The sequence below is a fragment of the Archocentrus centrarchus genome, chromosome 7 (assembly GCF_007364275.1).
Source record: "Archocentrus centrarchus isolate MPI-CPG fArcCen1 chromosome 7, fArcCen1, whole genome shotgun sequence".
NCBI classification, from domain to species: Eukaryota; Metazoa; Chordata; class Actinopteri; order Cichliformes; family Cichlidae; genus Archocentrus; species Archocentrus centrarchus.
Genome location: NC_044352.1, coordinates 18,515,432 through 18,583,064, shown reverse-complemented (window position 1 = coordinate 18,583,064; position 67,633 = coordinate 18,515,432). Strand labels below are relative to the sequence as shown.

Genomic DNA, 67,633 nt, shown 5'->3' with positions numbered 1-67,633 from the left:
ACAGTCACACACACAAACACACACACGCCTACAAACTCACTCAAAAACACATGGGGCTGATTGCAGCGCCAGTGGCATTGCTCAGAATAGCATCAAACAGAGTAAGGCGTCCTGCATGTGTAGACCTGTCTGCTTTAGTCAGCCTATTTCACCATATTAACCCTCGTATATCACACTGTCACTGGAGAGAAAATAAGCAAAGCGGAGATCAAAACACATGAAAAGCCGTGTCTTGGTACGATAATAAGTGCGCCATAACAGAGACATAAAAAGGTGTCCTTTAAAGAAAAGGAGCATTTAAAAATAATTTTATTTGGCAAACAAGGTGATGTTTAAATACAAACAATACTGTACAAAAGTCTTAAACCACCCCTCATTTCTTTACACATTGCTAGGAAAATGGGAAATGGGTGCAGCGATTTATTGAAATGTGCAAACATAAATTTTATGGGCTCTTGGAGGCCATTCAAAGCTCTTCTTTGGATGTTGGCTGCTTTTTGTTCTGGTCTCTGTCAAGATGATCCCACACTGCTTCAATAATGTTGAAGTCCAGGCTCTGGGGGAGTCCAGTCCATGACTGATTGTTGTTCCATTGTGTGTTTTTCTATCCAGGTATGCTTTTACTGCATTGGCAGTGTACTTGGGATCATTGTCATGCTGAAAACTCAAGCTACTGCCAATCAGATGCTTTCCAGATGGGACTGCACGGTGGATCAAAATGTGATGGTACTTTTCTGCAATAATTTTTTATCAGTTTTGACAAGATTGCCAACACCACTGGCTGAAATTCAGCCCCAAACCATGACAGTACCTTTACTGTGTTTTATAGATGGCTGCAGAGACTCACTTGTACCTCTCTCCTGACCTCCTCATGTACATGAGGCTTTGCACCAAAAATTTCAGATTTGGTTTCATCACTCCATAAGACCTGTTGACACTGATTTTCAGTCCAGTTCTTGTGTAATTTGGCATCCCAAATAAGTTGTTGTGTATTTATTTTGTATTTTATTTTACCTAGTTATTTTATACTGTTTTATTATTTGATTCATGATAACTATGTATGTTATTGTTGCTTTTATCCTATGTTATTTTTATTTATTTATTTTTAACTGCACTTCCCTTGTGTACTGTTGTCTTGTTTTCCTTGTTCAGCACTTTGGTCAGTGCTTGCTGTTTTTAAAGTGCTTTATAAATAAAATTGGCCTGGCTTGGCTTGGCCCTCAGCCCTCTCTCCCTGTTTCTCCACTGAAAGCGTTTCTGACGAGGCTTCAGCAAACAGTAGATGGATCAGCTGAAGGGCCAGATGCCTCTCTCAGATCCTGTTTCTGGCCTTTGCTGGATTTCCTCCTACTTCTTAAGGACATGACTTTCAGATATTATTCATCTGCTGTAGGTCATTTTTTAGGCCTGGCATGTCTTCTTTGGTCCTCCACTTGTCCAGATTCCTCAATTCTTTTAAATATATGTCACGCAATATGTGACATATTGAAATATATCACGCTTTTGGATAATAGCTCTTTGTGATTCACCTTGTTGGTACACAAATATTATTTTGAGCCTGTCAAAGTTTGTTGTCTTTATCATTTTTTGTAGATTCAGCTAAAGAAATTGGAAGAAATTGTGTTTTTCTGACAGGCTGCTAGTAACAAAATGCATAAAGAGGCCTTTTAAAATTGGTTCTTTGCTAAGTTGTTATGTGATGACACAACACTGGTTCATATATCAAATTTCAATACAATATTTAATTTTTTGGCTAAAAAATTTTCCTTTTTTTGGTAAAGAGATTTTTCTCTCAGTATATTGGCAGGTGTTCCACAAATGCAGCTATTTTGCACAGTTTTAATACTGATGTAATGTGTGATGTATAAATACATGAAAAATATAAGAAAGTCATAGAAAGTATAACAGGTTGAAACTGAGAGAGCTGGATTATTATAGGGGCACAGTTTTGGTGGAAAGCACACAAAACCAGACGGTAACAGACAGTATCTAATGCACAAAGGTAGTTACTGACTTTTTGAGTCTTGAAAGTTGTTTTGAAAATTGTTACAGTAAAGACACTTAGCTCTGGCCCACCGCTCTCTGATAGAGCTTTGCTGAACTTGATGACTAAACATATCCTTAGAGGGTTATTATTGTCTCATACAAACACACATGTAAATAGATCCCTGTTTTGTCCACTCACCAGCAGCCCCTTTTCTCCAGCGTCTTGCCCCACCCATACACCCGTGACCCCTTACCTCATCGCCCTTCCTCTGCTGTTCTTTTTTCATTCATTCTTTCCTTTGTACTGTGAGATGGCGAGAGGAGGGGGGGGGGCATGAAGGGAAGGAGAGAGACCTTTGGTTGGCTTTCAGGTGGTTTCACATGAAAAGCCAGTACACACCTAGGTTGCCGCCACTGGTAACCCATGGCGTCTCACTTGCTTCCGCTGAGTATACCTGAGTTAGCCTTCAATTGCCTCTGAACAGCCCAGGCATGCACAATTGAGACAAAGGTGCTGTGAACACAAGCAATTTTTAAAATGCGCATACAAGAGCGAGCACATGCGCGCGCACACACACACACACACACACACTTCTATCAACTTTTGGTATGTGGCTTAGATTGGAGAGGCACTGGTAGGTGTTTGGTATGCAGGGGCATGGTGGGGAAGAGATCTTGTGAGAGAGCAAGGGATGTGGGTGAGGAGACATGCTGTTATGGAGTGTGTGTTTTGTGGAAGTCGAGGGGGGGTTGTTTGCATGGCTACTTTCTCTGATCTCCCCCCTGAATGGATTCTTCTTGCTGCAAGGCACTCAGGTCGCTTTGTCTCTTTCTCTCTCTGTGTGTGTGTGTGTGTGTGTGTGTTTTATTCCCAGGTAGACCACGGTGAGTGCTCTCAAGTTAGTGTCAGGTGTCAGGTAGTTACTTGTCTTCGTGTCTTCAAGGCTGCCGTTGCTTGGATAGTGTTTACAGCCCACAGAACGGGGGGGGGGGGGGGGGGGGGGGGGGGGGGGGCTGGCTTTGATGTGATGCAGACTGTTTGATAGCGTGTATAAGTGAGGGATTGAATGTGAGAAAGAAAGTGAGAGATATGGATGAAGAATATAAGTGCATGCATGCTTTTCCAGTGGCGAATATTTGCGAACACGCAGGCAGATGAGTGTATATTTTTGGGCCATTCATTGATTGCAGTGCCAGATCCAACTTTAATGTAGCCCTAAGCAGAATTTCATTTGACCCCCCCCCCATCGATAACATGTTAATTGCACATTAATAGCTCGCAGATCTCATTATTCCTTAAGTGCAACATGCACTGGGCACATAGCAGAGGCTTGGCTCATCGGATTAATTGCACACTGAATGTGTGATATTTGACAAATTAACTGAACACTTTGGCGTGCTTGGGTGAATGCTGGCAAATAGGACAATGATGTATTGTCACACACACACCATGGGTGTGTGTGGCCCTAATTTTGGTTGACCTTTTCTGTCTGCATTTCCTTTGAAGTCTAGCCATGTGGACAAGGTAAAGAAAAAACTTTGCCTTCGCTTCTGTTAGTAAATATTTAAGTTTTATTGATATGTCCTTTAAGAATCAGGTGTCTTTTATTTTACTCCTGAAAATCTCCACTCTTGCATTTTTTTCCTCAAACAACAGTAATTCTTATATTTTTACTCCTACTCCCTATAGGTAAAGCCTTTTGAAATGCAGACAAATTAGTCAGCTGATATTTGACAAAAAAAAAAAAAGATGTGCCTTCTGTCTTGTGTCAAAGTACAGTTAAGAAAAATAACCATGTGTGCGCTTGAAGGATTTCAACAGTGGTTGTTGCAAATTGCTGGAAAAGTGTAGCTGACCATCCAGCAATGTGAGACTTTTTGCTGGGTAAAATCGATTCACTGGCACTGTATTTACAACCTTGTTCCTCTGGTGGAAATGTGCTGACAGCTAACTTAGCCATATCACACTTTCCACCACACAAGCTATCAATTTGTTTCAGCACCTTGTGTATACTTTGATCTTAAGGAATAGCTGGACTTCTTTTAGTATCTGAAAACATGCTGGGCTAATGCAGCCAAATTAAATTTGGAGCTCTATCAGAAGCAAGATGACACATTGAGACTTTTGTTCACTGAAACAGCAACACATCAGCAATATGAAATTCCCATGTGGATGCACAGAAATACAACCAAGTAGCAAACATCTTGGTTCTCTCCATTGTTGCAGTTTTGGTGTTGCAGATCCATATTTAGTTACATTTACCTGCTGTAGAAATATTAATACATCACCACACTCAAATTTGAAACAGAAAGGCTGAGCGGGCATATTAGGGAGCCTTGAACTTGGAATGAGTTCCCGCAGTAGAAATGTTTTCAGATAGGAGACCACAGACCATATAACAATAAACCATAATACAACTGTGTATCAGCAGACAACACCATCAGCAGCAGCTTCACACCTGCAGTTTGTTACTTTGTTCGAATGCATTTGAACTGGCAGAGCAGGTGCAATTTTGTGTAGCACACCATGTATGATTTTCTGTTTGTGACTACGTATAAAAATGAGACGAAAGAGACTATTAAGAGAGAAAGGTACCGAGACAGGCAGGAGACCAGACATGCAGGTTTTTACACCATGTGTGTTTTAGGGCTCCCCTGAGGCCAGACAATTAAAGAGCATTTATAAAGATGACAGAGCTCAGCGTGCAAAAAATGGGAGAGGTGGAGAGCCCAGGGAGTGGAGAAGTTTGCAGGTGCATGAGGAACATGTGCATGTTTCTGTGCTGGTACATATGAGTGTGTCTGTGTGTGCGCGCGCACACGAGCTGCATGTGGGTGTACTGTATGATCACACAAGGTGTGCCTGTGAACAGTCTTTATACTGAAGAAAAAAAAAAAAGACTTCGTAGTAACTCACGCAACATTGTAAAACTGACAATAGACAGCAACAACCCACTTTCCACTACAAAGAAGAAGAAAAGAGAGAGAGAGAGTGAGAAGAGAGAGAGAGAGAGAGAGCGTGAGCAACACAGAGAGGGAGACATTGTGAAGAACAGCTCTGAAAGAGTTTTTGTGGGGCTATAACAAAGGCCCTCAGAAAACACAGTGGCATAGGAATGTTAATTAATTAATGAGAAACTATTCAGCCTACAGAGGATAGTGGAGAAAGAAAGACAGAAGGGAAAGATGGATAGACATACAGAGAGACAGACAGGCCGGAGGGGTAGAAAAGCTCTGTGTAGTTTTGTATTTGAAATAGCACGCTGTACATTGCGTCTATATCTGGTATCCATGAGTGGGTTTTCAAACCCTTTCAGGGATCGTGTTTGTCATAAATTTACATCCTTGTACTTGGCTTTGCATCTTTGCAGTTGTGTGCGTATAACGTACAGCATCTGTCAAATGAAAGCCTCAATTTCTGAAGCCCCAGTTTTCCGAGAACTGGGAAGCGGCCATGCTTTCCACATTGACTGCCTTTTTTGAGTTAATCCACAAGTTTTTATTGGAAATTTTATAAGCATGAGTGGTAATTTTATCAGCTTTGCGATCCCTCTAGTAAAACATTGAAAATAGCTAAAAGTAGAGCTATTATGAATAATCAGGACAGTGTTTTATTACACTATCTCACCTATTGGAATATTTATTACCATTCCCTACTTCAGTTTCTAATATTAGTACTAGATTAGTGCTGGGAGATAGGTCTGAAATTTAACAAAATGACAGAATAAAATCTGGGCTACTTTTTAAAAGCAAGTCAGTTTTTCTTTAGCTGTTGTAATTATAAATTGCGCCATTAGGCTCTTATGTAACATTCGGGTACTTACAGGCACAAAGTACGTAAAGCTTGGTTGTGTAACAGGAAGATTTATGTTATAATAAAACAAAGTGAGGTTGGATGAGCCTATTGTCAAGATTCTGTGGAAAAACCGGAGTGAACACAAATAGGCTGGCCGCTAACTCACACTTCTTCAGCAATTCCACACTCTTCTCTCGATAGACTGGAGTGTGGCGTACGTGAAACGGATATGTGAGGTCACTCAAGATCTGTAATTTATCTATGGGCATCCGTGTGCGTGTGTGCATGCTGGCATGCAAGCATTTTTGAGTGTGTGCGAACGCAACATTCCAGCAACAGAAATCTGAGAAGGTGTGACTTATGAGACACTGGATTCTGCTCTTTCTGGATACTGAGGGGTGCTGAAGTGTCAGAATTCCAATTACCTTCAATCGCTTCCAAGCCATTGGATGAAAAAAAAAAAAAAAAAAAAAAAGTATAGCAATTTCCCCTTTACTCCAAGAAAATGGTTGCCTTGTAAGACTTATGGGTCACAGTATGGTTTTCAAGTGCCCACTTTCACATGCAAAATATGCACAAGTATGAACTAATTAAAACATTTTTTAAGCTCACTTGATTTATACTGAAGTAGCACAGAAAAAAAATAATGATGGAACCATATTAGTAAACTATTTATAACACATGTAAGCTTTATGAAACATATTACATAAAACATATAAAACATAAACATTCACTTTAGTTTTTCTATGTCTATCCAGAATGGTGTGTCACAACACTTGGAGCCTTTGTATCTCTCTCATACATCCAAACACTCTCCGCCTTCTTCATTCTGCATCTCCAGAGATTGTCTTTCCCTTTATCTCTCTTTAATGTGAAAACACTACCTCATTTTCCCTAATTTTCCCTCACAAGGGCTCGTTATAAAGCCCTTGTGAGGGAATCTTGTCACACAGCACTGTACTGTATTGCAATTACCGTTTTGTTCCCTTTTTCCCTTCTTCAAACAGCACACTCACCCTTTCTCTTCAGACTTCTAGGCTAAGTAAAAAAAGGGGAAAGCAACGAGAGGGAGAACGAGAGGGAAGAGTTTGAGAATCGCGGGGGCCCTCCCACTTTCCGGAGATGCTCCAGCCCATCCCTAAATTATGGCCAATGAGCATAGCTCATTCACAACTCATGCGCTCCTTCTACAATAGGTAAGGAGAGAGAGACAGAGAGAGCAAGAGATATATACAAGGAGAGAAGAGAGAGGGAGAGGGGGGGAGAGAATAAGTGAATGTGTTTGGGTGAGAAAGACAGTAAAAAGGCAAGGCCAGAGTCAGAGGGAAGACAGACACGAGGGGAAAGAAGTTAGATCAAGTTGAGCCAAGTGGAATGAAGTAGTGACAGAGAGATGAATCAGTCAGTCCTGTGACAGGAGAGATTTACAGTGTGGACAGCCTGCAGTGAAGACAAGGGCATTAAGGGACATTTTAAGAGAGACACGTTTAAGAAGGGAGAAAAGTCCCTCATTTATCAACGCTGCATCTTAAGACATCACAGGAGGATAAAAGGAGTGTGACAAGACGGAAAACCCCACAGGTTGTAGATGCAGACAGGTGGTCAGTCAGGCATGCCTCTTGTGCTTCTGTTTCTCTGTGTGGCTGGAGGAGTCTGGGGGTCCACCCCTGGAGTGTGGGGGTATGAACGGATCCAGGACAGACAGGCTACGGCGGCAGCAATGTGCCCATCTCCATGCCACTGTGAGGAAGATGGGATCTTTATCATGGTTGACTGCTCAGAGATGGGACTATCATCTGTGCCAACCAACCTCAGCCCACTGACCACATACCTGTGAGTAACACATCACTGTTACAACAACAAAGGACTTTCTGGCTGTGTTATTATTAAACCCTTTAAGCTTTCCACTCAGGGACCTCTCGCTGTGTGTTTCCTTGACCCTAACAGTCATTTTCCCTGTGTTTCTTACTTTGTATCTCATTGAAAGTCTTAACCTTGATCTTCAAATCCTCCTTGATTCTCCTCTCACTCATCGTGGTCGGGTGCCCGTTTGTTTCAATGTTATTTGAAAAATGAATTAATGCTGCTGACATGTAGCTGGTACTTCATCATTTTGTAAAAATAGAACAGTGGGCAACAGTTGGTTGGATGTGAAGCACTGGCATAGCCCACATGTAGATAAAAATGGCCAGGGCCGGCGGGAACATGTGTAGGCAAGAGAGAGAGAGAGAGAGAGCGTGTGTGCTGGCCACTATGGCAAAATAACTGGACCACTTCAGTGTCAGGTTTCTGAGCTCCAACTGGAGAAATGCCATGAGCGTGTGTGTGGTGTGTGCACGCCTGCGTTTGTGTGTGTGTGTGTATGCACATGTGTATGCTGTGCCTTTGTGTTCTTGTGTGTGTGTGTGTGTGTGTGTATATGTGTACATATGCATGTGCGTGAGCTGCAAGCACTTGACGCAAACATGCTTTTGTGTTCATGAATCAAAAAGTGTTTTGAACACAGATGCCCGAAAGGTTTAGCAGTCAGTTTGTATCACAGTGCGCTACGATTAAAGCACGACGGCCAAGATGAAAAGATTTGAAATGTGTGCTGGAAAGAGGTAATGTAATTATGTTTTTTTTTTTTTAATAACTTGAAGAAATGACTCCTTTGTAAGACTTCATTCCAAAATACTGAAGAAAAGTATTATTTAAAAAATAATTTGTGTGTGTTGGCTAGAGCACACGGCAAGATGCTGTAAATACAATGAAAAACTTAACTGCCAGACACTTTAAGGGTAATAAGAAGCTCTAGACATAATATTATGTAAAAGATAGTTTCATACACCACCCTGTTGTGGCTTAAAGCCAGATCTTTCAAATTGCTTTACTGCGTAAGACCTCAGAGGACAGATTACAGACACTTTGTGATAACTGATACTAAAGTGATAGAAGTCAAATCCAGGAAACAGGGTGTGATAGAGCAGCTCTCACTAGGGGCTGTCAAAGTATTTCAAGAGTAGAAGAGCAGAATTTGGGAGGAGGGAAGAAAGATCAACAGTTTGTGTAGCAAATGACTTTAAAAGAGGTGCATAAAAGAACTCCAGTTGAATGATGCTCGACTCTTCTGCTGTCATGGGAGCCCGCGAGGGCCAAATCTCACTGTGTTCATTTGAAAGTTAAAACACATGTAGAGTTTATGGTGGTGAAATATGGTCTCTTGCTGCATCCAGGAATCACTCTACCTATGAGAACATCAGGCTTTTGGCCCAACAATGGTGCATGTCACACAGCTATGTCAGCACATGCACACACCCAAAGCAGGCTTGATCTTAAAGGGAGAGTGCTGAGCCTCTCAGTCCTCCTCTCAAGTAAAAACAATGATGACATGAGACTCCCTCGTAGAAATCTGCACTCATCTTAAGTGCTGCGCTAAAGCCACACACAAACATACAGATATACACACAAACACACATCATTCCCTACAAACACAAGCTTAATTGTTCATTTCCCCCTCGTTACCTAACGGTGGAACTGCCACCAATTAGTGAGTTTGAGGGCTGATTTACAATAAGATAAATAACTCAGCGACCAACCGCACACGCCCACACACGGTCACACACATTACTTGTAGAGGAAAGAAGAAGGGAATGTAGGACAGCGGGAGAAATGCCACAACGAATTATGATAATGCACACAAAAATGTTTCGTCTTCAAACACAAACAGAACAACAGCTTCTCCAAAACTCGTACGTATTTAACCAAGAAAACAACTGCAGCCAGTACAGCAGGCTGGAGTTTTTTCATTTTCATCCTTGAGTATAAAAGGTTACAACAGCGGCGAGCTGGTCCAATCCCCATCAGGATCTGTAGAACTGTCCAGCACACCCCGCTGTGCTGTGTACCCTGGATTAGCCTCCAAGCACATACTGTAGGCTGCCGAGGTCACAGGGATTTGCTTGGGAACAGTCCACATTATAAACCACATCCACACAACTCTGTGAAAGTACATGACATCATTCAGCCATGTCATCGGAGAGCTCTTCAAAGTGTGCGAAATGTACAAGCTATAGCGACTGAGAGGGCAAACCAGGCAATACATGATTCACTTGATTCTCAAGGGTTTATTTGCACACTTGGATGACCCCACTACATATAGGCATAAACATAATTAAATCGTAATCAGGAATTTTCTTTTTTTTAAAATTTTTTTTATCATAACATTGAGGCGACTACAGGTTGGCTCTGCAGAATGAATTTAACCACTGGGAGGCAAAGGTGCTCCGAGCTGCTCGTAGCAGAGTGGGTAGAGATTTATGACAATAATCGTTTCCGTGGGCAATGCTTGAAATGAGCTGTCATGTGAGATGCTTTGAAAGACCTTCTCTTTGATATCAGATTAGGAAGGAAAGACAGTGCCCCAGGGTGTGTGTCTGTGTGAGTGTGCATGGATGTGTGTTGAGTGTGAGAACACTGTGTACAGTAGTGAGGAGACCTGTGCCGTTTTATTCATAGCAGCAAAAAAGTCAACTGGTCATAAAAGATGGCTTCAGTGTGACACAGCGAGGGGCTCGTCTATCACAAATCTTAGCTGGGAGCGCCTGAATTAGTCAGCTGTCCTTCGATGGACTTATGCACACTTAAAGCACAGATTTTATCATGCTGAAAATAATTAATGTGATATCCTCTAACAGACTGTCAGTTTCTAAGGTTGTCAGGTGGCGCATGTTTACACATCTCACACTTACTTGAACAGTGTGAGTTGTAAGTGAAAAGAGTGTATTTGGGTCCAGGTGTGGACCAGAGTTGAGAAAGCATTTAGGTGATGCCTAGTGGTAGCGGTGAGTGCGGTGAACTTCTAACAGTGTTTTGGCTGGGGCCAGGAACCACAGCTAGCGCATTACCAGACAGAGGAAAACCAAGGAGTGTGTGAGCGCGCTTGTGTGTGCACGTGTGTGGTGTGTGTGTGTGGTGTGTGCATAAAGAACCACCCAGACTGCAAAGGGGATTTTTTTCTAGCCAGTGGAGGTGAAGCAAGAATGTAAGAATAATGGAGAGATAAAAATATGATTAAAGGGTAAGAAATTGGTGCCACAGAAATTAAATGTTCATTGGAAGGTTTTTAAGACTCTGCATAAAGCAGGGGCAAAAAAAAAAAAAAAAAAAAAAAAAGGAATAAACACCACACACACAACACAAACACACACACACACACACACACACACACACACACACACCACACACACACACACACACACACACACACACACACACACCACACATACAGGGGACAACATCCTGCCTCTGTGTGGTGGCCATGACATTAACAGTCGTGTGCGTGTCATTTAGCCATTATGTTGATGGAATGATTCCTATCATGAGTGACCGGGGCTCACACTGTAAACATCATGTCTGCAAGAAAAAGAGAGAAAACAGAAAATGTATTTGATAGAGCAAAAGAAGCATTTGAAAAAAAAAAAAGAACAAAAATAAGAGAACGATGCGTGTGCGTGTGCCCGAGTGTGTGTACACAGACAGTGGAGGGTCCTCATAGAGAAGATATCAGCTCCAGCATCAGTGTCCTGGCTCCAGACATCTATGGTAGCTCCCCGCCTCAAGTACACTCCCCTCCCTACCTCATTCTGCCCCTTCCCCCTTTACCTATTCACCTTTCCTCACCTGTTTCTTCTGACATCCATCACACTGAACAAGAAGCTATGCATTAAGTGCTTGAGTGTGCGCGGCTTCAGAACAGGTGATGGTCTGCTCATGCAGTGCAAATGTACGATCACTGATGCGCAGTGATTCATAGAAAATGAATGAAAATGAATGCATACACCTTAGGGCAGTGGAATAAGAAAAGCAAAAGGTGTGTACTCAGATGGTGTCATTTTTTTTTCAAGGTGTTTGTGTGCATGTCAGCTGGGGGAGGAGTTGCTTAGACTACAAGCCAAACAGCTGTCAGTGGTGATCAGAAAGTTCTACAGAAGAAGAAATCAGCGGCATCATAGTTTCCTTCTTTTCATGCTCTTCATCCTTCATTAACTCATTTGTTCTCTTCTTCCTTCACACAAACTTGAACCTTCTAAGTGTTCACTGCTGGTGTGTAGTGAACACCGGCTACCCCCCCCCCCCCCCCCCCCACCCCCCCCCCCCCCCCCCCCCTTTCCGATTGCTAAGTGATATTTATGCCAGAAGGGTGAAGGCACTGCACCGGTTGTGGTTTCCTGAGAGCAACCTGGGAGGCTTTTTAAACGTCGCTCAGGGACAGACGGCAGGTAGGCAGGTACAGGACACCAATGGAAACAATGACAATTCCCCCAGGAACAGCAAGCAAGAAGACACAGAGGCCATAGTGTGCTCTACCGCTCCATATCCTGTCCTTTAGAAAAAAGTAGAAAGCAATCACGACACAAGATCTTGAAGGGAACTCGGGTGGAGGAGGCAGAGACCAGAAAAGTAAGTGGAGGAGCTTTTTGGAGTGTATGTGCACATGAGCCTGTATATGATGGGGTTATGTGGCCTAAAACCATAACCCCATCATATTTGGTTCTTGCTGGTGTCCATTGACTGAATATGTAAATTGGTATTTTTCGTGTGATGGCAGCGTGACGCAAGTATGACACGGGGGGTTAGGAATGTACTCCCTGTGATGTGCGGTCTTGGGGTGAAGGGCTGCTTCTGACTGGCCCAGATTCCAATTCTTTTGAGCCTAGGGAATCCATGGGAATATTTGTTTGTGTGCATGTGTATGTGTGTGTCTGTGTGTGAACTGTATGTGCATGAAACTGTGCAAGGGCACTAGCCCTCTCTTTTCCACTACAGAGAAGGCATTGTCCTGTCCAGGGACAGGGCACAGCGAACGTCACCAACTGTCCAAGTGCATGTACATGCATATATGGATCTATGTGTCTGAATGTAGCCTATGTGAATTTGATTAGACTTTGTTAAGCAGCTTATTTTCTAAAAATACAAGAATTTAAACAGGATTTCATGCTTCGTTACACCCTTCCTTCTGCAAGAAGATGCAGTTACAACAGTTCACAGGAAATACTCCAATTTTAGATGAGCCAATCACAAACTACAAATGTAGTGGCTATTTTGAGAAGTGCATTTTGTGATTAAAATATCTCAGATAACCTGACCATGCACCACTGTTAAAAAAACAAAAAAGCTTTAATGCATTGTGCAGAAAGTTGCATTTTTTTTTACATTTTAAAACAATTTTTGTAACCCCCATAAAAAACTATTCCCTAATTTTGTTTATTTAATAGAAAACAAAACTAATAGCCCCTGTTGCGAGACAAAGGGGAGAATGTTTACGTGAGTGTTGACAGCAGAGTGTGTAAGTCTATAAGTTACCCTGATACCTCAACATCGGTCTGTCTCTGTCTGCCTATCTTTGTGATCGCTGGCCAGACCTGCAGAGCAAAGTGGCTCATGTGGGGCTGGCAGTGTGCAGGTGATGACTAGTAAGAGCTAATGATACTTAATGCCCTTTCAAATAACATACACACACACTTGCACGTACCCACAAGACCCTCCAGTGTACACTGCACATAAGGAAACACACAGGCATCAATACTTGCGTGCACGCGCATACTCACTTAATGATGGTTAATGCATCAAAGCATCTTGCAGAGCAGAGATGTCACTACAGTGCTGGCTGGGATAAGGCTGAATGGTAGACTGGAGCATTAGAGCGGGAGTTAGCTAAAGGGAACAAAGCAACAATCACAGACACACTTAAATGTGTGCGCACACAAATACAGTAGCATAGCCAAAGGAGGGATATTGCACAAGAATGTACAAGAAATTAAAGAAGGGATGTAGAAAGCAGAAGTTTGAGAGATTAATGACGCAGGGAGATAAAGAACAATAAAATCTTTTTCACGACGTCTAATATTTGAGGGTTAGTTTAACTGCTCTGAATGCAGAAACAGCAGTGAGCTCACTGGGATTGCATAATTATTGGTAAGACTACATCATTATTCTTTCTAAGCCTGGACTTCACAGGTGAATTTTCCATCTGCTGTCGGGGGGTGGGGGGGTTGATGGAGAGATTTCTGCCTCTGCAACTGCAGTCAGACTTACTCAAGTCTCGATTACATATCTGAGAAAGAGCAAAAGAGGAAATCTGGACTTTTTACATGAATGGCAAGAGGCCAAACTAAATCTCTTTAAACCAACAGCACCCACATGTTTTCACTGGTATGGGTTACAATTTCATCAAGTGCTGATCTGAGTTGAGTTTTAGATGTTATCCATGGGTAATTTTTAATATATGGAGCAGATGACCTGATCATGGATCCGTGAGTGCAACAGCAAAGGATGTTTGAGCCAGCAGTGGATTTGAGCAGCCTTCTAACTAGATCCAGTGTCCTCCTGTTTCTGCCATTCAACCAAATGAAGTCATAATAGAGCCTGACACTAATACTCATCGGGTTTCATTTACTGTTGTATCCACTGCTGCAAATCTGCCTTGAATCAGCATGCAGGGAAGAAAAAAAAACAAAAAAAAACACCTCTGTAAGCGATACCCTTTCAGGAAGTGATAAAATTTGTTACCCTTTTCCACACATCTTTACCATTTTTTTTAAAGATTTCATTGGCATGCTATTGTCTTTTCATGTCACAAAATGAATAGCTTTGAATTAAAAAGAAAGAAACAAAACTTTACATCAAACGTAATGTAGCAAACTTATGAAAACCAGACAAAATATACATGTCAAAACAACACATTAGTGGAGTATGGGCAGGGCTATGAATTCCTTTCTGCCTTCCAAAGCTATGGCCTACCCACAACAGCTGCCTGTCATTCCTGTCCACATGTTGGAGGCAGTTGTATGTTGTGTAGCGCCGACTGTTCCAACACTTCCTGTTCCATTACTGAAGTGCTTGACCTTTCACCCCCCTCCCCTCTGTCTCATGACAGGGTGTGTTTGTGGGAGGACAAGTAGCGGACATGAAGTGTGTGCATGCACATGTTTATGTGCGTGTGCAGTATACCAGGGGTTGAATAAGTCCCAGAGGGCATGAGTATGTTTCCCATGACATGGCCTCAGACTAAACAGCTACTCTCTCCACCCAGACATCCGCCTGTCATTCTCCCCTTAACCGCAGCAAGCAGAAAAGAGCACAACACATAGAAGCATCTCTCTTTTCGGTCTCATTATCTCCTCTTTTCTGTTCATCCCTCCTTCTCTGTTTCTCTGCACTTTTGTCGCAGAGTCCTCCCCGTGGCCCTCCTTGTCCAGGTGAAAGACTTCTCCTCGCCCTCTCGCTCTTTGTGCCCCGTGAATGAGAGAATAAGAGAGGGAAAGATAAAAAGAGAGTGCCTTCGGACACAAAGGGCAGTGTACCCCTCCCAGGAAGTCTGGGAGAGAGGAAGAAAAAACACATCTTTAGAGAAAGGAGGAGGGGAGGACAGCATTGTACCCTCCTTCCTGACTCTTGTGTGTGTGTATGTGTGTGTGTGTGCGTGTGTGTGTGTGTGTGTGTGTGCAACCTCATGTGTGACCGGGAGAGAAACTGAATGCCAAAGCAGTCAGTCTATTCAGACAGAAAAAAAGCAAACACACTTAGACCTCACCCTTGCATACAATACACACATACACACACTAATGCACACAACCATTTAGACCCTCTTTAAGGCGGTGCCCAAGCGCTGACTACCAGTTGCATTGTGTGGAATAAAAGATCCTCTTTCATTATGCCTTAACTGTTTCAAAGAACTAAGCGGAGAGGATCAGACTGAATCTCACTGAAGACATTACTGTCCTAATCGCTGTAAAAGACAGCCAAGGTGTGGCTCGAGCACCCCTAATGCAGAACTCCTGCCCTCAGGGCAGAACTGTGGTTGTTGATTTCCACTAAGGTTCTGTTACTTTAATGTTTCTCGCAGATAAGTCCCCTTCAAAGGTGCGGTGCTTACTGCCATTACTGGCTGCTTGTTTGCTAAGAACTTCCACCTGAGCAAGGGAGATAGGGATTGGCAGGGAGGCAAGAAGAAAGACAGAGAAAGAAGAGAAGGAAGTGAGAAAGAAGCAAAGACCACAGGGTATGGCTCTTGTGAACTGATTTGTGGGAGAGGAAACATCCTTCTAAACTCTGTCTTCAATTCTAGGGTTTAGTAATAGTTCATACGAGTTTCCTTGTTTCTTGTGAAACATGTATCAAATCATATCTCCTCCCTGCTCACGCTCATCTTTCTGTGACTGACACGTTTTAGCAATGATGCCAAAAATAGGGACCTGAGTACTGATCATATCTGTCCTGGTCTAAGGGTACATTCACTCACCAGGGTGGTCCATCACCCACCTCGCAAAAACAACACCAAGATAAAACAAACAAACAAACAAAAAAAAACACCTGGAGTGTGTCTGAGTGCCTGTGGCTATAACGTGGGTGTCTACGTTCCTAAAAATAAACAACGACATCTTTCATATGATGTGGCCAGTTGTTTTGCTGCGCTAAATCACCAGCTTTTGTCAGAAATGCTTCCAGTTTGAAATTGGTTACAGTGGGGCTAGGGGCACATTCACACCCACACACACGCACACACACATGCACGCACACACACACACACACACACACACACACACACACACACACACACACCACCACCTTTGATCACAGAACCGATAACATACTTCAGTAGTTCTGTTGACGGCGAAGTGGAAATATGATAAATCACATTATTCTAGCTACAGGAGAGTGTAACCTCATGCTGCAGTTGAAATTTGAAACAGAGATGGGGAGAGAAAGCGTGAGTGTGAGCGATAGAGTGGGACTGAAAAGACTGAGGCTGATGAATGGAAATGTACCCCTGCTTCTTCATGCTTCCGTTCCTCCCTTAAGACATGCTACTTGCCATGGTTACTCTATCAATCACAGCATAAAGCAGTCAAATAGTGCTTTACCTTTTATTCTGATGCCATTCCCTCCTCCCTTGTACTCCCATTCACACAAGCTTACACGTACACATTTAGATGAGTCGAGACAATCATCAGTCTGAGAACGTTGTGTGTCTGCACATTGCGGAACGATAGAGCGAATGGAAAAGGAAAAAACTTTTCAATTTCACATGTTTCTGTACTTAAACACATACAGTCCCATCTGCGCACATGCAAATCCATGTCTGCTTTCCACTCCAGGGAAATAGAAAATCACAAAGAGCCTTGTCAGAGAAACGGGAGATAAAAGGAACTGTTAAAAAGCACATGCATGTGTTTACTGATGAGTGTGCGTCTCCATGTCTTCTTTCCTCCATCCCAATGCCGCTGAAGAGTCTTTAGTTCGTCATTCAGCAGCAGAAGGAGTTCTAAGGAAAGGCAATGGCCTGTGTGCCTCTGTCAGTTGAGAGATATGTTTTCCTGCGAGCAATATCAGGCTGGTTTTCTGACGCCGTGATGGCCAAGATAGGGCAGAACGGTTCCCTGCTGAATACTCACATGAAAAATAAAGAAAAGAAACCTCCATTCTGTCTCCCACACACACACACACACACACACACACACACACCCTCGCAGCAAACCCTTTCTAGGTCCCAGCAGTGTCCATGTATGATGTGGTGAAAGTGCAACCAGGGCCTGTACCCACCACATGTGCAGGCTCACTGGAAAACAATAGGGGTGAGAAAATGAGCGACAGACATCTTACCACACACACCGCAGCCACCTATAAATGGAAAAAAATATTGTCCTGCACACATAGACACAGATACTGATACACAGACTTCTCCCTCTCTTTCACACACACACACACACACTCACACTAGAGATGCCCATAAAATGGGGACAGTTCTAATTGTGAAACTCCCATATGCTGCGGAGCCCGCGAAATCTTTGAGCGCTGTCTTTCTCATTACTTTTGTGGTCGTTTACTTGCGCTGAAATATCTGCACGTCACAGCGCCAGCCGACACAATGCACATGTGGTAGTCATCAATCATAATTATCATGGTTTAAAAAAGCCACAGCTGTTATTTGATTTTAAAAACAAGCCATAGCGCAGTGCCTTCCAACGATACGTCAAGTTGTCAGCGGAGGCCTTGGCCTGCACTGCAGAAATGTCTCTCTCTCGCTCTTTCTCCGGCTTCCCAATGAGCTTGTTGGAGAGCACAGCCGAGCTGAGCTGCATTCAACCTTTCCCCATGACTCACCAGTGTGTGTCTTTATTTTTAAACATTTTCTCTCTCCATTGCTGTGTGTTTATTCTGTCTGAGCGAGGCCGCTGTTACGGACTTCACACAACGTTTGTTTATGGCTTCTTTAATCAGGACCAGATAACGGAGCATTGTCTCCATCTGTGGGCGCATCCCCAGAAGCTGGGTGTGTATGTCTGCGTGTCTGCATGTTGCTACGCTTTAATGATCCCTCCAGAATGTTCCAATAAATATTTCTCCTCGGCAGAATATTAACGCACGGACAATGAAGAGGATTAAAGTTTGTATGTGTATTGTTCACGTGGCCCCACGTGCTTCCTGTGTTGTACGTGATGTCACCCAGTCTTGATTACAGTTGCTGCTTGGTAGTTGTGTCATCTCCATGGTCATTTTGTTATCACTTATATTTACCTCAGACTCTAATCAAGCAGCAATGTGTTATAGTTTTATTTATTTCAAAATTACTGGCTGGAGTCTGAGCATATTCTGTGTCACAGACAAATGGGACAAACATGAAGTGTACAGTCATACTCTATGGAAATTGTTAGCTTTTTAAAAATATTTGGACAAGCTGCCATGCTCTATAAAAAGTGATTACAGAAAAAGATGGGATATTTGGAGAACAGCACTGGGAAAATGAACTTTTTAAAATACTTTTTCTACAAAACTATCAATGGATATGATATACATCTGTGGAAACAGTAAGTAAACCCTTTTAAAGAACACCATTGTAATGATTTGCATCAGTACAGTAATGCATTCATTTAGATTTGTTCAGCTCATTTGCTTTCTGTTATAAAGAGTGTAAACAGCAAGCTAACATCACCAATATGTTCTGCCACTGAGATACGGATCTCTCATTTCTCCCTCACTTATCACTCACAGATTCTCACTCACTCTTTCGGCTGTGGTGTGTATCAACTCCGAGTCCTCTTCTTTGCTCAGCAATCGCACACGCAAACACAAGACTAACATGAAGAATATGTTCAGGGAGGGAAGTGATTGAATAGTTTGATTAAGGGAACCAAATGTTTGCAAATGTCTCAACACTTGCAGGAAAACAAAAGCATTGCGTGTCTTTTGCATAACAGTCAAGCAGTCCATGAAATCTCTGAATTTTTGATCAGTCTTTTATACAAAATTCTTTCACATTCAATATCTTTGAGTTTTTTTGTTTTGTTTTTTTGCATGCAGTGGACATTTAGACTCCCCCCTCTCCAAAAACAACATTTTGATGAGATTTAAACTTAAACTATGACTAGACCTGCCATTCATAAAGATCTATATGACAGATAACCTGCGCTATATTAAAAAACTTGACTGGCACTCACATGTTATATTTACTATATGCAGTAATTTGTTTGTTCATATGTTTAGTCATTTATTTGTTACTCTGAATTTTTAATTAAAAACTGAAGCTTGAATAAGTTATCCAATAAACATGAAATGGGACCATAATAACCCCCATCTCTCCCTCCCTGGGGGTTATGTGACTGGTTTAATTTGTCAGTTTGTTTATCAACAGGATTACTCAAAATGTTATGGACAGATTTGCATTTGGCTCAGAGTATAATGATTAACTGTTGGAGATGATCTAGAAGTCCAAATCTGGATCCAGGAAATTTTGGAAGGATCTCATACCACTGGAAGAATGCAATACATGTATCTTCACAAATACACATTAACCTGAAACTGAAAAAAAGCCTCAGTGCTAACACAGAGAGACAGACAACCCTTCACACTCACACTCACATTCACATATATATATATATATATATATATATATATATATATATATATATAGATATATATATATATATATATATATATATATAATATATATATATATATATATATATATATATATATATATATATATATATATATATATATATATAATATATATATATATATATATATATATATATATATATATCATTCTGTACTTCTGCATCCAGGGTGGGGGGATTCCTAGTCTCGATGGAGGTATGCAGCCTTGGACTGCTCTTGTATTTACAGGTGCCCAGTTTTCATTATAAGCAAACACAGTTTAGATTACACAAACATGAATAAATATCCTATTCCTCCGTAAACATTTGACAAACCATTATTGAATGTTTTCAATATTTACATTAGCTTGCAGCCTCCTTCTTATCCTCCTTTATAAGCCGAGTGCTACCTTAGGGCACATTACTTCGAGCTGTCAGTATGCATTACCACTCTGTACAGTATGAATGTATATAATGTCACTCTTGTGCTTGTGGGGTGCAAGCAGTAAAACATGAGATCCCAACAACACAAGACCTTGCTCATTAGTTTTAAGTATGAAGGACAAGTAAGTACCAAGATTAGGTCAGTAACGTTACTGCAACACTGGGGGGTCCTTGAGTAACACCTTGAACACCTCTCTCTGCAGTTAGACCCCCCAAGTGGGAAACTGCTAATGTTGCAAGCTAATCACTTGGTGAGAGCACATCTCCTCATTCCATGTGACAGTTAGAGTTCACCTCCCATTGCCTGATGTTATATGTTATCTGCGATGGTGCATCAAATTTTTGTTATACTGAATTTGACATGTCTGCTAATTATGACAAGCTACTCGAATACCCAAATTATTGAAACAGAGCATTGCCAACTACATCTTTTTCCATATCTCCCCGAAGTTGGAAAAAGATCACGCCTGAGGACAGATCCATCCAGCCCCCCTGTCAGCTTGGCTGACTTCACAAACAAACAGGCAGTGTGTCAAAACTCCCAACTGCAAAGGGCTTCTGAGAGCACAGTTTACACTTGCTAGCCTGGTGGTCTGGCTTTATGAGCAATGGTTAGTATCATACACACACACACACACACACACACACACACACACACACACACACACACACACACACACACACACACACACACACACACACACACACACACAGACACACGCAGATTTAAGCCTCATTCTTGAAGACTCTTGCAAGACCCCAAGGGCCATGAAAGCAAAGAAGAGGTGATGCAAAACCTTCTTGCTTCCACTGTGCTAATCAAAGGGATGACCTTACATGACCGGGGCCAGAAGGTTATATATGTTTTCTACCAGAGGCTGACACATAAGCTGTCTCTGATTGTTAAAAAAGATTTGTTTAACATGTAAATGTGTGTGTGTGTGCGTGCGCGCACGACTCTGAGCATCCTTCACCTCTCCCTCTTTCACCGCAACGCAGCTGCGTCAACACTCACCCCTCAACACACCCTCTCACGTCAGAGTGTGTGTCAGAGAATCAAAGAAATGGAGTGTGTCTATGTTAAAGCAATGAACAAAAGGGGAAGGAGATGGTCTCATGAGAAACCTGAGGAAGAAGAAAGAAGCCAAGAGACCGAGAAGGAGAACGAGATAGATATGAAGGGGGACTGAGGGGTCAGATCTGAGAGAAAGTAGAGTGAGACATCTGGAAAAGAGAAAGAGTCACTGGGACGAGGAGGAAATTACAGCTGCCCAACAATGATTCATTGGGGAAAATTCTCTTCTACATCTCCTTCTCCTCCCTTTAGTTCTCCAACCTCTCTACCTAACCCTGTAACCTCTCTCTGTGTGCTACTCCCTACTCTTGAAGATTGATTTCCATATGAAAAAGGCATTCTAAACATACATAATTTTACATGTCTGAGCATTTTCAAAGAACATTAAAAAAGGTACTCATTGACTGATACTTTGATTTTCCCCATTTCTTTCTTTAGGGACCTGAGCATGAACAACATCAGCAAGATCCAGCCCAGAGCCTTCCACCGACTGCACCTGTTATCAGAACTGTGAGTGCGCAATCATTCAACTCATGCTCAATTAATGAGCCTGCACAGTCACAACTCACACATGACAAGAACCAGTAATTCCTTGAACCACTGATATCCACAGACGCCAGCGATGGGGTTGATGATTCTGGCTTGCCTCTGATCTCCCCTATCAAGATAGTGCCTGAAGCAATATACTAGCAGAACCTGGGATCGCTGCACAAAAGGGAGAGCCGAGGGGAACCTGATATTCACTCAGAGATCGAATATATGGTCTTTAAAGTGCAGGTTCTGTGCTCAGCATCCAAGCCGCTGCTTTCTTGCCCTCTTTGACTTTGTTTCAGCTGGACAGATCAGCAGGAACAGTTTGCTCGCAGACACGTGTCCTTGCCAAAATAAACACACACTATGGGAGAACTTTAGGACAGCCCTGGGGCAACAAATAATGCACAAAGATTTCCAACTTTTCTTTTTGTCATAAAATTAAGTTAGAATTAGGTTCTGTTGGGTTTCATTAGAGTATCTTTAATATACTTCTCTTGGCTGGAAATAAATATAGCTTTACTTGATAAAATGAAACTAAATAAACAGTATGTTATACAATAAGAACTCTTAATTTTATTTTTTACTATCATAGTACGTGCTACAGATGCAATTTGGCCACCACCTCCAAGGTTAAAAAGTATTGGTTTCATTCTCACGGGGCTGTTAAAAGGATACAAGGCACAGCAAGTTTGCAAAACTTTTTGAACACATTCTCAGTCAACCTCGCCGATATTTGATCTGACCACTCGGACCACTCAGCAGAATTCAGCTGTGTCTCAGTTTGACAAAAGCTGCCTACAGACTTGCCCTCAGGGTGTGAATGTGTGTGCAAGAGTTTAGTGTGTTTCAGTTCGCGGGGGCTTATGTGTGTATGTCAGCCTTCACGTGATTATTTTACTTCTGAATCCTACAATGTGTGGGTCTGCATTGGGTGTTTGAACAGTCTGCTGTTTTCTTTGCTAATTCCTGCAGCTGCAGCCTGTGAGGCATGAGCTAGCAATGATGAAAGTAAAAGTTTAGTCGGGCGGCCGCTCTGTTCGCTTTGAGCCGCAGTCCAACTGTATCCGAACGCAGCAGAGCGGTGAAATTATGTGACACTTTAAAAGTCGGAACACTGAATTCATGACTTTGATTTATCGGAGCTTATTGAATTGCTGATCTGAACTTTTGCTGTTGTAAAAATGTTAACGGTCAGATATTGCTGTTGGCGTAATAATGAAAACCACGCAGTTCAGAGTGATGCTGAACATTGAGGCTGACATTTGCCTGCATCGGGGAAATGGGGGGCTGGGGGCCTTGGATGCAGCTCCATCTGTACTATTTGTCCAGAAACAACCCTCCCAGTGTTTTACAGGCCCGTTGATCTTGCTTCGTCTGCATAACTATCAAGTTCTGACAATTTATGGAGACATTTTGTTGCTTTGTAATTCTTCCAAGGAGGATGTTCCTGCCCTGAAGCCAATTTTTACAGCCTTTTGACCATTTCGGGAGATTTGCTGAGATGACATTCCAAGGGCAGGAAAAGCACATTTTTGACGTCCACCTCTGTCTGAAATGGTTTAAACAGACAAAGCATAGCAGGTTGTGGTACATAGATTACAATTACACCAACTTAAAGAGCTTAAAAACACAAATGACGGCTCCAAACACAAACACAATTGGCTTGCGAGAGACAGCTTTTGATGTGGGTCTAGAGAACTGTTTGGTAGCACAGGGAGAGGCAAGGGGCAGGCGTGTTGTGACTGGTAGAGTGATAAATTGTTTGATGTTGGGCTCTACCTCACTGACTGCCCTCCCTTACTCTGTCTCCCTCCCATTGAATTCATTTCCACAGTCCCACCATCTTCACTTCACTGCAGGCCACTGCAGGCTGTAGTCGCTGCCTTTGATAGTTTTTCGACTCTCTCACCACATTCTTACAAACTGAAACAAGTTTGCTTATGGCAAGAGCGACGACTTTCATGTTGTTCTGCAGTACAGGGACGAGAGGCTACAGAGTGTCTCTGAGAGGCATTTTAACATAAATTGTATCATCCCGCCTCTTATCTCTTTGCTCAGTTCTCACCTCTATAGCATCAAAGTGAAAACAGCTAATCCCTTTGAACCTAAAATGAGGTGATCAAATTAACTCACAAAGGTAGCTAATCTCACCAGGCTTAGCCTTCCTTTGATTCACTCTGGCATTAATATTGATAATAAGATGTAAGCGTAATCACCCCTCCCTCCAGCTCCCTCCACTCCTCCCTTCTCTACCTCTAACTCCTTATTTCTGAGTCTTATTCAATGATCTCAGATCCCTCTTATTAAGCCTTCATTCAGCACTTTGATCAGTGAATTCCCTCTTAATTTAAACTGAGAAACCTACACGCAACTGCCAGTCAGACAAAGCTTGAAGAGAGGCGACTGCATGTCTGTGGATTAATGAGAGGGCAGCAATGCCCACACTTGGATATAGACTCCAAACTGGTTTCTCTTCTACCTGACATGTCAAAGACATCCCCTCTTTTCAGACATTCTGCTCTAAAAATCACTATTTCTCATCAAACTGTGACTTGGAACTAGCTTGGGGTGAGACTGCCCCCCGAAGAAGTTTTTTTTCTGAAAGCCACATTTAGCAGGCGACAGTGATCCCAGCTTATCATCACTATCAAAGTCCATTCCTGTTTGTACCTCTTGATATCACATTTCACTCTTTTATTTGCCTGTGACTCCCTTCATAATCAGCCACTTGCGTCTCGTCTCCTACTCACCTTATTATTATCTGTTGCTAGCTATCACCTCGTAATTATAGAGGGAAACTGACACCATTTGAAGTTGCCTGGCAGGTGGAATAATGTGACTTCACGTCATTGCTGACTTTGCCTCTTTCGGCATACATCTTAACCTAATGTGCATGGACTATGGTGCTAGCATCTCTTATCATCTGACACTCTTAATTGGATCCAGTCGTATCACCATGCTGACTCCAACTATCACATATAAGATATGAAATCTGAATGTAAGAGGAGAGAGGTGGTGAGAGGAGGCCAGCGATGCCCTGCTCATCTTTTTCTTGGTGATAAGATTGTCTGCTGATAGGCCAGGAGTATGGTATGGGGGAAGGGTAAGAGGTTCAAAAAAATTGGCTGGCTTGATGTTCTAGGGGCCTCGCCCAGCTGAGACTATCTATTATAGGTCAATTCAGGCTTTTCCTTTTAGTGTTGCCAACACAGTTTCTTTCTTGCCCGCAAACACGCAGCCACACTCAAACACCGACGCTGCATGTGTCTACATTTTACTCCCCTAATTTCAGAGGTTAATGGCAGGTTAAGTGGTTGACCTCCAGGCCCAGTCAAAGGTCATCCACTCACATTTCTTTTGACCGGCCAAGGTCGTAAAATGTCATACATGCGTATAGTAAGCACTTACATAAAACACTCACGCACAATTCACCCTCTCACTGATAAGACCCGTTTATCTTCTCTGTTCTCCCCTTTCATCATCAACTCCTATCACCCACCCTGGTCCTGCTACCACTATAACTATCACTACCTGAGATAGTATGCCAAAATACGATGCTGTTTTTGTTCTCAAGGTCTTTAATCTGTCATTTTGTTTATTATTTTGAGGCAATAGAACAAGATGATACACAGAACAATCAGCAGTAGATATGCTTCAGTAAAACCCTCTCTGATCGGCACAGATACCAGGGTGGTCTCACCTCTGTTAAAAGCAACACCCTTCTCCACTATACTGGCTACACTGGCTTCTGTTATTTTACCTATGAATCATTTTATAGTTGAGGTGGAATTTTTATCTATGCAGTACAGAGGCCAAGAACAATTGCAACAATCCCCAAATCAAATTAAAAGAAAAAAAAAAAACTGTTGGAGCCATGGTTTGACAAGAGCAAGGCGCCTTTCATTAGAAAGAGATTGATGTGGAACGACTAGGAGGCAAAGTGTGGAACATTCACTCAAATGTACAATCATTTACACACACATAAATACACACTCTGATATAATGGAAACAGTTGGTCAGTGGCAACCGCCGATGTTCTGCTGATGTCTATCAGGAACGTCTGAGCATTTCTTTCCCTTTTCAATATCCATCCATGCTCTCGACATAATTATTCGTTTGATAAATGAAGTCGGCAACAAAAACACGATTCCACTTTTATTGCTGTGTTGGCTACAGTTGGGTGGCAAATAGAGAATGGCTGCACTGGCAGTAGGACATTCACATCAAACCGCTGCCTTAACTACAATGTTTGTTTTCTAAAAATTCCTAAAACTTACTGGCATCCCTCATCTTCCACATTGGAAAGACATTTATTTTCTTTGCTGTTACAGCACAGAAAAAATAAATCTTTAAAACATATATTATATATATATATATATATATATATATTACATATTGAAGACTAACCAAAACAAGGCATTTAATTTTTTTTTTTTTTTTTTCAGAAATCAACTTAGATGTATTTTACAGTTACCTCTGGAAAACTACCTAAAAATATCCCTGCTGACCAGATTGTGCATAGCAGAAACTGAAAATGGTATTTATTGTCCCTGGAGACACATTAAAATCCAATCAAGGGGAAACTGAACCAATTTTTCTTGAAATTAAGGATAAATATTGAAGCGTCACAGAGCTGAATACATGCACGCACGCACGCACACGCACATGCACGCACGCACACGCACACGCACGCACGCACACGCACATGCACGCACGCACGCACGCACACACATACACACACACACACAGACTGTCTGTCATACATCTGTCATTTTTGGGAAATCTATATTGAGATTTCATGTGGCACTGTTTATGTCTGCTTGAATAAGTTTTGACTGTGGTTTGACCAAATGGCACCACAATAGCTCGGATAATGATCCATTCCTTTTGTATTCTAGCATGCTGATTTGCGTGTGTTTCTGTTGATAAATATGAGCCCTATAAGAGTTATAAACTGAGCAGAGTGTGAGATTTGGCAGGCATGGGTGGAGTTGTGTGGTTTGCCACTGCACAGTAATACAACGGAGACATGTTGACATGAGTGTCAGATGTCGGAGGGAGTTTGACGGGAGCCCTCGTCCATTTACCATCTGGATACTAGTGGCTTGGAAAGGCAGAGAGCACTCTATATCAATAATTAAGTATCCTGGCACTGTTGATACAACTTCGTCATAAGCAGGCTGCTTAGCGTTAAGCTGAAATGTCAGGCAAATATCACCTGTAGAGCAATGATGTGAGGTGGAGGAGGGCTCCAATGAGTAACTTTTAACTTATGTGTGTGTGTGTTTAATAAAAGTGGGTGGTCTTGAGTTGTGAAGACCAAATCTGTGTTTAAACTGCGCTTCCAGCTTGTGACCTTGAGAGTTTCTCTGCTGGACTGAATGTTATTTATTTGGACATCTTATACACACACTCACAGATGACCATTAGGTGCTGTGTTTGATAAACAAACTGATTGGATTGCTTGTGTGAATGTGTGTGGTTTCTCTCCCCCGCTGTCCTCAAGGCCCCCTCAGAATGGACCCGATTTACCTCAAGGACATGGAAATTTAGCACGCGCGTTCTCACTGCACACATGTGTTTGTGTGCACATATATAGTATACACCTTACTATACAAATACCCACATAAACACACTCACATGCACACATATACTTATGCAGTGCACTTGTTGACCCAGTCTCATTCAATTCAGTCTTTACTCCCTCATCAGAGCTCCCAGGATTGGTTAAGGTTTCAGGGTGTGCCTCGGGCCAATAGCAACCACACTGAAGGGAATAGAATATTCTTATTTGCATACTGCCCCAACAATAACCCCAAAGAAGTCTAGGATGAAGTCACATCACAGCTTAATCCAAAAATGTCAAATAAAGTAAATGGCAAAAAAACTCTTTTGAGACTTGTCATTTGTGTGTGTGTGTGTGTGTGTGTGTGTGACTGTATTTCAGTTTTCATTTTTATATTTTGCTTGCTGCTTTGTAACATCCTTGTTTCTCTTCTAGGCGAATCTCAGGGAATCAGCTAAGGTATATCTCAGGCCTCGCTCTCCAAGGTCTACACAACCTCAAAGTTCTGTAAGTAACTTCCTCCACCCTCTCACCTACACCACATTGGCGGTTTAATCCCCATGCCGACACAACCGCCATGGGTTGTTCCACTCTAGCCTTTGAAAGGGATGTTGCCCTTCTACCTTGAATCAAACACACAGGCCATGCATCATTAACTGCAGTTAAATTTTATGAGATTGAGGAGACATGCACCGCTTGCAGCACCTTTATTTCTAAACAAGCACTGTTTCAGTTGTGAGGGCACATACACACAAACACACACACATACCCTCACAGGTGTATCGCAGGGACCTCCCAGTCACACCACCCACTGAGATTACTGAAAGTGACAAAAAAAAAAAAAAAAAATCACTAAGAACTCCGTTCAAAGCTGTTCTCTTAACACCCCGTTTCTCAGACTGTGTTCATAGCCCTATGATCCATGGCCACCAACTGTTAGAGCTGCCGTGAAGTATTAAATCACAAAAAAAGTGCAAAGCAGCCACAAAACCCAGAGTACCTTTTGACTTGTGAGTGCGGGATCTAATGAGTAGCAGCCATATTTCTAGTTAGAGCAAGACGGGGATTTTAAGGAGGTTTTCATGAGTACTGGCAACCCACGCAACTCCTTTTGGACCTTGGCTGAGAAAAGTTAGAGAAGCAATTCCACAGAGTATAAACTTAGCTAGCAAACTTGTGGTTTGTAATTTGAGGGAATTTAGAGAATTACCAGGCACACCAGTTGATCTTCTTTCACCTTGTGCTATGAAGCTCACTGAAACAGAACGAGCGAACCACAATGAATGATACTGGGAAATACACTGTGTCATATACACTTGACACTACAACACAAAAGGAAACTTTGGAGGATTTCTTTGACCTCAGAGTAACTGAGCTATCAAATTAATTTCTTAATAAAATAGTGATGGTCTGCCTATGTTAAACACAAAAATACTGCTGACCTTGTGTAGGTTAACCACAAGATCCCTGCTGACTCTCACACACACCGCACTTACAGAGGTTTATGAACCCAGGCTGTAGAACAGCAATGCTCCCCATGAGGAATTTCTTTGAAACAGGAAAACATATAAAAAAACCCCCCAGAAAAGTCATATAAATAAATATGGGAAAATATGCTGCTACATGCTCTATATTCCTTCTTAAATAAATAAATACATTCATAAGGAAATGTTTTCATTGTGGCATCAAAGTTATTTCATATTTGGTGGTGGTGGTGGTGGGGGGGGCAGTGCATTATTCCATGGTGGACTATTCTATGAGATTATTGTAAGCAGGGATATTTAGCTGTTATTGAGACATAAGACATGCAGTCACACACTCACAGTGACAGACTACCGAGGCACCGTGACTTCACGGCGAAGGTGGTTCTGAGTGACACACTGGAGATTTTATGAGACTGTTTAAGTAGACTTGTCACAATAAAACCAAAGAAATAGTGTGAGATAGATGGAGAAAACAAGGGAGGGTGAGTAAAGAGAGGAGGCTATTGTTTGCTCCCCACTTCCTCCCCATTTTTGCTCCATTCTTTTGAGAATGACATCAGCAGCCCACCCAGGGAGGTTCTTTTTTCTCTTTTCCTCTACCCTTCATTCTCTGCTTCTCTTCAAGCTTTCACTGGCCCTTTCCTTCTTGTGTCAGATTTCCCTCACTATGAAATTATTTGTCCTGCCTGGTGCACTCTCACTCACTCTCTCCGTCTCACACACACACACACACACACACACACACACACACACACACACACACACACACACACACACACACACACACACACACACACACACACACACACACACACAGTACAAAAGCTTAATCAAGTATAGACCTGATGCCTATAACTTTGTATGTGTGCCTTATAGGATGCTGCAAAACAACCAGCTGGAGAGACTTCCTGATGATGCTCCTTGGGACCTACCCAATCTCCTGTCCTTGTGAGTTTCTCCCTTATGCACTTACACATTGCAATCATGCACTCATCCAGCAATGAACGAAACATCCCCCGGCCACCCACGCATCTCAGTTCTAACCACAATGCAGGTATAGGAGCACCACTGACAAATTACAGACCATACCCAAATTCTGCCTGCAACAGTTGTGCACTCAGTGCTGTACTGCCTGACGGAAGAAGTCACAGCCTGATTGTGTCAGTGCAGTTCATGGTAGCATCTGGAAGCCATGAGGGAAACAGCAGACACTGCAGGCCAGGGAGAGCATCTCCAATGAGCTGTGAAACAACCCCATTTTCCATCAATTCCCCCCTCTCTTCCTCCTCTACTCCTGCTCTTCTCCCACCACCCACACCGCTATACCCCTGGCTAATGAGAGTGTTTGGTGGCCTAATTGTCTAATCTGTGGGGTCAGTGTATGCGTGTGTCGGCGTGCATGCATGTGGACCACCTCATCTGTGATTCCTCACCTGTACCCCACTCTTCGAACATTGCACTGCACATGCACACCACATCCCCACTTCACAAATTATTAATTCTTTATAAATATACATAAAGTTTTTCCCTTCATCACAAAGACACACACACACACACACACGCACGCACGCACGCACGCACAGTCAAAGTGCTGGGGTTGTAACATAGGAGGGGTGTGCATGTGTAACTCCTCTAGCTCCTCTACCACCTACAACGTTTCCCCTGGCTGGAATTAAGCAGGCCTGCTTCCCTTCAATACAGTTACCAAGCCTACACACACACACACACACACACACACACAAACCTGTACACACATTTTATCCCGGCAGGCACATCAATGCAGATTGTCCTTGTCTGAATTAACAAATTGCTCTCATGATGATGTCTGTCTGTGTTCAGGTCTATTTGTGTGTGTGTGCACGGGCACAGGTGTGTGGTCTCCTCTGAATTTATACCTATTCAGCTGTTTTTTTTTTTGCAGATAAAAACTGTCTCAAGTAATGAAAAACACACATGCACGCACTCACGTGCACACACAGAGAACACAAACAGAGCCAGTGTATAGAGACGTACCTTGTCATTATAGTAATGATAAGCTCAGCACAGAAAGATTACTGGAAAGGCTTTGGAGAGTGAAGCTTGTCGGCGCCTCACATTGACATAAAACACACCAGGTAAAAAGAAAGAGTCAGCACATGGATTTTAAATTGCTATGAATGTATTAAAGGAGGCTTTCATCCAAAATAAATCATGACTTAATCTTAAACAGCAATTCTGTTCTCAGCAGAGAGATTGATTCAAGAAATTTGCCTCACCATTTGGAAGAGGATAATTACAGCGCACAGCGTGAGCGCTGTTGCTTAATTTTGTGCCATCACAAGCAGACAGATGTGTTTTGGGTCCTTGCCAAAGGGTTAAGTAGTGTAGCCTTATCAACACTCAGGAGTTTTACAAGCAGATTTAAATCAGCGTAACCCTGTTTAGGGAAAATTGACTAAATGGCAGTAAAACATAGTTTCAGGTTGTATAAATTTTGGCCATCTGGAGAATTGAAGTAGCAGAAGCAGGACCCCAGAGCTCCTGGATCATTTAAAAGATTTTTCTCTTTCTTTCTTTGGTTCTTGCTCTGGCAATCATACGTCAGACTTTGATGTGATGGACAGGAAATAGTCCGCTTTATTGGCTTTTGTGGAACATTCCTGGTTTGGTCTGGACCTTCACCAGACCTGGCAGGTCCACCCCAAAGGTTGAATTATTATTTTACCCTAGAGAACAACCCAGAGAAAGTAGAAGGGTCTTCTGTAGCTTTCATCCTGTGATTTGGGTCAGGAAGAAACAATGTCCACAGTTGGAGGATACACAGTACACAAGAGTAATGTTTAGCACTGTGTAAAAAAAAAAAAGAAAAAGTGTGCTCAAGACACATTTATAAGTATTTACATATATGGTGGTAGATGCTTCTCAGTGTGTGAGCATCTGCCAGTGTGTACAGTTGCTCTCCTGATGGAAAAGTTCCCGTGGCAGACAAGTCCAGAGTTCAGAGTTCAAGTTCAGATTTCACTTTGAAGATGCTTTTTGTTTGGTAAAGCCTCGGAGGGGTGAGGAGAACAAGAGCGCAAGAATCAAAGAACCTCAGTAGAAGATTGATAAGGAGGGGATGTTTGAAAGATGAACAAGAATTAAGGACTGAGATGCAGAGGGATTCAAAGCAGCTGGGAGTCCATCAATGAAGATATAAGAAACAAAATGTGAGTGTGAGAGAGGCCAGAGGGAGGGAAAGGGAAATGAATGAATGAGTGAGTGTGAAGGGCCAAAGAAAGAAGAATAGCAGGAGGAAGTGGTCTCAGCTTGTCAACTCTGCCCTGAGGGGATCATTCATCATGATCGGCAGTGTGCGCCTGTGTGTGTGTGTGTGTGTGTGTGTGTGCATGGATGGTGTGTCCACACTCATGGCCTGTGGGTTTAGAGCACAGAGGGAAGAAGGGAACAAAGGTTTATTAGGTTTTGTATGGTTGAAGAGATGAACGTGCACATGTGGCAGCATGAGTGTGTGTCCGCTGTTATAACTTCATTAGCTGTGTTTATGTTTGATAGGTGGAAATCTCAGGGACTGATAGCAACAGCTAGACTAGACTGGAAAAAAAAAATGAAGACAGGAGGAATAGCTGAAGATGCTTCTTTATTCTTCTCCCCTTTCCAGACACTTAGGGAGGGTCACAACAAAAAAGAAGGCGAATATAAAAGACTTACCACAATCACTTCTACATTTTTGTGACTGTCATTTTCTCATCTTACATTTCATACATGTCTGTGCTGGTGAAGCTTCACATGGCTTATTTAGCATGGGAATAAATCATAATGAGAAACTTCTAAGAAACTGCAGCAAAGATGAAAGAAGGAGAATAAAGGACATGTAATTCTCATAATAACCTTCCTGTAAGCCAAACCATTTCAGTGCCATGACACACAACCACTAATGCACACGTAAGCACAGAGACGCATTCACATAAGAAAAAATACTGTACTCAGACTTGGTGATTATCTCGTTAAGCTCAGTTCCTCTCACCCCGCAGGCGTCTTGATGCTAACCTGTTGTCTGTGGTTCCGGTTGAGGCCTTTAGAGGTGTCCGCTCTCTCAGACACCTGTGGCTGGATGACAACTCCCTAACAGAGATCCCAGTGATGGCCCTCGACTCTCTGCCCTCCCTGCAGGCCATGACGCTGGCGCTCAACCAAATCACACACATCCCAGATTACGCATTTACCAACCTCTCCGCCCTTGTTGTACTGTAAGTTGCATCTTCGTGTGTCACTTGAACTCTCTTGAGTTTGTTTTTTCAGCTTACCAGAAAAATAATTTGTTCCGCTGAGCTGAACAGGGCGGCGGTGAAATAGTGTGGAAACTTTTTTTTTTTTTTTTTTTTTTTAAGAAATGAATTTCTGATTTGTTGAAAAATATTTGTGTCCTTTTTCCAGGCATCTCCATAACAACCACATCAGGAGCATGGGCTCAAGATGCTTTGAAGGTTTACACAGTCTGGAGACACTGTGAGTGTCCCGCATACACGCATTCTCACTGACGCACACGTGCACACACACTTGCTGTTGGACGATATTAAAAATAACAAAGGACATTTTAACAGTCTGACACACACACACACACACACACACACAGAGACTCACACACACACACTGAAGTGAATGCATTTCTTTGGCCTAAATAAGCACCTCCTTGTTTCCAAAATCACCAGTGCAGGCCTTTTGATTACAAAGCATCAGCAAGTATCAACATTCATTTGCTATGGTAGTGTTTACAGCAATCAAACGGCCTTAGTATAACCCAAGATATATGAAAAAACCTCCCTGAAATATAACCTGAAAGAGGTAATACAACCAAAAGACTCACATTATGTGCCTGACAAAAGCCTTGATTCTGTGTGTGTGTGTGTGTGTGTGTGTGTGTTTGTGTGTGTGTGTGTTTGTGTGTGTGTGTGTGTGTGTGTGTGTGTGTGTGTGTGTGTGTGTGTGAGTGTGTGAGTGTGTGTTTAAAGCTGGTTGGTGTTACTTGGAACACCTGAAAATAATGTGTTTTTACAAATCATATGAAACCAAGAGTGCCAAAGAATAATGAAGTGTAGTGCTAAATTGTAAAGTCATAATGATTAATGTTCTGGTAATTTCATGAAGTGCTTGAACGTTTCTCAAAACCACGAGCAACAAATGAATGACAGGAATGTGAAGATGAAAAGCTCCTCTTTGATTACTTTAAAGCATCATCAGCAGTGTGTTGAATAAGTAGTTGCTAGCCAGTGCTAAGGTCAAGTAAAGCACAGTGTGGCTACGGGAGAGTTTTTGCGAGTACGTGCTGTAACCTCAATAACTACATCCTCACCCACCACACACCAATATGGAAACCGCAGAAAACTGACACAGCTTTATGAAAGAGGTGGGGAAAGGAAAGAAATAATGTCTCCTGCAAAATTCATGGTGGTCTCAGGAAAACACTTTGTCTGGCATGTTGCTTAACAACCTGCTGAAGTGTAAAAAAAAAAAAAAAAATTACGCCTTTCTTTTTTATGAGTGTCTGGGCACATGCATGTATGTGCAGATAAGCAAGTACTTCTGTCTGTGCAGTAATACAGCTTTACACTCTACTAGAAAGCCATTATCAGTGCTGGGAAATGTGAGGAAACACGGCGTAAGGTAGAGGAGCAATGGTTAAGGGGATGAAGGGAAACTAGAGAATGTGAAAAAGAGGGATGGAGCTCTCTGGACAAGAATAGTGCGTGTTAAAGTGTTTGGACTGTCAGTGGTGGGAGAGATAGATGATTCAGCGGGAGAAGATGACAGGTGTCATTGACGTGGGGATTGCACTGGTATGAGGGGTTAATCTCTCACAGCGGCTTTGCTTATGAGAAATACGAGAGACCATCTGTATCACCGCCACCCTCCCCAACCCCTAGTGTGTATTATAAAATCATTACTACGAGGAGCCATCCAGAGGCCTGCTGGAAAATGCAACAGCATATGCAAACAAGACAGAACAGACACCGACAGACAAACATTTCACAACATTCGCTGAAAATACATACATATATCTTTCAAAGTACTTCATCAAAGGTATTTGGCTACTTGAATAGAATTAAAAACAAATCCAGTTGAATAGGACTTTAGGATTTCCTTTGATCTTGATGGCTGGAAATCTTCAAAGGAGACTCTTAAGTGCACACATGCCCTGGCATACATTGTAATACAGCAAAATACATACTCGTATACATGCAGTCACATGCACACTGCATTTTCCCATTCGCATAAAGATGTCTACTGCACATACTTGTTTAAAGAAAAGGAATACAGTAAAACCTCTTTTCTGCCACCTGTCAAGGAATTGTGTCAAGCATAACATTGTTTATCTTATAGCCTGAATAATCAAGGTCAAGGCTCACACCCAAATCTATATTCACATATTTAGGCCACTAGTTCACTCCGAATCCACTGCAGACATCGGTTTCAGCACTGTCTCGGGCACTTGTTGCGGAGTATCATCAGAGCTGAGCAGAAGGTGATGCAGAATCAAGCTACGTTCTTCAAACTAGTTTGTGAGATAAACAATGGTCACATTTTTTCCCCTTTTGTACAGTATATGTCTACATGAGGAAAAGGAAAACTTGCTGATATATTGAACTTTTTTTTTACTCCCTAAGAAAGAGGTAACGGCATTCAAGACAATTCAACTGAATTTAAGCTAATTCACAACAACAGTTGCCTCAATTTGCTTTATATCGTAAGATAAAGACCCTACAACAATATTAGAAAGAAAATGCCAACAATAGGCGACGCCCTATGAGCAAGCACTTGGTGACAGTGGGAAGGAAAAATTCCCTTTTAACAACTCCAACACAACCAGGCTCAGGGAGGGCAGCCATCCACTGCAACCGGCTGGGGGTGAGGGGAAAGAGAACAGAGCCTAAAAAGAGAGACAGGAAAAGGCAATCTGTGGTAGGGTGTGTAAACACACAGAGAGTGAAAAGAGGAGTGAAGAAGACACGCACACGCACACAGACACACACAAACACACACACACACACACACACACACACACACACACACACACACACACACACACACACACACACACACACACACACACACACACACACACACACACACACACACACCATCAGCCTTAGCCTACTGCATAACTGTATAACTAAGAGATGGTTCAGGGCATTGGCCCCAAAATCTTTTATCAGCCACCTACAAACATATACAGTCAGACAAACTTTCTCACACACATAAACATACAAAACTGCACACAGCATGGATGATTTCCATTGCAGGGGTATAAACCCTCCATCATGACTTGGACTACATACATGTTTTAACATGCTGTTTTATAATGACTGTTTATCTTACTGGTTCTCTCACAGGGATTTAAACTACAATGATCTGCAGGAGTTTCCTGTGGCTATCAGGACACTGAGCAAACTTCAGGAACTGTGAGTACACACACACACACACACACACACACACACACACACACACACACACACAAAAACACACCTGCCCGACATGACTATCATGGTTGCGTTATCCCGAGTAATCCCGTTAAGTGATTTTAATGTGGCACTCGGATACAATCTCTCTCGCCCTAAGCAGGTGCTGGCTACACACCCACGCAGCCGCTTGCCTTCACGTACACATAGACACACAAGCACACACACAAGCCATGTTTTCCCTCTGCTTCAGCAGATGTTCTGCAGCGGGCCTATGTGTCACAGATACAGCGTATGTGTGCGTGTTTACATCTCATGTATCCAAAAAATGCTTTTCAGCTGTGCAACGGCAGGTGCAAGATGAGGACATATGACTTGCTTCTCAATCGCAAACGCACTTTGTCCCTCCTCCAAACACACACACACACACACACACACACACACACACACACACACACACACACACACACACACACACACACACACACACACACACACACACACACACACACAAAATCAGAAACATATTTACATGGAGCTTGACTAACATTGTGTTTTTACATTTGCAGGGGCTTCCATAACAACAATATCAAAGCCATCCCTGAGAGGGCCTTTGTGGGAAACCCTCAGCTCCAAACCATGTGAGCTTTAATGCTTATCCTTAATGCTACTATGTGCATATATTATATAAACACATAACTGAAATTTCATGTCAACATCATGCACAGCACGAGTCATTTACAGATACAAATTATTCAATGGGGCTCCAAATGATTTTTTTCCCCACTCTCTTTTTGTTGCAGTCATTTCTATGAAAACCCCATCCAGTTTGTGGGAAAATCCGCTTTCCAGTTCTTACCTAAGTTGCACACACTGTGAGTATGCGGTCAGTAGAAACCATTCCAGTGAGTTAGCCCAAACACTGTTTAAATCATCTTCTGTCCTTTGCAGTGAGTTGAGTGGACATGTGTAATGGCCTACTGAATGATGTTGTGTTAGCGTATTGCTGTGCTGTGTGCTGATGTGGTAAGAGAGAGTGTGTTGTAAGAACATGTTGAATAGTGTGACTTATGATGTCTAGTGAGACAGCCAAAACAGCCTCTGTTGATGTTGGAGGAAAAGTTTGATGGATGAAATGAGCTGTTAGACAAGCTCTGTGTACACACACACACGTGTGTGTGTGTGTGTGTGTGTGTGCGAGTGAAAATGAGAGAGGAGGGAGTGAGAGAAATAAAGGAAAAGACGGTTGTCTGACACTTTTTTCCTTATTTGACTGCAGCTCTCTTAATGGGGCAACCCAGATTCAGGAGTTTCCCGATCTGAAAGGAACCACCAGCCTGGAAATTTTGTGAGTGTACCCTTTTAAACCCCCCCCACCCCACCCCACACGCACAAACGCTCACCACTACCACCATAAACACACACAATATAATTTCACTTTACCCCATACAGTAAAAAAATGTAAAAAGATGATGTTCAGGACAGAATTACAATCCACTGACTCCAAGAGAGGCAAAGAGCCAAGAAAGATTAGACTGGGCAGGAAAGAAACTGAAGGAAGAATAGCAAAAATGCTTGTGTTTAGGATTCTAGGAAAGGCAGGGACTGAACAGGAGACTCACAAAAGGACAGGGAGGAGTAGGCGAGTTATGCCAGCCAGTGACAGGTTTGGCGAACCTACACAGCTGCCTGTCTCACCAAGTTAGACTCACTGGACTAGAGGATCCTTTCGCTTGCTTTCACTTCAACAATGATCAGAGGATCATCTTTTTTTTTTTTTGTTCTTCTTCTTCTATAGGACACTGACTCGAGCTGGTCTCTCAGCTCTCCCTCTGGATCTATGTGAGCAGCTGCCTCGCCTCAGAGTGCTGTGAGTAGATACACACCAATGGGAAGAGTTAGAAGTACAAAATCTGATAGACACAACCCAACTGTGGAGAACTGTGCCCTCCAAGCAAGAACTCACACAATCTCTTTTCCAATCAATGCAAAAAATTATTGTCCTGCTGTATTGCCTTCCTCGCAGAGCCGACCATAATTTCCCACACTATAAATCCGCAGCTGGTCACTGTGTACTGTGTTTGTGTACTGTTGCAGGGAGCTTTCTTACAACCAGATAGAGGATCTGCCCAGCTTTTACCACTGCTCTGCACTGCAAGAGATGTGAGTTCTTCAACTCCCAAGACAGTCATGCTTACTATATTGCACACTGGCCTTTGTTTATAAGTAATCCTATATAATTTTCTTAACAGAGGATTGCAGCATAATCAAATCAGAAGGATTGAGTCAAGCACCTTCCAGCAGCTCACCTCTCTAAGAGCTCTGTGAGTCAACATTTGTTCTATTTGTTTTCTTCCACATGTTGCACATAATATTTTTTGAAATTCACCATCTTTATCAGTGGTTCCCATCCCTGAGGTAAAGATCCCACCAGTGAATCAATAGCTATGCAGAATGGTGACAAATCAAAGAAAGAAAAAAAAAAAACCCATATGCAACAAAACATATTCCCTTATTAGGTGTTGTTGATGATGGTGTTCAGGAGCACTATCAGTCCAAAATCTTTCCTTTTTTTGAGATCTGGTGACCATGAACGTGATACGTATCATTTTCATACTGCACAAATCATTCAATGACCTCTTGTCTCCAAGGGCTATGGGCATTGGTAGAGACTATAACCTTCAGGACAGAATTATTTCAGCATAGATCTTGCAGGACAACTTTGTGTTAATGTGCCCATTCCCAAAACATGTGGACCTAAACTGAGCCACCTAATTGGAGAGACTTGGTTGAATTCCCAACTGAAAGTCAGCAAAATGTCTTTTTTTTAAAGATTTATTTTATCAGATTAGTCTAAAGATTATTTATATGCAGATTTTTTTTGTGTGTGTGTGTGTGTGTGTCCCACCACTGAAATTAAAGTTAATTTAGACAATAAATAATTGCCCCCAGGCATTTCAAGATAGCTACCAAGATGCAAGACTTGCTTCTAGGACTTTTATGCAAACCATCCCATCAAAATGTTTTAGGGTCTTCTTTTAATTTGTCACCTATCTGTATACATTATTAATAACTGGATAGTTGGAGACTGGAAAAAAAAAAACAAAAAAAAAAAACATCTGCTATACAAAATTTTCTGTACCAAGCTTTCTTTTTATTGTAAAATAACTCATAGTTTGAACTTTTTTGCTTTAATCATGTTTAACTGAAACAATATATAGAAATAAAATCATCCATATTATACTGAAGTTTCACAACATGACACAAGGACTCTGAAGCCAAAAAAATGGGAATAATTGGTCCAAGCATTAAACCACTGTAGAATTGTGACCTATTACTGACATCTAGTGGTGATAAACAGCACTGAAAAATGTACAAAGTTCTGTGTATTATTCCAGTCACTCCTTCCAGTCACTTTCACCTCATTTTTTTCTGTCAGTGATCTGAGCTGGAATATGATTGAGAGGATCCACCCAGATGCCTTTGCCTCACTTCACTCTTTGATTAAACTGTGAGTAAACTCGCTAAGTCTCCTCTGCCTTTCATCTGGTTCTTCAGCACTGTTGCCCCTTTTCTCAGAATGGCATGAAGACTTTGTGTATCTTAATTAAAGCTAGGCAGTATATCAGAGCCTTGCGCTTACACAAACACTCCATACTTGGCTGTGTGTGCCACTGAAAACCTGTGGCCTTTTGGCAGAGTCTGCAGAGAACATTAAAATCCATTTATTGTTTGGAAAAAAAAAAAAAGAGCTCTGTGTATGGCAAGCAGCCTCAGCTCAAATCATGCCAATATAAAATGACTTCATTGTGTGAAGACTGGTTGAAATTTGCATCTGACAGATAGTATTAGCTGGAGTCAATCTGATTGAGAATCTTGTCTACACAGTTTAAAATATCTAAGAGACAAGGCCATTTGATCACGGACATCCCTCAGCAATATCTGAAATAAAAACACATTTCACAAACATCAGCTTGGCTTAGATTTGAAACCCACATTTCTCATTTCAATGTCCTTCTGTTTTTCTCTTAGGGACCTGACTGAGAACCATCTCAGCTCAATACCTGTTGTAGGTTTGGGCGGTCTGACCCATCTCAAGCTGAGGGGGAACACAGAATTATATGAGGCCTTCAGTCCTGATAGTTTTCCCCATATGAGGTAAATACACCATTCAGAATCATTCAGCACTTTCTTAATTACTCAGTGTGTACTTTTGTATTTTGCTTTATCAAAAAAAAAAAAAAAGGGTGATAGCATCCCAGGTGTGTATCCTGTGGCTGTAAGGAAAACGCATCCCTTCCCAACCCTTAAATTATCCTTTCTCTTGCAATTTTCTATTAATATGGTCAATTTGCCAAAAGCTGCCAGGTCTGACAATTGACTAATTACAGTGTATCCCTGCAAGCCATTCCTGAGCTGAACTCAAACAACGATGAAGCATTTGTTAGCAGCAAGTTCAGTCTTGTTGCAAAGATCCATTAAGACCTGCAAAGGTGCGATGAAGTAAAAATGAAGAGTACATTTCAAAGACACTGGATATGGCAGGAGATCACAGCGCTGTGTTAGTATCACTGTTGAACATCGTCCTGGCAGAGAAACATTTCAAAAGCACTATAGGTCAAGTAAATGGCTGCATGCACCCACCCACACCAAAGTCAGCTGATCCAAACATCAACAAAATAAATGCTTCCTCTACATTTTCACTAAAGATGAAGTGTTATTATAATTGAATTATTATGATTTCATACACTGAAGCTTTTTGCCCAATGTAACCACCCCGCCTGTTTGTAAGGACTATGTGTTTCTTCCAGTATGAGGCAAATTCACAATCACTATTAAATGTGGTTCAAAAGATACTGTACAAAGTTACAGTCTTTAGTACCAGTATGAACAGTCTTATTGATTACACAGCAATCAAAAGGCAAATAAATACAGACAACTATTTTAAGAGAGAGTTGAAAGAGGGCCCAACAGCAACAAAAACAAAAGCACTTGAAGTTCCTTCAAAACAGTTCAAAATTATACCTAAGAGCCATGTAGATAATGCTCAACTTATAGTTTTGTTGCTATTTTCTTATGCTCTTGTTTTTCTTCTGGTTTATTTCCAATACCACTCTCATCTGCTTGGTACAGGGTGATAGAGATGCCTTATGCCTACCAGTGCTGTGTGTATGGCTCCTGTGACAGCTACAAGCCAGCCAGTCAATGGGACTCAGAGCAGAGCAGCACTAATGAAGACCTGCACAAGAGGACTGTAGCCATGTACCCCATCCATGCTGACACTCACTGTAAGACAACACACTTACAGTATCTGTTAGCATTTGCACAGTATGGTAAAAGACTAAAATATTAGATAGAATTCTGACAACCAAATGTCTGTGCTCAGTCCTTAAGGACACGTCAGATCCTCACTGAAACCACAGTTACAAATATACCACTATATGCTGACCCCTCCATGCATTCTTGTGGCCAGTGTAAGATATAAACACAAATAAACCAAAAGTGAACGTGAAATTAAAACCATTAAACCTACACAATTAAAACTGAAAATTGTGCTCACAAAATAACAAAAACAAGAGATGATTACACGATTTCACCGATTAAAATTTAGTTACTTTTAATTGCTAGAGAAACATACCAAGATAATTACATTTTATGCAAGAGCCAATAATCTTCAGTGGTTCCCAAAGTTTGGGCCGCTGCCCCCTGGTGGGCCACGAAAGTACTGCAGGTGGGGCGCAGTAATGGGATTTTCTGGTTTTTAAGTGGGCCGCAGCACTCTTGACTTTGGGAATCACTGTTCTAGACTGAATGTTATATACTCATTCCACCATTACCATTACAACCTCCTATAGCTAGTCCACACATAACCTGGCTAAAACTGTGTACAAACACATTCAGGAGAAGCTGTCAATATACCTAACAAATGATAAATAGACCTCATATGTGTTTCCCCCAAAAGGTTGTACTGCACCTCTGAATTTTGTCCCTAAAAATGTTTTCTTTCAGATGACCCAGATTTGGAGGAGTTCCAGCTGGAAATAGAGGAATCCAAACTACAGACCAGCGTGCAGTGCACACCGACACCTGGTAATACAAATTATTTTTATTATAGAGCATGAAAAAGTAAGCCCTAAGTTCAACATTTTTAGCTAATGAGTTGCTGTTTGTAATGTTGCAGGTCCTTTCCGTCCCTGTGACTCTCTGTTGGGCACCTGGCTAGTTCGTGTTGGCCTATGGTGCATCTCCCTGGGATCTCTGCTGGGGAACTCCATCCTGCTTCTGTCTCTCTTTGGCTCATCTGGTTACCTGTCGCCACTTCGCTTCACCGTGGCTTGCATGGGTGCTTCAAATCTACTGACGGGTGTGTGTACATGCACCCTGGCCCTCGTGGATGCTCTTACACTGGGAGAATTTGGTCACCACGGAGCCCGCTGGGAAGGGGGTCCTGGTTGTCAAGCAACAGGATGGGTCTGGGTGTTTGCATCTGAGGCCAGTGTATTGCTGTTAACTCTTGCAGCAGTGCAATGTGGTGTGAGTGTGACGTGTGCGCGTGCCTATGGGAAATCTCCATCCCTTGGGAGCGTACGCACCTGTGCACTGTTCTGCCTCGCTCTCTCCCTCACGCTTGCTTCTCTCCCATTGGCAGGAGTCGGGGAGTATGGGTCTTCGCCTTTTTGCCTTCCCTCGCCCCTGCCACCACCATCTTCTCGACTGCCATCCTCCCTGGGCTTTCCCTTGGCCCTCATTATGATGAACACCCTGTGCTTGCTTATAGTCACAGGTTCACACATCCGCCTCTACTGGGAGTTACTCAGAGGAGAGTGTGAGGGCTTGTGGGACTGTGCTATGATCAAACATGTTGCCTGGCTAATATTCACCAATGGCCTTCTCTATGTACCAGTAGCTTTCCTCTCCCTTTGTTCCCTTCTTGGTCTCCTTTCTCTGGGGGAGGAAGTGCTAAAATCAGTCCTTCTGCTTCTCCAGCCCTTGCCTGCTTGCCTCAACCCTCTCCTCTTCCTTCTTTTCACACGAGACCACTCTCAGTTGTACTTCTGGCCTCGCCCCAAAGCACGTACACAGTTACGTCGGGACCGCACCTTGGACTCGTTGGTTTCTGTGGACACAGAAAAGAGCTCCTGCTCTGATTCATCAACACAGGTGTCACTCACTGATGCCATGTATGGTGGAGGATCTTCTCTCCAACCCCGACAAGATCCAATCAGATTTTCCCACTGCTCCTCCACTTCCTCTGTTCCTCTCATCCCTTGCCAAATACCCCCTCCCACTGCCAGAGATAGAGAAAGAGTGACAGAATGAGAGCGCCTGAGCGAGAGGTGATTTCTGGAACATTTGGATCAAGATGTGATTCACAACACTCTGCCCTCTGTATCACACTGCCATGTCTCTCACTCTCAATGTCTTACCCATGAGCCTCCAAGCTAGCTATCTGAAAAGCTAGGACATTATATGAACATTCAAGGACCATCTTCGTACTGCAGAAAGACCGCCTCTGGGTTCACGGTCTTCAAGCTCTTCAGAACAAGTGAACACTGAAACTGTTGAGGACTACAGAGAAACTGATGAGAAAACAAAGAGCCTCTGACAGCAGAGAGCGGGACTAAAAGGTCCTTTCACAGAAACGACTATTCAAGGAAATGGCATTACGGTTGATATAAAGGACAATTTCAGTGGACTGCCTCAGACAGAGATAACTCGAATCCACATGGAAAATGTAAGCATTGGACAGATCAGCGATTTAGCCTGTAGGTAGCGCCAGTAGATCTTTAACCGTAAATGTTTATATTGAAATGTGATCGTGAGAAATCCAACTTAGAAGATGCAGATTGTTTGGTTCTATTATAGGTGGCACTGTTTTGTTTTTTTTTGTAATACAAATTCTATCCTATTGCTAAGGTCTGTTTAAAAAAAAGGAACTCATCACACACACACACACACACACCAGGACAGCCAGTGTAAGCTAACATTTTTCTTCCACGGATTCCATTGTCACATATTGTACTATGCAACTGTATAATACAAAGCTACGCTACTCTTTATATGGCAGCAAAATGCAACAGGAAATGGGCTGCACATATATTTTCATATGGTTTACATGGTTTGATCTCAAAAAAGCAACTCTATCCAACAGGAGGCAAGCAGTCATATAGACTGAACGGGATGTAGCGATCTTTCATACAGACTTTAGAGTAGGCTAGCATTATGTACATACAATATAACTACCTCTGAACTAGCATGGTATTGACTCACTACAGCCTTATGATGTTTGTCTCCCTTTTTATAAACAGCAAATATATAATTTTATATATTAAGAAATAAATCCTTAGCTTGTAAAAACAAATGTACTATTTAGGATGTACATACTTTGTATACAACTGGTCAAGCATATTTTTGAATAAAATTATCATCTTCATACTATATATGCTCAGTACTCTGCTTATGCTCCAATTCTGAACACACACAACCAGACTGCACAAGAAGTCCAGGCACTCTCTGTAACACTTTAATAAAATTTAACTTTGATATCACAACATAAGCACATACATTATACATACAGGCATGCACACTTTTATCCACTAATATACATTTAAAAAAAAAAAAAGAGAGAAGACAGTATTAGAACTAAGTGAAACATTAAAATCACAGTTCTAAAAAGGTGTCAGTTGTATCAGGTGGTGCACAAAGAGAGATCTTTGGCTCTAATGAGTGAGGTGGAAACTACACACGGGTTCTCTTTGCTGGCTCCTCTGCTTCCTGCTGTACACTGAGTGCCCCTCTTTTTTGGGATGATGCTTTCTGATCAAGAGTATTTTCCTTGTCGACCTCCACAACACCCTGGATAAACAAAAGAAAGTTTTTTTTTTAAAAATCCAGCACTCCAGCTAAACCTACAGTTGCAATAATGAAAACAATGGCTGGAGACCACAGCACAACCAAAATTGTTGCAACGAGTTTGCAATCTTGTTGCCTTTGAAATGGATGCTGCGAAGATGGGGACCAGTCTTCGAGCAACATTTTGTTTCCACTTGCAGTCAGTTGCCGTTATCAAAGCGTCAAAAAAGTGATAACACAGTGATCTGCAGTTTGCAATTGAATGGGGTCAGGTTGGTAATTACATGCAATATGTTCACGATAATTCACTGTGATGAATCTGCAAAAATTGCAAATCTTTTGCCAACTGTTGCAAATTGTTTTTGTCTATATAACAAAGCAATTCACATTAAACAGAAATTACAGAGTCCAGCCAGAACCTCATAGATTTGAAACAAAAATTCAGAAGGTCCCCCACAAATCCTGATATAGGTGCTGCAGGACAACAATTTAACTGCAAAATGATAGACACTCTGCAGCGTTGCCTTTATAGAGGAATACAACCAAAATACAATCAGCTGGCAGGTAGCTGAGTTGCTCAGACTGATGCACTGACTCAGATCAACTGCCACATGTTGGCAGTTTGCATTTATAGATTAGATAGGACTTATTTGCATTTCTGGGAGTGATTACAGTTAGTCCAAGTTGGACTGTGACTGTTTGGACACAAGTTGCTTTCACCAGGTTACCTGTGCAATCGCCTTGCAGTTGAGAGAGGTCGTCTAGAGATTGAACAGGCAACACCCTCAATCTTCAACCTCAGTTGGTTGCTGCAATTACTTGAAATCAGTCGCAGAATGCAAAACAATTCAGTGCAATCACCAGGCAACTTCTGATTTTTCCTAGTCCCACCGAAGCTATTTTCACTTCAATGTGACTGTGCAATTACAGGTTATATTTACTTGACACACAACATGCTATTACGGGAGCATAGCACAACCTTGTGGGTCAAATAAGACAGTACACACAACTAACACATTGAGTGGATCAAGTGACAGGAATCATGTCACTGAGAACAGTGCAGCAGTCTGTGCATAATTATAAAAAACAAAAAGATTGAAAAGGAAATCTAAATAGCAAAACTCCAGAGTGACTTACAGAAATCTTCTGGACAGCATGTTCTTGTGTCCACTTCCTGGCCTTCTCCATAAACAGGTGTTTGTTGTATTTGAACTCTGATGACTGCGTTATGAAAAAAAAAAAGTAAACATCTGTGCATCTAAAGTTGGGTCATAGATTCATTCACTGTGTTACGACAATTGCTCTCTAACCCAATAGGCTGTGCACTAAAAGGGTTTATGGCCTACATCTAAACAGTTCATTTCTGCATTTATTAAACACCTGGACCTCAAACTAACAGACATACTGGCATAACTTTTATTTATTTTAGTCAACCCAATGTCCTTAAAATCTTTTTTGAGCTATTGTTACATAATCACACTGGTAACAAACAATTTATTAAAAATAAGTTAAACCATCACACTCAGATTGTGTATCATCGATAGTATGAAAGACTATATATGACTCACTATATCAGCCATCAGTGGGTCATCTGGATTTGGTTCTGCCATGAGTAGCTGAATGGAAGTGAGGACTGTTGAAATGTTTAGAGATGGCTTCCAGGCACCCTTAACAAAAAATAAAATACATATAAAGAAGACATTACATCTGACATGTGTAAAATATATCCTTGTGTCTTTAACAGCAGACAAAAAGAAAGTTTGTTTTGTACTAGAAATCTCTTAAAACCTTTGGTGGGAGTTTGAGAGCATCGTGGCATATTCGTCCTGAATTGTCAATGTTTGGATGGTAGATTGGGGTCAAGAATCGTATTTTGGGAGGCTCAAATGGGTACCTACAGAAAAAAAACAAAAAACAAAACACATCAGTCCTGCTAGAGTGCAGTAATGACATTTAACTGGTAAAAACAAACCCAACAATGTTAAACCTCAAAGGAAAAGTACCTCTCTGGAATCTTGACTTCCAAGGAGAAGACTCCACCTTCATAAGGAGTTCCTGATCCACCCAATATCTCTGGAAAATAAAGAAAGGTTAAAAAAAAGGAAAGGCTTGAACCATTTTAATAATGGATGTTATATCAGTGATTTTGATCACATGTGGAATATCCTGAATATGTAGGATAGGAAAATGGACCATGTATCAACGAAAACATACACTGACCAGCCACTTTGTTAGGTACACCTGTTCAACTGCTTGTTAACGCAAATGTCTAATCAGCCAATTACATGGCAGCAAATCAGTGGAGTTAGGCATGTAGACATGGTCAAGGCCGCTTGCTTTGCTGGTGTCAGACAGGCTGATCTGAGTATTTCAGAAACTGCTGATGTACTGGAATTTTCCTGCATAGCCATATCTAGGGTTTACAGAGAATGGTCCAAACTTAGAAAATATCCAGTTGTCTGGACAAAAATGTCCCCTTGATGTCAGAGGTCAGACAACAATGATTTGAACTGAGGCAGCGGTAACTCAAATAGCCACTTGTGCAAAATTGGACAAAAGATTGGAAAAACATTGCTTGTTCTGATGAATCTCAATTTCTGCTGCAACATTCAGATGACAGAGGGAGAACATGAAATCACGGCTCTATCTTGCCTTGTATTAGCAGTCCAGGCACATGTTGTAATATTGTGGGGATATTTTCTTGGCACACTTTGGGCTCTTAGTACCAACTAAGTATTGTTTAAAAATCACAGCTTGCCTGAGTATTCTTGCTGACCATCTCCATCCTTTTATGACCGCAGAGCACCCATCTTCTGATGGCATCTTCCAGCGGGATAACACACCATGTCACAAAGCTCAAATCATCTCAGACTGGTTTCTTGAAATTATCTCCATAGTCACCAGATCTCAATCCAAAAGAGCAACTTTGGGATGTGGAGGAACATTTGCATCATGGATGTGCAGCAGACAAATCTGCAACAGCTGGGTGATGCTATCATGTCAATACAGACCAGGATCTTGTTAAATTTGTGCTACCAACAATGAAGGCAGCTCTGAAGGAAAAAGAGGGTCCAGTCTTGTACGAGCAAGGTGTACCTAACAAAGTGTCTGGTAAGTTTATCTTTAGTTGTTTAAAACCCAGTGACACAGAAGTACATACGTGCCCGTAGGTCGTCTATCTGATCTTCGGTCTGCCAGCATGTTATCCCGGGAGGTGGCTCGGTGCTTAGCATCTGAAGCTCACGCTTTAAACGAGAAGCCCTTTGCATTCTGCAAAACGGACAAACAAATGGCATTAACGAATACAAAACGGGTATTTTGCAACGACACTGTATTCGTCCTAGCACTGGTGTTTCACTTGAATGGCTCGAGGGTCAGACTGCACACACGCTTTTATTCATCTTAAACATCTGTAATACATTTATTGTTAACTCGGTTAACAATAAATGAGACTGTGTTTTGTTTGTGATGTTAACTGCCTTCTTGTGAGAAACTTGCGATACTGAGCTAGCACCTTTGCCTACTAATAAGCCTGAAAAATAAACTACCACACCTTCTTAGTCCAAAAAGTCTAATTAAATGTTGCTGACTTGACAGTAACCCTCATTTGCTTACTTTGTAGCAGTTGTCCACTTGATAAACGTTGTCTATCTTAATCAACCCTCCTGTTCCACTCCTCTCGGATAAGACGGGTCGTCGGCTCTGTTTTGGATTTCCCTCTCCTTACGTAAGCACCGCCCGCGTTGGGTTCTTCTTCTTTTGAATATATTCAGTGACAGCTTTAGGGCGCATTACCGCCACCGTCTGTTTCGGAGTGTGGGCTATCAATACTTTAGTAAGCTACTTCTGCATACAAATAGCACAACACCAAGCCACAATGTCAAAACTACCGGCCTAGATCTCTTTCCTGCCACCTCTGACCAGTTAGGACACAGAACCTCTGGAGGTCCTGGCACAGTGATGGTGGCAACAGACCCTTTGGTTCCTGTGGGATCCAATATGCTGGATCAGATTCAAATCTGGGAAGTTGGGGGGCCAGGTTGGGGATTGTGTTGACATGAAAGGCGTCCTTGCTCTGCGGCAAAGTTTAGGTGGATAGCATGTGACAAATACCCATTGGAATCTTCAAAAATATACAGAAAAAAATCTATATTTTACAGCGATCATCCTGCAATCTCAATGTCAATAGCCAGTTTGCTTGCACCTCCAACACGACAGGCAACGTCTTATAATTCCTTCATTAGTTAACTATATTTAAAATACAAAAATACTGTACAATCTACATTGATCTACATTTGATTTCATTAAATGACTTATTACCCAGTGCTATTATATAGCTCTAAATTAGCCATATTTCCTATTCTATATTATCCTAATATTATGCTTTTTTTTGGTTATGCATGATTACACATTCATCCAGTTGGGTTCTTCCATACAGTTCACCACCGTGTTTAATTTCCATTTTTTACAGTAACACAGATGCACAGTTTTTAATCAAAGTAATACTGTGTGATAATGATGTAATAAAATGATGCAAAACGTTCTGATCATGTATACGCTTGCCATTATGATAAGTTACATTTTATCAGTCTTCAAAAAGAAGACCAGTAATAACCAGAGTAATCACACTAAATCTCACAATCACATGAGTAGTGTAGATAAGATGCAATCTCATTTGAAGGCAGTGGCAAAGATAGCTTGAAAAGAAATGCTTCCATGCTGCTTGTCTTCCATTCTAACATCAGTGAAGCCGGAGTCTCTCAAAGCTGCCAAAAAGGCCTCTGGGCGCCAGTTCTCCCCTGGCATCACCCCCTTTGCTGCTATAGCAGCCACACGAGAAAGCCTCAGAGTAGTCACCATCAGGGCTCCTGGGTGGGTTCATAGGGTGGGGAAATAAAATTTGAGAAGCACTGTTCAAAGACAGAGTCTGTAAGAGGCTTTAATTTGGATTAAAAACAAAACAAACAAACAAACAAAAAAACACATCTTGAGAATGAACTCTGACTGTCATGGCATTACCTGGTTTCATCACCCGGTGTATCTCTGCGGCTCCTTTTCTAAGGTCAGGCCAGAAGTAGTAGCAGTTGCAGTGAAAGACTTTATCCACAGTGCTGTCTGCTAGAGGCATCGCTGCTACATCACAGTGGTGGAGGGTCACTTTTTTATTGGCTATAAGTTCCTTCATTTGTTTCTTTGCCATCTGCCAGAGACGGGAAAAAAATACAATATTGTCCCTGACTAGAAGCAGGTTTTATCTGCCTGCTTGCGAGTTTTTGATTTTTTTTTTATACATTCACCTGCCACTACATTAGGTACACCAGTTCAATGTCTAATCAGTCAATCACATGGCAGCAACTCAATGCAATTTGGCATGTAGACACGGTCAAGGCAACCCACTGAAGTTCAAACTGAGCATCAGAATGGGGTGAGGGGGGGGTGATTTAAGTGACTTTGAATGGTTGTTGGTACCTCACCTGATGCATATACTCTGAATAATCCACCCCAACGCATTAAAATGTTACAATGTTTGGCTCTGACTCCTTATACTGACTACTGTGTAGTTGGACTTTGCTCATTTTGTTGGGCAACGTTAATGTTTAATCTGCAGATTTTTAAAAAAAAAAAGCGCAGTGAAAGTCTATTAACATTTTTTTTAAATTACTGAATAGCCAGTTAAAGTTAAGCATGTCTTTGCTATAACCATTTTACAGATGAACAACAGACTAAAACAAACTGTCGTGTTTTTCTCCAGTTTGGAGTATTCAAACAGCAGGAACGGTCCCCTAACGTTCATGCAAAATCCGCAGTCCAGTACACTTACACAGCCATACGGCAGCTCTATTGTCTCGGTGGCAGTTGGCTGGATAAAGTGCTTACCTAATTTCATTTGCAGCCAGACGCTCGTACGCCGCCTCGTTGTGTCTTCCTGGTTGTGGGAGGAGCTCCACGGAGTACTTGCGTTGTTATCTGCGGAGGCGCTGCTCCCCTTCTGGGGTGCCTTTCACTTTTTTAACACTCTGACACTTGATCACCGACGACTTCCTGCACCGTGCTTTTTCTTTTTTCTCTTTTCACTCAACCATACAGATCACCACTCATGTATTTACTGCACAAAAGTGAAAAAACAAACGAACACACGAACAACAAACTAAACTAAAACAAAAAACGATACCCTCCATATTTAATTTATTAACGGGAGCGTGTATTACAACGCTTCTGTAAATATACTGCTGGGCGCTGCATGTCTGAACAAGTGCAGCCGGAGGTTTTTGGAAATGTTCTCTATCTTTGCTTCCTCCAATCATCCTATTTTGCACACACCCCCCTGCAAGGATTATGTTTCTTTCGTTTTCATTTCCCGGAAGGGTCGAATGTGAAAATAGTTGCGTTTTTATTTCTTCGAGGATATTCGTTTAAAAGTGAGTTTGAGTCGTGATCCGAAGCTTATTTTATTGGCTTCACCAATTGTTTGTCTGCTTATGAGGAAATCGTCCTGTTTTCTGTGCAGTCGAGCAGATAAAGGACATTTTCATGGAGAGCATTTCCCCGTCACCTTTGATCAAGGTAAGTTAGCCTTTCAGGGTCAAATCTTTTAACAGCTTGTGGTCCTAAACCGCAAACCAGGAGCCCGATTTCATTTTGTTGGAGTTTGAGTGCCTTAGGTTGTTGGGCCGTGACCAGAAGCTGTTGTTTATGAATACTCCCAGTTGCTCAGTATTGCGGCGGGTAGTGTGCTTATGGGCATGTGTATGGATGTTTTGTAGCAAGAAAGCAGTCCTTCTATCATACGTGAAAAGCAAGTCAACATTCCTCCCAGTTTGCATCACTCCCCACCTACCCAAGTTCCTTTGGTCAGCCCTCCCACTCAAGAAGACCTGTGGCATCTGCCTGGAAGGCTGAGTGAGTCAAATTATCATCTTTGCTGGACTTAATTTAACTCTAGTCAACTTATTTGTTAATGTTAACTGCATATATGACTGCAAATAGCATTCAACTATGCATATGCAGCACCCTCTGCAAGCACATTTGTCACATCTGATTTGAAATGATGCATTTTCCCAGGAATTAACCCATCCCTGTGGGATAAGGAGGATGTTGGCCTGTGGCTCCACTGGGCTCAGAAGGAGTACTCACTGCGCCGGCCGGAGAAGGGGCGATTTGAGATGAATGGCAGAGCCTTGTGCCTGCTCACCAAGGAGGACTTCAGACGCCGCTGCCCCAGCTCAGGTGAACATGAGTTATGTAGAAATAAGGCATGCTGAGCTGTTTTTGTGTCTGTGTTTTGAAATATCTTGTTTTTTTTTTTTCTGTAGGTGATGTTCTGTATGAGATCCTTCAATGCGTGAAGCAGCAGAGGAGAAGCGTGGTCTGTGAGCCGCCTAACACAACTCCTTCTGTGGCAAGCGGACTCCTTCAGGGTCCAGTCAGCTGCCAGATAATCGCTCACACAGTTCAAGAGCCACAGTCTCCCAAAATCAATGACACCCCAGGTCAGTAACATTTTTTTGAACATATACTGGTTTATTGGTTGTTGTATGCAGGGAAATTGACTTAAGCTCAGTATAAAGAAAGAACACTTTATTTGTACACATGTTTTAGAGAAGTAGGTAACAGAGTGCTTTACATAAAGCAAATAAATACATTAAATCATAATAGAACTAAGAAGGAACATTAAAAAAGTAGGGCAGAATTAAAAAATATATAAGAAATTTATACATTCAAAAAAGACACAGAGTGGGACTTTTTTTTTTTTTTAATCACAAATGAAATCAAACTTGTTTATTGTGGTTCGATCATGGGTGTGAATACTTCCTGATCTACCACATGTGCCCAAATCACGTGGGAATTCTTTGTCTTTCCTACTTTTATTTTACTGTACATGTCGGCTTTTTATCCTCAGACGAACCGTAACTAATGTTTGGTCACTCTCAGCTGATATGATTTCCTTTCTCTATGCTTTTTCCTTCAAATATGAATACTCATTACATAATATTTTGCTTGTGATCTTAAGTACTTTAAAAGATTAATTGCTTCTTAAGAAGTGAATTCATTAGCTCACTCATTACAGCTCCATGCATCAGATGTGTTGAGCAGTTATCACAGAATTTATAAAGATAAGGAAATGCTGAAGTACCAGAACCATAAAGGGTGACACACACACACACACACACACACACACACACACACACACACACACACACACACACACACACACACACACACACACACACACACACACACACACACACACACACCCCAGAACAGTGACTTTGTTCTGTCCTTTGTATAAAAGTAGTAAAATAGACTCTTTGTGTTAAACGTTAGACTATGGTAAACCTGGCAATATAAAATGTTCAGATCACTGTAAAGTCACTTTTACTTTCACTTTAGCACTTCACATTTCCTCATATTTCTGACTCACAGTTTTCCCCGCTTTCTTCACTTCAGTGTCGGTTGCTGTCGGAGCCACTGTGGCCAGTCAGCCAAAATCAGCTTCACCCCTTACAGAACGCCCCGTCTGCTGCACTTTGTCTGCTCCACTCACACATAATAGTGGGTATAACAAGTGACTATACCAGAAATACATTGCTCTGCAATTCATACTATTCAAGCGTCTCATTTTCTTTGTTGCATTCTGTGTCTTTGTCTCTTAGACGGATCAGCGGGTACCTCCACATTACACCGCAATCAGGATGAGTGTATTCCCCAAACAAAGAACATCATCCAGGAGCCTCTCAACCTGTCTAGTCGAGATAAGCCAAGGAGTCCGCTGCACAAAGCAAATGGTCGCATCCCAGGTACTGTTACATTAATGTGTTGACAACTGTGCTCTTTCCTCATGTATTTCAACACAGAGAGAGCGCACGGATATGTTAAAAACAGATATCGCTCTAAAAAGTGGAGATACATGATCTGATATACAATCAGCAAATACACATATAGCTGTGGCCCATCAGATTCACCAATAACGCATGCATGAACACAGTCAGTTTGCTAGAAACAATTTTAAGCCCAGCATTTTAAGTATCCTCTTAAAATACAGTCCTAGTTTTGGTTTCTTAGGAGAAATATCTGCTTTTTTGTGGCTTGCTGTGAGACTGTTCACACTTTACTTCAGCTGTCCCCTGTTTCACTTTCAATAGTCAGTAGTCATGGAACCATTTTATTCTCGTGTTATATCAAAACGGTTGTTTAAAAGAATATAATAATGTCAGGCATACAGGCGCAGTTGTGTCTGTAAACCTGAGAAACTAAGTGAAACAAAGAGAAACTACCAGTTGGAGCCACTCATGATCACTAATGACATGTTAATAGGCCTTGGCCTTGTCAAGGCAAAAGACACCATAGAACTTTCAGCACCACTTATTAAAAGATTTAATTGAGTGTATGTATATATTTGAGCACTCCAATGTGGATCAGAGAAAGTCCAAAATAACTTCAAACATGCTGGAAAATGAACAGTTCAAAGAAATCATTAAAAGCCCCAAATTATCATGATATCCATGCCTATTGATAAGTGTATGGAAACTTCTGACCGCAACTGTACATACATGCTTATTGGAACATGGCCCTGATATTGATATATATTTAGAAATTAATTCAGTACATCATGGATACTAAATAGAACTTGAAATATTTATAATTAATGATAGTAGTTTAAGTTTTGCCAACATGTGTGTTGTTGCTTGTTTAATCACGGCCAGAGTGCAGGCTGCTGTGGGACTACGTGTATCAGTTGCTTTGTGATGACCGTTACCAAGAATACATTCGATGGGAAGACCCAGACAGCCTGGTTTTCAGGGTGGTCGACCCCAATGGATTGGCACGTCTCTGGGGAAACCACAAGGTGAGTTCCCAGGTCTCTCTGTTTCATCCAATGGGAAAAAATTTAAGACACAGATGGAGAGAGAAAAACAGCACAAGCAGGGGACATGGGAGGCTAGTGAATCTTAACCTTAATGATGCGATCTCTTTTTACAGAACCGAGAAAATATGACGTACGAGAAAATGTCCCGTGCTTTGCGGCATTACTACAAACTGAACATTATTAAAAAAGAAAGAGGACAAAAACTTCTTTTCAGGTCTCTGCTCCTTTCTTTGTCATTCCCTTTCTGTTTTTTTCTCTACAACATGTAATCTCATCATTGTTTCCTGTTCATCGGCTCCAATCAGGTTTCTGAAACTCCCACAAGATATCAGGAAACAGCAGGTGGAGGCTCCCAGCTCCCTGGAACACACGCCACCTCATGATAGTGACTTCCCGGACGTCAGTCCTACACACGAGTTCACTGAAGACCATTTTGAGGTTTCTCCTGATCGGGCTTCTCCACAGCCTCCTCCAACCAGTGCTCCTGTGAGATAAAATAAAATTGTGGGCCACCTCTACAACACAGCTCTAACAGAATAAAACAGGGGATTGAGATATATTTATCCTGCACTTTGAACTTGCAGGGAGAAAAAGCCATGCGTGTACAGTCTGAAGAAAACACAGTTGTATTGTTTACTGTGAAACTGCTTTTCATTCTTCTATGAATCGGTGTGTGTATAACTGTGATTTGGTTAAACACTAATGTTAAGGATGAGGGAAAACTGTGATATTAATAACAGAAATATTCAACCAGCCAACCAGCCAATATTCAACCAGCCAAAAAAAAAAAATCATCAGAACTTTAATTTATCCGGGCAGTAAAATTACAATACAGATTTATCTTCACAAACTTTGCAGGTCTTGCAGCTATCGGGTGGAAATTACTGCAGTTTAATAGTAACAGTTTAATAACAGATTTAAAAAAGTTTAACAACAGATTGCTTAGGATAAATAATTGCTTGTGAAAACATTTTTTTTTTTGTTGAAATGTTTGCTGAAATTTTGAGATAACGTAAATTTGTTTGGCTTAGCTTCACCTGGCAATATTTTATTTTAAATTTTTTTCAGTGGCAGAAACGAGCTTTTTCTACTTGTAGGTCAGGTATTTGGTGTTTTGTTTATTTTATTTTATTTTTTGTGCTGTTGTTCTTTTCTTTGAAATTTGGAAAATAAATGTTTTATGTAGCGCAGAAAAACAGGACTAATTGTACTTTTTCTGTAAGCTTTTTTTCCCCAAGAGTCATGAATTTGACACTCCTCCAAAGTTGATTATTCGTTTATGTTGAATATTGCTGTCTTAGATCACATACTGCCATACTGCCATTGTCGGTTAACAATTACAAACAATTATGAAGACAACAAAGTACATTTCTTAAACATTTGCAGTGCTCACACTTGAGTGTTGCACTGTCAAAATTTTACCAGCAGGAGGTGCTGTAGTAAATCTAATAGTATTTGAAATGAAATGATTCAAATACTCATATTTTCTAATAACTAACTTGAGACGTTAGAGTGATTTAGTTGGCTGTCTAATACTCGGTCTTAAGAAAAAGTAAACAAAAAGCCACTGAAACTGTTTTAAGATATGCAGACTGGATGAGCCATGGCACATTTACTCTTCAGAGCCTGGAATGCTCACCTTTCACTACATCCATTTTTGACAATGCAGTTTTTGCAGTTATGGGCCTAAAAGCATTTTGACCTTCTAGGTGTAACAACTCAGTTCAGTTGCAGCTGTAGAATTTATAAAATGGAGACGTGTGAAGATTTGGGTGTTTAACAGGCTTCTTTTCAAAAGGTGACCTTACACATCCACCTCCACTTTTGTCAGTTTGGTATAGGCAGCATGGATAGACAGATGGCAGCATAAGCTCATTTTAGACTGTCCAGCAAGATGCCGTGGTTTGAACAGAATAACTCAAGTTACAACATGGTTTTCTTTTAACATCTTTAATGTATGTGTATGCTATGTATAATAATACAGAATAAAAAGAAACTCCATATTCATTAAGTGATAAAAAGTTCTCACTTCTTTTAGTGGTATAATACACAGTAAAAAAAAAAAAAGTTGGCAGGCAAACTCTCACCTCAGATGAATCAAGGAAACTTAAGATACCAAGTTAGAAAAGCTAGTTTATGGTTAGTTAATGAGGTAGTACAAAAGTCACACCAGTTTAATTTCATTTCTTAGAAAGGCAAGAGTAGCCTACATATAGACAATAGTAACATTATGTGTCAGGCGTCAGAGATTTCATGTGATTCCCGTGTCCAACAGGATACACTGCATGACAGAAACACCAGGCAGAGTCATTAATTGCTACAGAAGCCTGGGCCTACTCTTACCTGGTTTACAGTGTATTTGATTCAAAGAATATGTATGTGTGTGGAAATATTTTCTCTCTGTCTCTCTCTCACACAGACACACACACGTATATCAATGGCAACCATGACTCTACACAACGTCCCCACATTACCAGTCCTAATTTAACCCTTGATCACATGGGCATGACCAACGTGGTATGTCTAATTATGATGCATTTAAAAACACTGATTGTAAAACCCTCTCCCAAGATCTCACTGGATAGTTCATCTAGGGTTGCCTTAGTTTGGTCTCCTTTTTTTAACGAATTTTTCACCATCTATAATATTTGAACAGATCATTGTAAACCTTAGAAAATGACCCCCGGTGTTTCCAGTTGTCAGTACACTGAAGGTCCTCGGTCCATCTCCTTCTCTGGATCAGGCTTCTTGGCCACCTACCAGCTAGGGGTTGCCGAGTGCTTCCAACATTATGCACCGTGGATACTGCACTCTGCGCCTTGCGTCCTTGGTTCGTCTGCTGGGTCTCTGGTAGCAGCTGCTGTGGTTTGTGAAATGAATCTAAGTAAGTGACTTTTGTTCTGCAATTGCTTCTGCTGAATGTAATTATTATGCATGACCCAAATCCTCTAATTTACAGTTACCATTCGGGATGAGATGATTAATTTTGCCAAGCAAGTGAAAGCTTTTACCCTTGGACCCTTTAACCCCTCAATCAATGTTTTTCACTGGTTGGAGTTTATTTTACGCAAGTATCTTCCATCTAATGCACACCAACTGGCCAGTGGTCGTCTTGCTGTTACTGTGACCCGTCTGATAGACAGCGAGCAAGTTGTCATGTCTGAGTTTGAATCCAAAGAAGATGTAGTACAGGTACGTTTGCTCTACTGTTTTTAAAACTCAGCTAAAATTAAGAGCATGTAATAAAATACTTTCTAAAGCACGCTGACTAAAAACTTGTGTGTTGTGTTCAGGCACTGCTTTGTAGCTGTTTTGTGCCTGGGTACTGTGGTTTTGTACCTCCATCATTCAAAGGAGTAGTGAGTATTTCATGGCCTCACGAATTCACTCCAGACAGCTTGTAAGGCCTGTTTTCTAAAATACTTAAACCTCTGTTACAGATCTATTTGGATGGTGGTTTAAGCAACATGCAGCCTATAGCACCTGGACCCTCCAGTCTCACACTGACAGTATGTCCATTCTCTGGAGAGAGTGACATCTGCCCTGCTGACAGACCTTGTACACTGGACATGGTAGTGAGTGGTGCCATTCTCAAGGGCAACTTGGCTAACAGCTTCAGGTTCATCAATGCCCTTTACCCTGCGGCTTTGGAGGTCAGACCCCAACTGTATCTTGTCATATCCTATGCTGTCCATAAATCTTGATCTGTGTTCTCAGTCTACTACGGTGTAAAAATAGCAGCGTACATTTAACATTTTTAGAAATGTGGCACAGGAAATTAATCTTTAACTACGTCAGCAAATATTTGTGATTTTTTATCCCATAGGATCCCATCAAAGAGTATTTGTACTGCCTAATATGATGTTAAATAATAACTAACAGACAGTCTGAATGTTAAAGGTCAGCAGATAATAATGTGGGAGTTTTCAATGGGCTGATCCTTTCCTTCACACCCAGTGAACCTTTAATATGCTCTGAATTTGGTCACGTTTAGTTAAATTTATGTTGTTTTTCTCTTTTCAGACTCTGGAACAAGCCTTTCACAGTGGCTACAAAGATGCTGTTCGCTTCCTTGTGAGCAGTGGTGAGTCAGTTGCAGAGTTAAAAAACAAACAAAAAAACCCCACAACTTTGTTTTTGTTATGGGTAGACTAAACTTAATCTGACCTAAATTACTCTTTCATTTCTTTCCTTTATTTTCAAATGAATCCCAAGGGCAACTCAGCATTAACCAAAATAATGCATGGATTCATCTCGAGACCATGGAAGATGAAGATGAGAAGAAGAAGCTGGAAAATGGGACCATCAAACTGACTTCATTTACAGACAACGGGGTCATTCAGACGGGCAACTCTACTGCGCAGGAAGCTGCCCGATATCCTCCTTTCCATTTTGGTACGGTGAAAAATGGTATGTTTTGAACACACTCACAACACCCCATTTAAGAAATTGAACCAAAAACATTCATATTGTTCCACTTAACCTTTGCAAAACTATGTTTGTTCACTTCTGCATTTCAGTTTTGCTGGGCAATGTGATGACTTCTCTGAACCTATTTGGACTCCCTGCCAGAATTTTGTCCTATTTGCTCCTACCTCTCATGCTGTCTTATTATTCAGTGTTGCAGAACAGAGACAGGTAACGAATACACTCAACACAACACAGACAAACCAGCAGAAAAGCTGCTGAGTGTGCTCTGAAACGCTCTGTCTTTTTGTTTGTTAAACAAAGATGAAAGGAGAAAGAAAAAAAGCTTCATATTTTCATTATTTACCGTAAAATTTCTGAGATGGTGTAATCATCATGAGGCTGCTGGAGAATTCCAGGAAACTGCTTTTCCTAACTAAGAAATAGATGGCCACATAATTCTACACTTCCTGTTTTTTTTTTTTTTTTGTTCTTGCTGTGATGCAATATGGTAATTGTACTCTTATACCTTTTAGAATTACTGGTAGCAGTGCAGTAGTAGTGCTTTTCATTGTTTACCATTATGCAGCGCTACACTAGTTGCAGTCTGCAGCTTTTTATTTAGTTTCTTACTTTTTAGAGTGATTAATTTCAGCTCACCTAACATGCTGCAAGGAAACAAATGAGCTTACCACAAATTGTCACACTATTACTTTAACACAGATCCAGCATCTCTACAACACATCCTAATAAATACACCATGATGGTCTCTTAATTTTCATATTTAAGTCAGGATTGTTATGTGTAAAAGAAAACACACCCTCTTGTGACATAAAAAAAATCATCTAGTTTTTACCAGGTTCTACAATTAAGTAAATACAACCTCAGATGAACAACTACACATGACATATTCAGAGGAATTGCAAAAAGAAGCAAGAGATACATCTCAGACTCTACAGGCTTCAGCTAGCACGTTAAATGTTAAAGTTCATGACAATACAGTTACAAAAAGACTGAACAAGTATGGCTTGTTTGGAAGAGTTGAAAAACATAGCAGCATACCTTAGGTTTGCAAAGTTGCATTTGAACAAACCGCAAAAGCAAAGGTCGAGCTGTTTGGCCACAATGCACAGCACTGTTTTTGGAGGATGATGATTTGGGCCTGGGCACCTTGGAGTCACTGAGTCGACCATGACTCCAAATTATTCCAGAGTCAAATGTGAGAACATCTGTCTCACAACGTCTTAGCTAAAACTGCAACAGGACCATGATCCCAAGCACAGCAGCAAACCTACAACAGAATGACTAAAAAAGAAAAGAGTCAAGGTTACATTGCTCCAGTCAAAGTCCAGATCTCCATCCCCTTTGGTCATAGGGGGTAGTTTTGATTGTTGGGGTTTTCTCAAGAATATTGTAGGGTATAAAGCTGACCTGAATTGAAGCAATGTTGTAAAGAAAAGCGGGCTAAAATTCCTCCAAGGTGAAAATTATACAGAAAATGACAACTTCAAGTTATTGCTGCAAAAGATGGTTCTACAAGATAATCAATCAAAGGATGCAGTCAGTTTTTAACACACTCTTTCTGCATTTTGGCTTACCAGTAGTTTTTGTTGAATCGCTAATGACACTGTGTAGTATGCCATGTGGTGAGGCTGTATTTAAATAATTTTAGATTGTGATAAGGAACAAATGTTTTTTTTTTAATGTGTGTGTCCTAATATGTAAAACCTCAGAACTGAAAGATGGTGAATTTTCTTTTTCACAAGACTGCACTTGTGATTTGTTATTTGCTTTTTAGCTACAGTAACATTTGTTAGCAATAAGAAATGCAATTGCAGTTTGATATGTGGCGTGTTTCATTGTGACCTCTCTCTTTCCACCAGACTGGAGTTGTTGGTGAAGCAGGCGCCCGAGTTTTTCTTTTGGACTTGGCACAGTCTGAGAAATTTGGCCCTTTTTGTTTTCAACATATTTTTCTATACCCTCAAGAAGAACATAAAAAAAAGGTAACACTGCATCTCTTAACTAAATTATTACTCTAGAAAACCTGTTTATACATACAGGATCTATATTTACTTATTTTACTTATTTATTATGTGTTTTAGGGTCATGCCCGCCATCCTGGTGCAGTGGCAGAAAAGCTGGCCACAGTTTGAGGCATCATGGGGCCCGAGGCAGCCATAACATTGCAATAAGCTTTCATCATATTCAGAGAATGCCAGCTGTGAGAGCCTTCAAAAACCATGTTAGGTTTACAAGAAACCAAAATTACAGTTTATGTCAAACGCTGACCAAGCAAAAAATGTAAACAAGTGAAGTTCATTGTTTGCATTGCTGCTCACATATATTTTGTAAAGTGAGGCCTGTTTGAGTGCTGTTTCCATTTAACACGCTTTAAAATCTCGGAGGCTGAGTTTAGAGGCTTATATTTTATGAAAGCTGAGTAAAAATACCTATGTTTTTACACTTTTGATCCTGTTTTGCTGAAGCAGTGGAGTGGAGACCTTCACCGAGATGGCCTAGTTATGTCCTTATTGGTTCTTTAACACGCAACATTGTGCCGGGCACGTTGTAGAGTTCTTTAAAGATAGTTATGAAGCTAACCACTCAGACAAATACGAGTCTGAAGGTGTTTAATCTAAGGGTGGTATAATGTAAAAAGTAATTGAAAACTGGTAATTAGGCCTTCAAAATCATTTCAATTTGCTTGGACAACAATGTAACTGGAGTCTTTAAAATACAATTAAAAAACTTCAACACTGATCAATCTTCAAAATATTAATCAAATATTTTCTAGTCTGGAGTAATTTTTAGCAATTTTTTTTTTTTTTTAATACCAAAGTACAAAAAATGATAGAAGTGTGGATGCAAGTGATTCATCAGCTGACATGAAAAGCAAATATCATGAATGCTTCCATTTTCTACTTTTTTGGAGCTTAAAATTTGGAACATCTCCGAAAAAAACCCTCTTGGTTAAGAGTTTAGCTAAAGGGTGTTTACTTAGTGAGCACTAGTCCTGTGATGAGCTGTTTCAAAACTGGACTCTTTCATTCCTCATCCTTTTCCATGTAAACACTCACTATCATTATACACTGATTCGGTGGTATGCTTCAGTTGCCTCTGGCATGTCTTCATTCTGAGATCTGGCTGCACAAAGATCTAAGGAACGGACACAAATACTAATGTGTGAGCAGAAATCTTTGACTTTCAAAAGCTTATATGCCGTGTATCAAGTGGGGATGGAGGTGGTGAGGGCTATGCTTGCTGCTAAAGTTTGAATTCAAGAAATACGCAGCTATGAATTAGCCTATATTCAATGTTGTAGCTTCAAGTCCTTCAGCAAACATCTCTATTTCAGCAGTTTGCCTAAGCATGAAGGATCAGGGAAACTATTTTATAAAGTTTCCTATATATTCACATAAATCAAAACAGTGATCAATTTAACTGATATGTTGATGTTCATGAGATCACAAGGTTAGAGAAGAGTAAAGTTGGGTTGACTGCAAGATTAATAGGCAGTGTATGAAAAAAATCTGGATCTTTCATGCAAACCAAGCCTGTAGAGTTTAAAAAAAAAGTTTTTCTTTGAACTTCTTGATGTTTGATTATTCCAATTTAACTTAGTACATTTCCTGTAAAATGCTTTTCTGCTTATTGAAATGTAATATATTGGGATTAAAATAAAATATATTTTTTTGAAAACAATATCTTGTTTGGAAATGTGATTATATGCAAAACTACAAAAATCCACCAGGATTCAGAATCATGTCAGACAGCATAGAGCTTACAGAAAATTGCTGAAGAGAAAAAAACACGTCAAAGATGTCTAGACAGGCTTAAATCAGGGGTGTGGCCTTTCACTGTCAGTGCCCGGATAACTTAAGTACGTCACATCCTCGGCTGACCATCTAATCCACCTTTCACACTCCTGTCTGAATGGTAACATGTGTTGACACAGAGTGGGAACAGATGATTTTGATCTCTCTGTCCTTTTTTATACAGATGGCCTGTTACCTGCAAAGAGATCCTCTTATATAATGAGTGTGGATGGATGATACGGATAACACACACATCTGGTGTTGTTCTACATCAGCCACTGATCCAGCCAGTCAGTTGGTTTTGTAAAGAAAGAGCAGAGGCACACACAGAGACATGATAGTGTCTGTATAACTGAAAAAAATGTGGAGGTTCATATATTTAGATGTGTGCAATTATTCTTATGCTTGCATGTCTCCCTCTCCTCACCCCCAACTGGTTGCAGCAGATATCTCTCCCTCCCTGAGCCTGGTTCTGCCGGAGGTCTCTTCCTATTAAAAGGGACCTCCCTTTTAAAGTGCTTGCTCATAGGGGGTAGTTTTGATTGTTGGGGTTTTGTCTGTATTTATTGTAGGTCCAATATACATGTACAATATAAAGCACCTTGAGGCGACTGCTGCATCTGGTTGGGGCTGAGGGGAGAGACAGGACAAAAGACACACTGTGGACGAGAGCCAGAGGTTAATAATAACTAATGATTAAATGCAGAGTGGTGTATAAACAGAATAAAAATAAGTGAATGAAAGAAACACTCATGGGAACCCCCCACAGCAGATTGTAGCATAACTAAGGGATGGTTCAGGGTCACCTGATCCAGCCATAACTATAAGCTTTATCAAAAAGGAAAGAACGTGATGTGTACATTTTCTATGGGGCTGTCAATTATATACTGGTTCTTGGCACTTACTCATACTTCTTACCCCCTGCTCAAAAGCAATAAAAAGAGACCGACATGAATAATGTTCACAGTCTCTTTAGTGACAATATGTTTAAAAGTACGCAACCTCTTCAGTCATCTGCAACATAGTGAATAGAATATTTATACAGGCATGTGAGCAGAGGGATAATTGATTCTAGTTTTTTTTTTCAATTTCTGGCACTGATAATATGCTGTAACTTTCTGTATATGAAAGAGAGCAGAGGAGAAACACATTTGAAGTTTGGCTTTTTTATATACTGATAGAGTCTTATTGCTTTGTTCTTTGAGATGATGAAAATGGGTTGTGACAAATACTGCCTGAAAGGTATGCATGGTCTCCAATCTGATTCTCTGTGCTATTAAAACATAAATGCATAAATAAATAAAATAAAGTCAAAGCACAAACAAAAAAGCCCACACCAAAAACAAAAACAAGAAAAGCACATTAGGTATGTCTCTCTCAGTAAAAATTTGCAAACGGTGTCTTTGTAAAGGTTTATGTTTTTTCATGTTTGACCAATGTGGCTGAATTAAAACGATTCCGCAAAGAAGAGTGGGCCTAAATTTCCTCCACAAAGATTAATCGCCAGTTATTGCAAATGCTTGATTGCTGTCCTTGTTGCCCTTGTTGGTGAATGCAGCTAGGCAGCAGTGGATGGTAGTCTGTAGAATAGCTTTCAAAATCAAGAAAAGGAAACACATGAAGGCAGAGGCAAGGATTAAACGGTGGAAGCTGAAGTTGAAGAATGTTGCCAAGAGTTCAGGAAGGAGCTGAGCCAGGCTCTGGGTGACAGGGAAGAGTTACCAGATGACTTGGAAGCTGTCAATTCAATTCAATTCAATTTTATTTATATAGTGCCAAATCACAACAAACTGTCGCCTCAAGGCGCTTTGTATTGTGGGTAAAGACCCTACAATAATACAGAGAAAACCCAACAGTCAAAACGACCCCCTATGAGCAAGCACTTGGCGACAGTGGAAAGGAAAAACTCCCTTTTAACAGGAAGAAACCTCTAGCAGAACCAGGCTCAGGGAGGGGCAGTCATCTGCCGCGACCGGTTGGGCTGAGGGGAGAGAAAGACATGCTGTGGAAGAGAGCCAGAGATTAATATCAATTAATGATTAAATGCAGAGTGGAGTATAAACAAAGTAAATAAGGTGAATGAGAAACAGTGCATTATGTGAACCCCCCAGCAGCCTAGGCCTATAGCAGCATAACTAAGGGATGGTTCAGGGTCACCTGATCCAGCCCTAACTATAGGCTTGATCATAAAGGAAAGTTTTAAGCCTAATCTTAAAAATAGAGAGGGTGTCTGTCTCCCGAATCCAAGCTGGAAGCTGGTTCCACAGAAGAGGCGCCTGAAAGCTGAAGGCTCTGCCTCCCATTCTACTCTTAAGTATCCTAGGAACCACAAGTAAGCCAGCAGTCTGAGAGCGAAGTGCTCTGTTGGGGTGATATGGTACTATGAGGTCTTTGAGATAAGATGGTGCCTGATTATTCAAGACCTTGTATGTGAGGAGAAGAATTTTAAATACTTTTCTAGATTTAACAGGGAGCCAATGAAGAGAAGCCAATATGGGAGAAATATGCTCTCTCTTTCTAGTCCCTGTCAGTACTCTAGCTGCAGCAGTTTGGATCAGCTGAAGGCTTTTCAGAAAGCTTTTAGGACAGCCTGATAATAATGAATTACAATAATCCAGCCTAGAAGTAATAAATGCATGAATGCGCTTTTCAGCATCACTCTGAGAAAGGATGTTTCTAATTTTAGAAATATTGCGCAAATGCAAAAAAGCGGTCCTACATATTTGTTTAATATGTGCATTGAAGGACATATCCTGGTCAAAAATGACTCCAAGATTTCTCACAGTGTTACTGGAGGCCAAAGTAATGCCATCCAGAGTAAGTATCTGGTTAGACACCATGTTTCTAAGATTTGTGGGGCCGAGAACAAGAATTTCAGTTTTATCTGAATTTAGAAGCAGGAAATTAGAGGTCATCCAGGCCTTAATGTCTTTAAGACATTCCTGCAGTTTAATTAATTGATGTGTGTCATCTGGCTTCATTGATAGGTAAAGCTGAGTATCATCTGCATAACAATGAAAATTGATGCAGTGCTTTCTAATAATACTGCCTAAGGGAAGCATGTATAATGTAAATAAAATTGGTCCTAGCACAGAACCCTGTGGAACTCCATAATTAACCTTACTGTCTGAAGAAGACTCCCCATTTACATGAACAAATTGGAGTCTATGAGATAAATATGATTCAAACCACTGCAGTGCAGTACCTTTAATACCTATAACAAGCTCTAATCTCTGTAATAAAATGTTATGGTCAACAGTATCAAAAGCTGCACTGAGGTCCAACAGGACAAGAACAGAGATGAGTCCACTGTCAGAGGCTCTAAGAAGATCATTTGTAACCTTCACTAATGCTGTTTCTGTACTGTGATGAATTCTGAAACCTGACTGAAACTCTTCAAATAAACCGTTCCTCTGCAGATGATCAGTTAGCTGTTTTACAACTACTCTTTCAAGAATCTTTGAGAGAAAAGGAAGGTTGGAGATTGGCCTATAATTAGCTAAGACAGCTGGGTCAAGTGATGGCTTTTTAAGCAGAGGTTTAATTACAGCCACCTTGAAGGTCTGTGGTACATAGCCAACTAATAAAGACTGATTGATCATTTTTAAGATTGAAGCATCAATAATTGGAAAGACTTCTTTGAACAGTCTAGTAGGAATGGGATCTAATAAACATGTTGCTGGTTTGGAGGAAGTAACTATTGAAGTTAACTCTGAAAGATCAACTGGAGCAAAAGAGTCTAAACAAATACCAGCAGTGCTGAAAGCAGCCGAACATGAAGAATAATCTTTGAGATGGTTATGAATAATTTTTTCTCGAATGTCTAAAATTTTATTTGTAAAGAAATCCATGAAGTCACTACTAGTTAACGTGAAAGGAATACTCGGCTCTACAGAGCTCTGACTCTTTGTCAGCCTGGCTACAGTGCTGAAAAGAAACCTGGGGTTGTTCTTATTTTCTTCAATCAATGATGAGTAGTAAGATGTCCTAGCTTCATGGAGGGCTTTTTTATAGAGCAACAAACTCTTTTTCCAGGCTAAATGAGCATCTTCTAATTTAGTGAGACACCATTCCCTCTCCAGCTTTCGGGTTATCTGCTTTAAGCTGTGCGTTTGTGAATTATACCACGGAGTCAGGCACTTCTGATTTGAAGCTTTCCTTTTCAGAGGAGCCACAGTATCCAAAGTTATACGCAGTGAGGATGTAAAACTATTGACGAGATAATCAACCTCACTGGGAGCAGAGTTTAGGTAGCTGCTCTGCACTGTGTTGGCACTGAAGAGCATAACAATGAAGGAATTAGATCCTTAAACTTAGTTACAGCACTTTCAGAAAGACTTCTACTGTAATAAAACCTATTCCCCACTGCTGTGTTATCCATTAAAGTAAATGTAAATGTTACTAAGAAATGATCAGACAGGAGGGGGCTTTCAGGGAATACTGTTAAGTC

General features: G+C 41.2%; 5 protein-coding genes across 6 annotated transcripts; 3 read left to right on the top strand and 2 right to left on the bottom strand.

The window, feature by feature from the left end:
• The first annotated feature begins 7,080 nt into the window (after positions 1-7,080).
• On the top strand, positions 7,081-43,673 carry lgr6 (leucine-rich repeat containing G protein-coupled receptor 6). Its single transcript, XM_030733242.1, has 18 exons — positions 7,081-7,615; positions 21,656-21,727; positions 27,753-27,824; positions 29,678-29,749; positions 32,815-33,030; positions 33,218-33,289; positions 36,172-36,240; positions 36,807-36,878; positions 37,041-37,112; positions 37,517-37,585; positions 38,036-38,107; positions 38,335-38,400; positions 38,490-38,561; positions 39,677-39,748; positions 40,270-40,395; positions 41,371-41,525; positions 42,247-42,327; positions 42,419-43,673. The coding sequence occupies exons 1-18, from the start codon at positions 7,371-7,373 to the stop codon at positions 43,555-43,557; spliced, it is 2,814 nt and encodes a 937-aa protein (XP_030589102.1). The 5' UTR covers positions 7,081-7,370; the 3' UTR covers positions 43,558-43,673.
• Positions 43,674-44,739: 1,066 nt separating this feature from the next.
• ube2t (ubiquitin-conjugating enzyme E2T (putative)) lies at positions 44,740-48,974 on the bottom strand. The gene is made up of 7 exons (XM_030733286.1): positions 48,706-48,974; positions 48,251-48,360; positions 47,094-47,163; positions 46,879-46,984; positions 46,659-46,757; positions 46,228-46,311; positions 44,740-45,093 (listed from the first exon to the last, which is right to left on the bottom strand). Exons 2-7 carry the CDS (start codon positions 48,357-48,359, stop codon positions 44,977-44,979), a joined length of 585 nt encoding a protein of 194 aa, XP_030589146.1. The 5' UTR covers position 48,360; positions 48,706-48,974; the 3' UTR covers positions 44,740-44,976.
• Positions 48,975-49,441: 467 nt separating this feature from the next.
• LOC115783526 (uncharacterized methyltransferase At1g78140, chloroplastic) lies at positions 49,442-50,597 on the bottom strand (the record flags this gene model as incomplete). Its single annotated transcript, XM_030734393.1, has 3 exons — positions 49,442-49,958; positions 50,110-50,290; positions 50,565-50,597. Coding segments are annotated over 3 exons (411 nt in total), but the record flags the coding sequence as incomplete, so codon positions are not given.
• A 354-nt stretch (positions 50,598-50,951) lies between these two features.
• On the top strand, positions 50,952-56,885 carry etv7 (ETS variant transcription factor 7). 2 transcript variants are annotated; one of them, XM_030733257.1, is made up of 10 exons: positions 50,952-51,509; positions 51,599-51,654; positions 51,855-51,990; positions 52,153-52,317; positions 52,404-52,580; positions 53,539-53,643; positions 53,745-53,888; positions 54,795-54,937; positions 55,072-55,172; positions 55,264-56,885. In XM_030733257.1, the coding sequence occupies exons 1-10, from the start codon at positions 51,332-51,334 to the stop codon at positions 55,451-55,453; spliced, it is 1,395 nt and encodes a 464-aa protein (XP_030589117.1). In that variant the 5' UTR covers positions 50,952-51,331; the 3' UTR covers positions 55,454-56,885. The 2 variants fall into 2 exon arrangements, with proteins under 2 accessions (XP_030589117.1, XP_030589118.1); XM_030733258.1 differs by having other exon boundaries at positions 50,954-51,654.
• A 668-nt stretch (positions 56,886-57,553) lies between these two features.
• LOC115783521 (1-acylglycerol-3-phosphate O-acyltransferase Pnpla3) lies at positions 57,554-61,681 on the top strand. The gene is given in 9 exon segments (XM_075074387.1): positions 57,554-57,842; positions 57,918-58,150; positions 58,252-58,317; positions 58,399-58,611; positions 58,982-59,042; positions 59,165-59,368; positions 59,479-59,596; positions 61,249-61,371; positions 61,471-61,681. Coding segments are annotated over 9 exon segments (1,437 nt in total). The 5' UTR covers positions 57,554-57,634.
• The last annotated feature ends 5,952 nt before the right edge of the window (positions 61,682-67,633 follow it).

Coding starts and splice junctions, on each gene's coding strand:
- lgr6 (XM_030733242.1), top strand. CDS start 7,371: ATGCAGACAGGTGGTCAGTCAGGCATGCCTCTTGTGCTTCTGTTTCTC. Junction 21,728..27,752: donor CTGCACCTGTTATCAGAACT/GTGAGTGCGCAA, acceptor TTTCTCTTCTAG/GCGAATCTCAGGGAATCAGC. Junction 36,241..36,806: donor CTGAGCAAACTTCAGGAACT/GTGAGTACACAC, acceptor TTACATTTGCAG/GGGCTTCCATAACAACAATA.
- etv7 (XM_030733257.1), top strand. CDS start 51,332: ATGTCTGAACAAGTGCAGCCGGAGGTTTTTGGAAATGTTCTCTATCTT. Junction 51,510..51,598: donor TCGAGGATATTCGTTTAAAA/GTGAGTTTGAGT, acceptor TTTTCTGTGCAG/TCGAGCAGATAAAGGACATT. Junction 52,318..52,403: donor ACGCCGCTGCCCCAGCTCAG/GTGAACATGAGT, acceptor TTTTTTCTGTAG/GTGATGTTCTGTATGAGATC.
- ube2t (XM_030733286.1), bottom strand. CDS start 48,359: ATGCAAAGGGCTTCTCGTTTAAAGCGTGAGCTTCAGATGCTAAGCACC. Junction 46,312..46,658: donor ACCCACTGATGGCTGATATA/GTGAGTCATATA, acceptor TTCATAACGCAG/TCATCAGAGTTCAAATACAA. Junction 45,094..46,227: donor ATGCTGTCCAGAAGATTTCT/GTAAGTCACTCT, acceptor TTGTTTATCCAG/GGTGTTGTGGAGGTCGACAA.